At 45.2% G+C, this 72089-nt stretch overlaps 2 protein-coding genes across 4 annotated transcripts in view; one reads left to right on the top strand and one right to left on the bottom strand.

Annotated features, from left to right (window-relative positions):
- Positions 1-1239, top strand: part of SCRG1 (stimulator of chondrogenesis 1) — a 249313-nt gene extending 248074 nt beyond the window's left edge. For all 3 annotated transcript variants that reach the window (XM_044297159.1, XM_044297167.1, XM_044297176.1), the window contains one exon: positions 151-1239. In XM_044297159.1, the coding sequence (XP_044153094.1) occupies positions 151-205 (55 nt within the window). In that variant the 3' untranslated portion in view covers positions 206-1239. The remainder of the gene's footprint in view (positions 1-150) is intronic.
- A 27280-nt stretch (positions 1240-28519) lies between these two features.
- On the bottom strand, positions 28520-49483 carry SAP30 (Sin3A associated protein 30). The gene is made up of 4 exons (XM_044286834.1): positions 49156-49483; positions 38802-38927; positions 34293-34391; positions 28520-31937 (listed from the first exon to the last, which is right to left on the bottom strand). The coding sequence occupies exons 1-4, from the start codon at positions 49390-49392 to the stop codon at positions 31815-31817; spliced, it is 585 nt and encodes a 194-aa protein (XP_044142769.1). The 5' UTR covers positions 49393-49483; the 3' UTR covers positions 28520-31814.
- Positions 49484-72089: the final 22606 nt, after the last annotated feature.

Here is a 72089-nt window from a genome sequence, read left to right as displayed (position 1 = left end):
GTCTACAGTGTCCTGAAGTGCCTGAACGTTGCCTTCACAAGCATCCACTTCAACAGTTTTCCAATAATAAATCACATCCAGCAATATTATCCATTTCCATAAAATGTTGGCAGTGTGTTAACTTATTCTGCACGTATTTTTGTTTTCTAGAGGGATTTTCATTGGGCCGAAGATTTCCTTTGTGATTCCTTGTAACACCCATTGATAAACTAAGCCACACTGTGCCCGAGAGAGACAATGACTGACACAGAAAACGGGAAGATTTCATAGTGAAACACCTCTACATTCCTTACTGCTCCTGCCAATACCAAACGTCTGACTTCCTAGATACAGTTTGACCAATGTTGAGATTTTCTCAAATTATTCTGCACTTCTCTATGGCAGATGACCTGAAAGCATCGTGCAATACATAGTTATGTATAAAACTACATGATCTAGCCAATGTTTACACCTGTTAGGGTGCCCTCACATGTGGCAGATGTTACCGAAAATCTCTGCACGGAAAATCAGCTTCATTCATCTGAATGGGCTTGTTTTGGCTGGGAGGACATGGATTTCTGCAAGCCTCATTCAGATGATTAGAACTTATTTTCGGTCACAGACATTTTCTGTAACAAAATTTGCCTTGTTTGTGCAGAAAGTGAATGGTGAATTTTAGAAGGCACTACCAAAGAAGAAGATACAGTATGCTTTCTGTAAATAGCATTTCTATGGAAGGGAAGCTGCAATTCTTTCAGTTGCCCCAATTACTTCCATCCTTATAGAAGTTCTCTGGGACTTAGCCTATCTTGAGGATTTGCCATCAATATCTATCAATATCAAATCCATGGGGATCCGACACTCGGGCATTTCCCCAAAACAGAAACTATACATTGGATGGATCAGGAACCACAAGGTTCTGTCCACCATGTAACTCTTCCCATTCAAGTAAATGGGAGCTGAGCTGCAGGAGACCACATAGTTGATTGGGCTTCCATCCACTCTATAGTTTCCGGTGCTCATGTCTGCCTAAAACAGCTCATTGGTGGGGAATGGATGTTAGAACCCAGTCAATCTGATATTGATGATCTATCTGGAGAATAGACCATCAATATCTTAATAATGGAAATCCCCTTTAAACCTGCCAATGGTTGCCTGTTTAAGACACCCTAAGGCCCCTTTCACACGGGCGAGATTTCCGTGCGGGTGCGATACGTGAGTTGAACGCATTGCACCCGCACTGAATCCTGACCCATTCATTTCTATGGGGCTGTTCACATGAGCGGTGATTTTCACGCATCACTTATGCGTTGCGTGAAAATCGCAGCATGTTCTATATTCTGCGTTTTTCACGTAACGCAGGCCCCATAGAAATGAATGGGGTTGCGTGAAAATCGCAAGCATCCGCAAGCAAGTGTGGATGCGGTGCGATTTTCACGCATGGGTTCTAGGTGACAGTCTATTCACTGTATTATTTTCCCTTATAACATGGTTATAAGGGAAAATAATAGCATTCTGAATACAGAATGCATAGTATAATAGTGCTGGGAGGGTTAAAAAAAATAAAAAAGTTAACTCACCTTATCCCCATGATCGCCTAGTTCCCGGTCGGTCTCTTCTTTAGCTGTGGCTAAAGGACCTGTGGTGATGTCAGATCACATGCTCCATCACCATGGTGATGGACCATGTGATTGGAGCATGTGATCTGACATCACCAAAGGTCATTCAGCCCAAGCCCACAGCTAAAGAAGAGACCGACCGGGAACTACACGATCATGGGGATAAGGTGAGTTAACGTTTTTTTGTTTTTTTTTAACCCTTCCAGCGCTATTATACTAAGCATTCTGTATTCAGAATGCTATTATTTTCCCTTATAACCATGTTATAAGGGAAAATAATAGAATCTTCAGAACATCAATCCCAAGCCCGAACTTCTGTGAAGAAGTTCGGGTTTGGGTACCAAACATGCGCGATTTTTCTCACGCGAGTGCAAAACGCATTACAATGTTTTGCACTCGCGCGGAAAAATCGCGGGTGTTTCCGCAACACACCCGCACATTTTTCCGCAACGCCCGTGTGAAACCAGCCTAAAGGCCCTTTTACACAGGCCGAGGACCGGGTCAATTATCAGGCATGAACATTTATTCAAACGCTCATTCCCGATAATTGCCCAGTCTGATGGTGCCACCAATCACTCAACAAATGAGCAAAACTCCAATCTGTCAGTGATCATTTTTTATGTGGCACATAAAATTGTTTGTGGGTGGCGCATCATCCTTTTGTGAATAGGCATCTGCTGCCAGCAAACAACGAATATGCATGGGGAAGAATGATCACTGTAGAGATTGTTTTTCCTCATGTCAATGCAGCTATCACCTCTTCTTACAGATCAGACAATGACAAATATTTAGTTCTTCATCATTGCCTATACATCAGTCCATGTAAAGGGGCATTTAGGTTTCCTTTCTAGGTTTACCAGACTGGATTTTCCGGGTGGATTCCTGTTTATCCCAGATATGAATCGCTGTGGATTTGCATGCTAAATAAAATATAGATGCTAATTGGCAGTAGAAATAAATCTCATGACTCTGAACTTATGTCTAAAGCAAGCTTGAATGTCCTGCTAACTTTGCCCACTTTTTAGCACAACAACACCCAGACACACTACACTGTAGGGGATATATTGCAATCATGTGGCTTATTTCATTACAATAATGGACATAATTTGTGTTCTACATCTATTTATGTATAATAAACATTTACATAGCAAACTCATTGCATTTATAGGCAGTGGAGCTGATTAACTTTTACATGTAAGGGCAGTTAAGGGTTAACATTCTGTCCACTTCTTGAGCACTGATGACCTCTGCTGGTAAAATGTATTCACATTACTTTTCAGTCTGATCTTGAATATTTGCTTTGCACACAGAAAACTGGGTCATTAAGTTTGGTAAATAAAATTTGGTTCCGCTGATCACCTCAACTGACCACTGTGACAACCCGAGTCCTTTCAAATGCACAACTTGTGTCCCCCTGATAATGAGCTACCCTGCCATTACCTTATAGTTTGCTAGTCATGGCCCCTTGTTTTCACTACTGAGAAGGTGGTCATGCATGGAAAGTTTATTGCAAAAATGTTACCCTGATCTGCATTACCCTAGCATATAGCCAATATAATTATGAAATATAAGACTAATTGGATGTTTTCATTCTGGTTGCCATATCTACATCCAGAACCATGTGTATATGTAAGAACAATTTATAGTCTATCGTAGAAAATGAAAATAAAATGTGAATAATATGAAAAGTGCATAAATGTTTACCACAGAACATCAAAACCTGTAAGGATCTTAAAACAAATCATGTTTGTAATCTAATGGTAGCACTGAATGATACATTCAATGCATTCAAAAAGGAAAAACTAAAATTTTGCATGGACATTAATATTCAGACCTTTTACTATGAAACTTAAAATTTCTTGGAGCCTCCTATTTCTCTTGATCATCTTTGAGATGTTTCTACACAGTGATTTTCCACCTGTGGTAAATTCAGTTGATTGGACATTACATGGAAAGACACTCCCCAGTCCATATAAGATGAAAGTGCATATAAGAGCAAAAAACAAGACATAAGGAGGAAAGAACTGCCTTTGGAGCTCAGAGACCGGACTGTGTGGAAGCACAGATCTGGAGAAGGGGACAAAAACATTTCTGCTGCACTGAAAGTTCCAAAGAGCACAGTTGCCTCCATAATTCCTAAATGGAAGAAGTCTTGAACAACCAAACTAAGTGATCAGGGGAGAAGGATCTTTGTAAGCGAGGTAATCAAGAACCCAATGGTCGCCGTGGCTGACTTCTAAAGATTCTGTGTGCAGATGGGGGCATCTTGAAGAAGGTCAACCATCAATGTAGCACTCCACCAATCTGGGCTTTATGGTACAGTATTTAGAAAAAAAAGCCCCTGCTGAGCAAAAGAGACATGAAAGCTTGTCTGGTGTTTGCAACCATCTAAAGGACTTTCAGACTGTGAGAAACCGGATTCTGTGGTCTGATAAAACCAAGATTAAACTTTTGACCTCGATTCTGGGCATCATGTCTGGAGGAAACCAGGCACTGCACATCACCTGCCTAATGCAGCATCATGCTGTGTTTTTTTTCAGCTGCTTGGACAGGGAGACTGGTCAGAGCTGAGGGAAAGCTGAATGGAGAAAAGTACAGAGATACTCTTAATAAAAATCTGATAAAAAATGTTCTGGACCTCAGACTGGATGGAAGGTTCATCTTCCAACAAGACAATGATGCTAAGCACACAGCCAAGACAAGTCACCCTGTTTAGGGACACCTTTGTGAATCTCCTTGAGAGACCCAGCCAGATCCCTTACTTGAACTTAATCGAACATCTCTGGAGAGACCTGAAAATTATTGTCTACCGATGATCCCCATTTCACCTGACAGAGCTTCAAAGGATCTGCAAAGAAGAAAGGCAGAACCATCCCTATATCCAAGTGTGAAACTGAGGGCTTTAATTGCTACCAAAGGTGCTTCAACTAAGTATTGAGTAAATGGTCTGAATACTTACGTCAATTAAATATTTAAAGAGCACCTTTCACCACTCCTGCTCTCCCATTCTTGTCTAATACAGGCCTCTAACTGTTCAATCGTCTTGGGCCTTCTTTGTTGCACCTTCCTCTTTATGATGCGCCAAATGTTCTCTATAGGTGAAAGATCTGGACTGCAGACTGGCCATTTCAGTACCCGGATCCTTCTCCTACGCAGCCATGATGTTGTGATTGATGCAGAATGTGGTCTGGCATTATCTTGTTAAAAAATGCAGGGTCTTCCCTGAAAGAGATGACGTCTGGATGGGAGCATATGTTGTTCTAGAACCTAAATATATTTTTCTGCATTGATGGTGCCTTTCCAGACATGCAAGCTGCCCATGCCACACGCACTCATGCAACCCCATACCATCAGAGATGCAGGCTTCTGAACTGATCGTTGATAACAACTTGGGTTGTCCTTCTCCTCTTTGGTCCGGATGACATGGCATCCCAGATTTCCAAAAAGAACTTCGAATCGTGACTCGTCTGACCACAGAACAGTCTTCCATTTTGCCACACCATTTTAAATGATCCCTGGCCCAGTGAAAACGCCTGAGCTTGTGGATCTTGCTTAGAAATGGCTTCTTCTTTGCACTGTAGAGTTTTAGCTGGCAACGGCGGATGGCACGATGGATTGTGTTCACTGACAATGGTTTCTGGAAGTATTCCTGAGCCCATTCTGTGATTTCCTTTACAGTAGCATTCCTGTTTGTGGTGCAGTGTCGTTTTAGGGCCCGGAGATCACGGGCATCCAGTATGGTTTTACAGCCTTGACCCTTACGCACAGAGATTGTTCCAGATTCTCTGAATCTTCAGATGATGTTATGCACAGTTGATGATGATAGATGCAAAGTCTTTGCAATTTTTCGCTGGGTAACACCTTTCTGATATTGCTCCACTATCTTTCTGCGCAACATTGTGGGAATTGGTGATCCTCTACCCATCTTGGCTTCTGAGAGACACTGCCACTCTGAGAAGCTCTTTTTATACCCAATCATGTTGCCAATTGACCTAATTAGTGTTAATTGGTATTCCAGCTCTTCGTTATGCTCAAATTTACTTTTTCCAGCCTCTTATTGCTACTTGTCCCAACTTTTTTGGGATTTGTTGACACCGTGAAAATTTGAATCAACGTATTTTTCCTTTAAAATGATACATTTACTCGGACACTTGTTTATGAGTGTGATCTAACCTTTCAGTAAGGGCCTTCATTTAACTGACCATACTATCAGTCTGCAACTGCAACTGTTAAGGAAAATACAATCCTAGCCTTGGAGCACTGCCAAACAATACCTCAAATGGGAATAACCCTGTCTTCTTGTTTGGAGGGGGTCTTATGGAATATAAGACTAGAGGCAAATACTCTGTCCAGGGCCTCTGTGTCTCCTGCATGGCCTTCTGTATTTTCAGTTTCAATGTGCCATTCAGGAGCTCAACTCGGCCACTGCTGGGGATGGTAAGCTATATGGGAAGGTCTTCCTTGATTACTTTTCAGACCTTTTATAGAGCCGATTGTAGTATCACGGATGAATTGATGGACTCTTATCTTGATGGTATAGTCTTTCCTACTATCACTCCGTCTCAAAGGAAGGTACTTGAGGCCTATCTCTCTATTCAGGAGCTGGAAGGTGCGACGATTAAGCTATGTTCGGGTAACTCCACCCCCAGTTCAGACGGACTCCCATATGAATTCTATGGTAAATATAAAGAGGATGTCTTTCCTATATTGTTGGAGGTCCTTGCTGAATCGGTGGAGGAGGGGAACCTGCCGGGTTCAATGATGGAGGCTGTAATAATATTAATTCCCAAAAAAGTTAACCCCATAGATATGGGATCCTATAGACCGATCTCGCTGTTGAACGCGGATGTAAAGCTCCTGGCGAGGATCTTGGCCACAAGACTTTCTGGGGTTATCTCCTCCATTGTCCACCTGGACCACAACGGTTTCATTCAAAATAAAGGTACACAACATAATCTTCACCGGATTTTTGCCAATATACAGGCTCCTGGGGGGTCTGCTCGCTCCATCCTGTCCTTAGATGTCTCTAAGGCCTTTGACAGGGTGGGGTGGCGGTTCTTATGGAGGGTTTTGGCGAGGATGGGCTTTGGGGAGAGATTTATAAACATGATCAAAACACTTTATAGATCCCCTACGGCCAAGTTGAATATCAACGGGAGCCTTACTGCCAGTATTGATCTAAATAGAGGTACTCACCAGGGTTGCCAATTATCCCCACTCCTATTCGATATTTATATTGAGCCCCTGGCCTTGGCTATTAGGCAGGATGTCCAAATTAAAGGACTTGGAACATTGGGAGAGGAAGATCGTATTTCTATATACGCAGATGATATCCTTTTTTTTGCAGATAATACAGAGATAACTGTCCCAAGACTTATCCGTATGGTTAAACTATTTGGTGAGGTATCAGGCCTGGATATAAACTGGTCAAAGACTATTGTGATGCCAATAGACCTGGTGTCTCAAGAGGAGTCTTTGATAACCCAGTTGGATGTTGTTGATACTTTTCAATACTTGGGTAGGACGATATCCCCCAAGGTTGAAAGTTCTGTACATCTTAATCTGACCCCATTGATAACAAAAACTAGGGCAAAAATAGGGATTTGGCTAAGACTTCCTTTATCCAGAGCTGACCGAGTTTCACTGGTTAAAATGGTAATTCTACCCCAATTCCTCTATGTCTTTAGGAATGTACCTATTTGAATAGAGGATAAATATTTCAAACTAATGGAAAGAATAATCAATGATTTGATCTGGGGAAGAAAACGAGTGAGACTCAAACTAGAATATTTATATAAGCCACTGGAGCAAGGGGGTTTAAATCTCCTATGCTTTAAAGGCTATTTCATCGCTGCTCAGCTATGAATGTGTAATAAATGGCCAAATAGTACTTCTTTAAACAGCCTAGTAAGAAGCTCTGCACATAATAATATATTTACGCTTTTGGAATCTGGGCTATTGAATAATAGGGATTGGAGTCATAAAGGGACTACAAAATTACTATTGAAAATGTAGGCTATTACTAGAGGATGGTTGGGGGTAAAGGGATCCCTTATATTCACGCCTCTCTGGCACAATATCCACTTACAGACATTAGATGGTATAGCAAGGGATCAATTCTGGCAAAAGAATGGGATTCTCTATATGGCACAGGTTGTTAAAAATTTAGAAATTAAGTCGTTAATCTATCTTGGTTTAGGTATTTTCAGCTTCGTTCGGCACTTTTTAGGTTGGATGATAAATCACTGCTGGAAATAGATAATTCTTCTCCGTTAAATGAGAGGTTTGGGAAGATACCACTAAGAATGACGCATCGCAGGGTGGGGGTGGGGGGGTAATGGGGTTAAGCAGGAAAAATGTTGAAAAATGTATAATAAGCTTGAATTGTACTTTGTGTATTTGCTTTTTATAGTAATAAAGATGTTAAATTGGGAATGTGCCATTCAGGACCTCAACTCGGCCACTGCTGGGGATGGTAAGCTGTATGAAAGGCTTCGGTCACCCCTAATACTTGCATAACCTCCCTCATCACTTCACCTGTAAAGTGGGAACCTTTGTCTGACTCAATAACTTCAGGAACACCATACCTGCCTATCAGTTCACTGACCAGTTTCTTTGCAGTGTTATTGGCACTGGCTTTGGCTATTGGGAAGGCTTCCGACCAACCTGAAAAGAGATCAACACACACAAGAACAAAACTCATACACTCCTACCTTTGGTAGTTGTATGTAGTCTATCTGCAGTCTCTTAAACGGATAAAGTGGCCTAGGGGTGTGCTTGCTTGGAGTCTTCACCACTTGCCCTGGATTATTCAATGCACAGACCATACATCCTTGCACAAAACGGATGCAACTGTAGAGAACCCTGGAGCAATCCAGTCAATATTTACCACACCACTTACCATGGCACCTTTTAACAGATGTGTAGGCCTATGGGCCTCCTCAGCCATAACCGGGTACAGAGGGCATGGCAGGCAGATTCTGTCTTTGTTTCTCAATAGTCCTTGGTCATCTGGCCTAGCCCCTTGTTAAGTCCATAGTTCTTTTTCTTCAGGTGGGGCCTGCTCAGACAATTTGATAAGAGTGTCTTAGGATATATTTACAGGTTTTAAGGCTCTTACCGGGGTGGCATCAGCATTTAGTAGCCGGAACACAGCTAGCTTGGCTGCCTTATCAGCTCTGTCATTGCCTTTTACCTCAGCCGTGGTACACCTTGTGTGAGCCTTTACTTTCACAATAGCAACTTCTTCTGGCAATAGTAAAGAGTTTATTAGTTCAAGCACAGAGTCTTTGTTTTTAATGGGCTGACCTGCAGAAGTCAAAAAGTCTCTAGCCTGCCATATGGGTCCATAGTCATGTGCAATCCAAAAAGCATACCTGGAGTCTATCTAGATGTTCACCTTCTTCCCTTCGGCCATTTTACACACCTCAGTGAGTACCTTCAACTCTGCCTCCTGCGCAGGCATGTGCGGAGGGAGTGGTTCAGCAACGGCTACCTCATGCTGTGTGACCACTGCATATCCAGTGTGGAACTGGCCATCCTCTTCCATGAACCTGCTTCCAATCTACAAAATACTCAACATCAGGATTATCAAGAGGCTTTTTATGCACATGAAAAATCCATTAGTTTCTTGTTGCATCAACTGTATACAATCATGAGGATTGTTTTCAGCTAAATCAGACAAAAGGTTACCTGTGCTACCCTCCCCCATTTCTGAATCTGTGATTGGTAACAAAGTAGCAGGATTTTGAAAGAAATATTGTCTGGCATGAGGAGGGCAAGTTGGAGTCTGAGTTGTCTAGCCATAAAAATATGTTTTGGTTGCACCTCTGTGAGAATGCCCTGTATGTCATGGGGAGTTTGCACAATCACTGGGTAGTCCAACACTACTTCTGAGGCCTTTTCAATAATTGCCTGCACTTCCAAGACTGCCCTGCCTCGAGCAACGGGATCTAATCTAGATTAAGAGTAAGCACTATGAGTACTGTGACCCTGCATTTCTGAACAGAACAGGTTAAATTCCTCATCAAGCTTTGGAATACCCAGGGCTGGAGAAAAGCATCAATTTGACTGGCCACTGCTCTCTCCTGGGCATGACTGAGGGAGGGGGTGGGGTACTGCTGCACTCGAGGGGGCTGACATCCTGACTCAAGATACACAGTAACCGGAGACATAATGAGTTTACCTATGTCTGTTCATCTTTTTTTTTCTTTTTTTTTATAATATCCAGAATAAAGCAATTTCACTCCTTTTTTTACCTAAAACCAGAGCACACACCTCCCTGTGTTTTTGTGATGATTCCATCAGTAAAGCTGATTTCGCTCACACAGACATAAAGAAATATTTCCCCATACATTAACACACACACAAGTCTTTGAACTTATTAACAAATAACGTTTTCTGGAGCTCAATACACTCACAAAAAGTACCTCACATACATTGCCTTGTTATTTTCTCTTAAAATTGCAGACTGTGTTCTCGCTATCACACATTCCAATGCCGTGACGTCACTCCCCCGCAGTTTTTCCTTTTCAATAAATTAGCAAAGATTTCAAAGATTTTCACGTTGTCATTATGGGGTATTGCGTGCAGAATGAACCAATATTTTAGCATAACATAAAATATGAAAAACGTTAAAGGGTCTAAAGACTTTTCAGAATGCACTGTATACTAAATGAAGAGGTTAAAATGTTCAGGAATTAATTATCTGTAAGGCTGAAAAAGAACAGCATTTAGGTGGCACTAGGATTTGAACTAGCGACTGCTTGATCTATTATCAAATGCACCACCACTGAACTATACCCTCAGACCAAAAAACACAACATAGTAAAATAGTACATAAGGCCGAAAAAAGACATTTGTCCATCCAGTTCGGCCTGTTAACCAGATGCTGTTTACCTGTAAGTCCATACGGCTCACATAAACTATGCATTTACACTGAAATTCTAAGGTGGAAGAATCATGGTTGTAGTTTTTCATTAACGTATTAAGCCAATATTTAAAGATAAAGGAGCTATCTCAGCCTGATGAACCCTATTAAACCAGGCATACTGCCTGGTTATCATGCTGATTAAAACGATACCTTTCTTTTGACTGTATACTAAACAGCTGCAAAGATATCTAAGTTTTTATTCATGAGCATGTTGGAGCACCAGGGGGTGGGACTGAATCCTTGAAGCCAGGGGCGTAACTACCATAGCGGAAGACCATGCAACTGCTATGGGGCCAAGGGCAAGAGGGATTATCTCCTCTTCTACTGGAGGTGAAAACCTGGTCAGGACTCTACCCTCTAAAGGAACAACTTTTAGCAAATGAAGCAGTGGAAAAAATGGCCCAAGGGTCATCGAAAAGGGTTTAGGCAGAAACCCTTGTGTTCTGTGTGGGGCGCCTGGTATGAACCTTGCTATGGGGCACTTACTTCTCTATGTGCAGAACGCAGCCCTGCAGGGTTAGCGATGGTGAGGTCACTGGGGGAGTTACTAACCGAGGGTGTCTTTGATACTCACAGTTTTTCATATACCCTGGGCAGGCGTACAGCAGTGATGGAGAGGCTGGTACAGGAGTCCTTTGGGTGACTCTCTGTGTATAGGGACCAGGCCGGATAGTAGGTGAGGTGCCCTGGGTGTTGCAGGTTTAATGTGCCGGTGGCAAGATCCCTTTAAGTTCGTGACGCCAGTGCCGGTAACGGTGGCACACCGATTTATGGTAGTAATAATGGAGGAACACAATGTTGTAGTGAACCAAAACTTCTGTTTACTGAAACAGTTAACTATATACAGTCTTTGGTCAAAGTTCCATATGTAAGAGGTAGTAACATGTAGGCTTTACATCAATTGGCAGGCACAATGTTCTTGCAAGATACTCAGAGGGTTAAACACTTACAGATCAGGCGGCACTTTTGCTCAGAATCCTGTCTGTCTTTATCCCAAGGCCCGTATGCCCTATTGCTGGCTTTATCCTTGGTTAGGGAAAACTTCCTCAGGCATATGTCTCCTTGCTTTAAATAGATCCTTCTGCCCTTCAGCTCTCTGTTTGACTGGAACAAACTTGGCTCTACACTGTACTTTTGTAGGAACTTAGTTTTTCTCAGGAGGCAACTTCTTCTCCTGGTGCAGCTTCTGAGCTTCTTTTGCTCAGGAACCTCAAGCGATATACATTACAGAGCAAAAGTTTGGACACACCTTCTCATTCAAAGAGTTTTCTTTATTTTCATGACTATGAAAATTGTAGATTCACACTGAAGGCATCAAAACTATGAATTAACACATGTGGAATTATATACATAACAAAAAGTGTGAAACAACTGAAAATATGTCATATTCTAGGTTCTTTGAAGTAGCCACCTTTTGCTTTGATTACTGCTTTGCACACTCTTGGCATTCTCTTGATGAGATTCAAGAGGTAGTCACCTGAAATGGTTTTCACTTCACAGGTGTGCCCTGTCAGGTTTAATAAGTGGGATTTCTTGCCTTATAAATGGGGTTGGGACCATCAGTTGCGTTGTGGAGAAGTCAGGTGGATACACAGCTGATAGTCCTACTGAATAGACTGTTCGAATTTGTATTATGGCAAGAAAAAAGCAGCTAAGTAAAGAAAAACGAGTGGCCATCATTACTTTAAGAAATGAAGGTCAGTCAGTCCGAAAAAAATTGGGAAAACTTTGAAAGTGTCCCCAAGTGCAGTCACAAAAACCATCAAGCGCTACGAAGAAACTGGCTCACATGCGGACCACCCCAGGAAAGGAAGACCAAGTCACCTCTGCTGCGGAGGATAAGTTCCTCCGAGTCACCAGCCTCAGAAATTGCAGGTTAACAGCAGCTCAGATTAGAGACCAGGTCAATGCCACACAGAGTTCTAGCAGCAGACACATCTCTAGAACAACTGTTAAGAGGAGACTGTGTGAATCAGGTCTTCATGGTAGAATATTTGCTAGGAAACCACTGCTAAGGACAGGCAACAAGCAGAAGAGACTTGTTTGGGCTAAAGAACACAAGGAATGGACATTAGACCAGTGGAAATCTGTGCTTTGGTCTGATGAGTACAAATTTGAGATCTTTGGTTCCAACCACCGTGTCTTTGTGCGACGCAGAAAAGGTGAACAGATGGACTCTACATGCCTGGTTCCCACCGTGAAGCATGGAGGAGGAGGTGTGATGGTGTGGGGGTGCTTTGCTGGTGACACTGTTGGGGATTTATTCAAAATTGAAGGCATACTGAACCAGCATGGCTACCACAGCATCTTGCAGCAGCATGCTATTCCATCCGGTTTGCGTTTAGTTGGACCATCATTTATTTTTCAACAGGACAATGACCCCAAACACACCTCCAGGCTGTGTAAGGGCTATTTGACCATGAAGGAGAGTGATGGGGTGCTGCGCCAGATGACCTGGCCTCCACAGTCACCGGACCTGAACCCAAATCGAGATGGTTTGGGGTGAGCTGGACCGCAGAATGAAGGCAAAAGGGCCAACAAGTGCTAAGCATCTCTGGGAACTCCTTCAAGGCTGTTTGAAGACCATTTCAGGTGACTACCTCTTAAAGCTCATCAAGAGAATGCCAAGAGTGTGCAAAGCAGTAATCAAAGCAAAAGGTGGCTACTTTGAAGAACCTAGAATATGACATATTTTCAGTTGTTTCACACTTTTTTTTATGTATACATTCCACATGTGTTATTTCATAGTTTTGATGCCTTCAGTGTGAATCTACAATTTTCATAGTCATGAAAAAAAAGAAAACGCTTTGAATGAGAAGGTGTGTCCAAACTTTTGGTCTGTACTGTATACTAGGGGTTCCCTAGCTCCCTCTACTGTGTAGGAGGAGGAACTACCCCTAACAGGCCTGATACAGGAAATACACAGGAAAAAAAAAATCACATAAAACATCATTTGTGTTCGGATCGGCTATCAGAAAGGTGTCCCTAACCTATCTAACCCTATCTTCAACAAGCAGTAGAATTGTGCCGTAACTGCTGCTGTAGGGCAGCCTAAAGGGGGCCACCCCTATATGAAGTGACTGTAAGATGGCGTGGGTGGGTGGGTGAAATCAGCTGAACCGTCGTCAGCCTAGGCCTACAGGAGCCTATAAATAGCCTAGTACCCACCCAGCCTGGCCTCACAGGTGCAAGTAAGTAGCCATGTAATCAGCCTCTCCTCTCACAAATACAGCAAAATACTAGTATTTTACTTACACTTGTGTTCGGATCGGCTATCAGAAAGGTGTCCCTAACCTATCTAACCCTATCTTCAACAAGCAGTAGAATTGTGCCGTAACTGCTGCTGTAGGGCAGCCTAAAGGGGCCAAAAAGCATGGACCGTATTTAGAGTAAATATATACATACCATTACGATGCCCGCTTTGAACGCCGAAAACTCTGCCCGATGAAGGTGCGGAATATACCGTACATATCAGCGACTTCTATACACCTTACCTCTGTCACGTGCCGTTGTTTTAGGAGGTAGCTAAAGTTGATGTTTTGAAAGAGCGGACGGTAGTCAGAAACGATTTACCCCTATGTTGACGATCATATGAACATATTGCAAGAAGGTCTGAACCCGGGAGCTGCGGACTGAAATAACAATGGTGAATGTGATAGAAGACTTAATGAAGTCCAACCATTCGCTAAGGGCCCTGCTCGGACACCGACTATTGCTGGTAGCAAATACTACACCTATACTTATCCCCCAGGCCACTGCTTAAATTCTTTCTTATTATTAATAAAGGACCCAAAAACTTAGAGGATGGCATAAGCCGCTTAACTCTGATAATGGATCGGGACGTAATCGCGACAGGACTTATTAACCTGTAGTCGTGCCATGATTTCGTGATTGCCTGAAGACGTGACAGGACTTATTAACCTGTAGACGTGACAGGATTTCGTAATCGCCTGTAATCGTGACAGGACTTATTAACTGCCAGGCGCGAGAGACCCTAATGGTGGGGCCAGGCGTCTGCGAGGGAAGAAATGTAACCTGAAGGAAGCAGCTATGTTCATTAGGAGAACGGTATCAGAGCGGTGCACTGACTGCCCCCGAGAAAATACTGAGTAACCATGATGTAGCAATGAAAAGGAAAACGCGGCCTTAAGTGGAAGCCGAAGTGATGTATGAACAGGTGGGAGAATGCAGCTCTGGATGTGAGTAGTGCCTGAAACATGATATGGGCCCAGCTGTGAGCATGAAGAGCACTGTATAACGCAGCTGTGAATGCAATCTGAGATAACAGGGGATCAATGTTATGCAACAGCAACTCATGGACGCAGCTCTAGTGGTGAACAGAGTATAAATTGTAAATGCAGACACGTGGCCATAGCTATGAAGGTAACACCCCCACATAATGCTGCAGGCTTTTTTTTTTTTTTCTTCTTCCGGGATGGTCACCACAGCACCAACAAAAAACAAAACATAAACGTGTATGAACATGAACCTTGAAGCAACGACAATAAGGCAACATATAATGCACCTATACCCCAGCGCAGAACCGCTGACACATGCGTGCCCATAACATACAGTTTATAGATAAACCACTCTTACCTATAGGAGCATCAGAACTCAAATGCGGGCACCTCAACTGATCTGCGTGGATCCCCACATGCAGACCCCTGGTATACATACCCCAACTCCTTGCATGTTTGGCATTAGCTATGGATGTGCCCCTGCATGTTAAAAACACTTTTTTTTTTTTTTTTTTTTTTTTTAATAGAGGAAACCTGCGACCATACTTACACCAGGCGCCTGCTAGGCCAACAACTATAAGCAATGACCCCCAACAAGCCCCTAGACAGCCGAGCATTCCCTAGACCGTTAGCACCCCGCTCTGCTTTGAACCAGAGTACTGAGCATCGCATGCCGCCCTGTAGGCACCATGCCATCAAATGCAATACCACAGCATTTTTTTTTTTTTTTTCTTACCAAAAACACAGCATGCATGACTTGAACCAACTAACAACCCTCATTCAACCGTTTAGCGCCCGACTCTGCTACATCTCAGAGCGCTACATGTCGCGGACCGCAGCGTTGGTCCCGTGCAAACCACTCCGATCCTACCGTGAATACCAGCGCCCTGCTAAGACATTCTGCCATCGCCCAGCCGTAAGGAGCCTCCACACCATGCTGCTGTATCCTAGAGCTGACTCACAGGTAGTGAAATCAGCTGAATCATCATCAGCCTAGGCCTGCAGGAGCCTATAAATAGCCTAGTACCCACCCAGCCTGGCCTCACAGGTGCAAGTAAGTAGCCGTGTAATCAGCCTCTCCTCTCACAAATACAGCAAAATACTAGTATTTTACTTACACATAAAATACAATGGCCATGTTCCACAGGAGGTGGAGAATAACGTGGCCATATTGACCCTTGTCAGTGGCGTACTGCCAATATAGGCAGACCACGCCGTTGCTATGGGGCCCGCAGCACAGGGGGGCCCGGAGCACATGGAAGGCTCCGCCCCCTACTCTGCACAAGACAGTGACAGACTCAGTGTATTCATAGTTTCAGGCGGCGTTCTTGAACTTCTCCCTCAACCCCACCCATTGTTCGGGCTGCATCTCCCTCCCCGGCAAGGATCCTGCTGCTGCTGATTGGCCAGTGTATCACGCAGCAGGAGCAGCGCAGCCAGGCACACATAGAGACTAGGGTGGCCACTGGCTTCACGGACCTCGCCGGCCACGCCCCTAGAACTTACAAACCACGCCCACCTCCGCGAAGCCACGCCCCCATCGCCTGCCGGGAAACGGGTGGAGGAGAGGTAAGAACTTGTGGAGGGGTCATGGGTGTCCTGGAGGGACAGTAGTAGTTATTAACGGTAACCCCTTTCAGCAGTACCCTATTCACAGTATTTATTAACCCTTTTCAGCAGTCCCCTGAGGGCTTAATAAATACTGTGAATGGGGAACTGCTGAAAGGGGTTAATAAATACTGTGAAAGTGTGAAGGGCCTTCACATAGACCCTTCAGTCCCCTCTTCACACTTATTTATTTCCCCCTTTCAGCTGTTCCCAGGACCCACACAGTAGGTATTATTAACCCCTTTCAAAATTACCAGCGCCTGCCCTCCCCCCCCCCCCCTTTGAGCAATCCCCGACGGCCCACAGCACAGACCAGGGAGTACCTCAGCTGCGCTCCTCAGAGTCTGTTCCTCCACTTCCTGCGTGGCCGCGCCTGCACAAACCAGAATTGACTGGCGCGATGCAGGCGCTGCCGGACGTGCGACTGATGTCGGTGCGCTCTACGCCGTGATGCGAGTGATCCTTAAAGTGCCCCGTACTCGTCGAGTCTAGAGTCGCTGATGCCCACACAGCCGCCACTGCCTCCCTCCCGTCACGCAGATTAATACATCCAGCGACATAGGGGGGAGCAGCCAATAGCAGGCCACAATGGGAACGAGCCTCCCTAGCATCGCGGGTGACGCTAGGGAGGCTCATTTCCGACGCAGCCTGCTATTGTCTGCACCCACCCCCATTGGGCATAAGTATTAACTGTATGCGGTGCCTGGGCAATTTGGGGGGGCATAATAGGGATTAGATAGCCCCTTTAACCCTTAGGATACCAGAGGTTTTTTCATTTTTGCATTTTATTTTTCCTTCCCTATCTTCCTTGAGCCATAACTTTTTTTTGTGGGAAAACCCAACAATTTTTCCACCTTTTTAGGGGTTTTGTTCCTACAGCTTTACCTTTGTGGCAAAACTGACCTGTGCCCTTCATTCTCTGGGGCAGTACGATTACAACGATACCACATATGTATAGGTTTTTTATGTCTAAATAGTGTAAAAATACATTAACACTTTGATAAAAAAAAAAAATATTACTTTTTTACATCACCATATTCTGACCCCCATAACTTTTTTATAGTTATATGATCTACTGAGCTGTGTGGGGGCTCATTTTTTGCGGGATGAACTGTAGTTTTTATTGATACCCTTTTGGAGTGTGTGTGACTTTTTAAATCACATTTTATTACATTTTTTGGGGTGAGAGAAGTGATGAAAAAATGGCGCTGGTAACAAAGCTGTGTCAGGCTTTACCGCAGTGGGCACAGGCAGGAGGAGTGATATATATGCGGGCTCCTTCCCTGCACTCGTTCAGTTGTGCTCGCATACATATGGCGCCCTGTGCCCACTTTGCTAAAGCCTGACATCGCCCATTTATGCCCGACTTTACCAAAGCAGACAGGCAGGAGCAGTGATGTGTGCTGTACATGGCTGAGATCCTTACTCCCATACAGAGAGAGTATGGATTATAAAGCGCTATAAGCACCTGAATTCAGCACCTATTTCTTAAAGGTTTCTAACGGTTTCAGTAGAACATGTATACATTTTTTTTATTGGCAAATGGGGGTGTGGCAGGGGAGGAGCCAGGAGGTGGGATGGGCCAGGGGTGGGTAGTGGGCGGGGTTGGGGGCCCAATTCAGACTCTTGCTATGGGGCCCAGTGATTTCTGTGTACGCCCCTGACCCTTGTGTAGTGCCCACATTTACCTAGTGGGACACTACATATGTATGCCACTGCTTGAAGCACTGCTTTTGTAACAACTCCTGTTCTCTGCACATCCACCTTTACTTTGATTGACAGAACTAGACATCACCATGCTGAGGGCAGAGCTGTGAGCTAGCATGTACATATTATATACACTACTGGCTTTTGGAAGAAAGTTGCAGCTTTTTAGGCAGTTTTTGAAGCAATTTTTTCACCCAAAGCCAGGAGTGGATCCAGCAGGAAGAAGAGTCCTTCCTTTATATTTCTCCCTCATTTTAAATTCACTTCTGGCTTCAGATTTCAAAAAAAGACCAAATACTGCAACAAGAACTAGATATTTTTTATCAAAATAAAGCTGTGTGTGAAACTACCCATAGTGACTGGTTACACAGCGTCATGCATTGTGCAACACAAAGGCATACGGCTACATGGTGACAAGTGTCAATTAAAATTTCATATAATGTGTTTTAATGGTGTCGCTTAATATTTCATATAATTTATTTCAATGGAGTTTCAATATGACAGGCTTCTTAAAGTAAAACTAACAGGTCTGTGAGAGCCAGAATTCTTGCTGGTTGGTAGGTGATCAAATACTTATTTCATGCAATAAAATGCAAATTGATTATTTAAAATCATACAATGTGATTTTCTAGATTATTTTTTCCGATTCTGTCTCTCACAGTTGAAGTGTACTTACGATAAAAATTACAGACCTCTTCACTCTTTATAGGTGGTAAAACTTGCAAAATCGTCAGTGTATCAAATACTTGTTTTCCCCACTGTAGGTTGTGACTGCGACATGACAGTTGCAGAAAACTTCAACTTGGATGGATTTTTTTAGACTGCCGCAACACAGTATGTAGCATGTCCCATAGCAACACCATTGAAATTCATTACATGAAATATTGTGTGACAGATGTCGCCATGTAGCCAGACCCAAAGGGCAGTATGGAAAAAAAATGTAACGGGTTTCTATGGTGTTTTTTCAGTGAACAAAAAACACCGGGAGTGTTGTCTACTTCTGAAACCCATGGTGGAAATTCATAATTCCCCCTACATATTTTTGGTGTAAGAAACATTTTTTGTCACAAATTGCATTTTACGCCCCCCCCCCCCCCCTTGTCAGACATAACAAAACAGGGGTATAGTGAAGACAGAGTATGTCTAAATTTTTATCGGGCACATTGAGACCTGGAGGGGGCATGTAATATACAATGAGGCCAGCGGCTCATCACACATTACATGCCTCCTCTGGCAGAGCAGACCAGTAGTTAAACAATCCTTCAATACACTACGTGATTTCTGCCTCAAATTCTTTTATGAATTTGTTTGCAACTTTAGCACCATAATGTATATAAAATGACTCAAGGATCATATGATTTAATAGACGGAAATAAATCATGATTTTGCCATACAAAAGACATTAAGGGGGCACTCAGATTTGAGCCAAGGACCTCTTGATCAGCAGTCAAATGCTCTGGGGGGAGCTGATGGCATGGGGAACTGATGGCACTGGGGGAGCTGATGGCATGGGAGAGCTAATGGCTCTGGGGGGAGCTGCTGGCATGGGAGAGCTGATGGCATGGGGCAGCTAATGGCACTGGGGGGAGCTGATGGCATGGGAGAGCTAATGGCTCTGGGGGGAGGCTAATGGCACTGGAGGGGAGCTGATGGCATGGGTGGGCTGTTGGCATGTGGGGGCTGATGGCATGGAGGGAGCTGATGAGTTTTTATAAAGGAAAACGTTCTTTTGATTATTTTTCTTCTAGCTAGAGTACTCGATTGTTGGATTAATCAGTAAAATACTTGATTACTGGAACAGGGTCTTGTGTGATACCGGCCTGGATTTCTTCTGGGTGCAGGAGCGAAGAAATCCAGGCCGGTATCACACGGTCCAGGTTCCACGGACGTGTGCATGAGGCTTTACCAGGATGTTTTAGGTGTAACTGGATTCAATAAATATGGAAATGTTTTATTTCCAAGCATTTTATAATTCTCTGTGGTTTATTGTATATATGAGGATAGATTTCATATATGGTATCTGGACACCACCACACAACGCCCCTCTAGTGCCCCTTTACCTATAGTACCAGTATCCATCTTACCCGGGTCTGGTCTGCCATATGACAGAAGGAAGGATGTATGAGACATAGGATGCAGATCAAAAGACATCTGCCATTTGCAAAGTGAATAGTGGGGAAGGGAGCCAAATATGTCTTCATCTGCTAAGAAAATCACAGCCACAAATAGAGATGGGGGGTTGTTCAAGGCAAATGAACTACTATCCCGCCCCCCACACAAAGTGCACCCCTGGGCCACAAGTTATAAACCGCTAAATGTCACTGAATTACAAGGCTTTGTGGGTCAGTAGTGTGGTCTTGCAGCACTGCGGTCCCAGCTATATGAAGCTATGTTGTACCCCCTGTTTCTGGGGTTAAATGCACTTACACTTAGTAAATGAATTGGTTTTCTAAGAAATTGTCTCTAGTACGGGGTGTAATTGTGAGTCTCACAGTGAGAGACTATATTCCCTGTAAAATGCCGCAGTATATGCTGGCTCTAAAAACTAAAAGAGTCAGGAGGTCCCTATACACATTAGGTTATCGGCCGTACCCGCTTTTCCCAGTGGGTTCAGCTGACAATACACTAATGTGTATGGGAAACTTGTATTTGGTTCAAGGACCTGCATAACTGGATTAATTGACTAAAAGTTCTTGCGCATATAACATTATCCAATAGCAATAACACAATTGGTCACTAGGTGGCAGCATAACCCTAGAACAAAAACAGTATTAGGGCTCATGCTCACGGGCGTTTGTGTTTTTGCACTCTGCAAATCGCAGATCCACAAAACATGGATCTCAGCTGCGGGCATGCCCCTCCCGTCTGGAGAAAAGTCCTATTCTGGAGGGAGTATCTGCAAATGGTTTTTATGTAATTTATTGTATCATTATGCATTTTCATGTTATGTATTATACCCAGCATAGGATGGCACAGCAAGGGTTAACAATCCTGGCTCAGACCTTGTAGGAAGCTAAGTGGTGGCTGGCTCCACCTGTAGCTTTAGGTTGTTCTAGGGAGAGTTCAGAAAGAGAGGATACAAAGTCCATGTGCTCCCTCTTCTCAGGGCCAGAAAGCTTTAGTCCCCTTTCACACGGGCGAGTATTCCGAGCGGGTGCAGTGCGTGAGTTGAACGCATTACACCCGCACTGAATCAGGACCCATTCATTTCTATGGGGCTGTTCACATGAGCGGTGATTTTCACGCATCACTTGTGCGTTGCATGAAAATCGCAGCAAGCTCTATTTTGTACGTTTTTCACATAACACAGGCCCCATAGAAGTGAATGGGGCTGCGTTAAAATCGCAAGCATCCGCAAGCAAGTGCGGATGCGGTGCGATTTTTACGCACGGTTGCTAGGAGACGATCGGGATGGAGACCCGATCATTATTATTTTCCCTTATAACATGGTTATAAGGGAAAATAATAGCATGCTGAATACAGAATGCATAGTACAATAGCGCTGGAGGGGTTAAAAAATAAAAATAAAAATGTAACTCACCTTAATCCACTTGATCGCGCAGCCCGGCTTCTCTTCTGTATTCTTATTTGCTGTGTGCAGGAAAAGGACCTGTGGTGACGTCACTCCGCTCATCACATGTTCCATCGCCATGGTAAAAGATCATGTGAGGGACCATGTGATGACCGAAGTGATGTCACCACAGGTCCTTTTCCTGCACACAGCAAATAAGAAGACAGAAAAGAAGTCGGGCTGCGCGATCAAGTGGATTAAGGTGAGTTAAATTATTTATTTATTTTTTTAACCCCTCCAGCGCTGTTGTACTATGCGTTCTGTATTCAGAATGCCATTATTTTCCATTTGTTATAAGGGAAAATAATACAATCTACAGAATACCGATCGGGTTTGGGTACCAAACATGCCGATTTTTCTCACGCGCGTGCAAAACGCATTACAATGTTTTGCACTCACGCTGAAAAATCGCGCATGTTCCCGCAACGCACCCGCACCTTTTCCCGCAACGCCCGTGTGAGAGGGGCCTTAGAGACTAATATCTGCAAGATCTAGTGAAAGAGAAGGAGAGAATTGGAGAATTTGGAATCTGTATGGCCAAGCATAGGAGTCAGTAAGTTTATCTGCTACTATAGCTATTCAGACTTTCCTGCAGTGAGTGACACTGTTAAAACACCCATCACACTTGGACACTTGCAAGAGTAATATTGCCCGCCATATATTCTACTGAGAGATACTTTAGCAAAATAGTGTACAAACAGTGCCATACATTCCATCCTTGCCTTAATCCATACTGTACATGGCTATCTGGGAGAGAATTGCACAGTGTACATTGTTTGAACCATCATGAGTAAGGACCTGGATTGTCTGGTCTGAAATGTGTTTTGGAAAGTTTTACCGCATGAGATAAAGCTCATCATTTTAAGAAGCTGGACTTCTATTTTCTTCTTTAAGTCTTTACAGCCGGGTCCAGGCTGTGTCCGTGCTCCTCAAGCTGCAGGTGAGCGCTGCTTTTGTTTCACGATTGTTGGAACCATGTTCTGAGACAATTGCACACTCCACATGCCCTGCCTTGCACCCATACAGACAATTACCATCACAGACACACCAACTACCATCAGGCAGGAGCCCCCACAATCAGGCTGTGTCCTCCGGGGAAGGAAAGGATGCGTCTTTCTTTGACTGCAGAGCCCTATGGAGCAGTAGTGTAAGGAAAGCCACTGTGATAGTGTTATAATAGCCACTACCACTCCTATCCTCCGCTCCGCTGCATTTCTACTCACAGTAGTACATATATGCAATACCCCAGAGCAGGGGGATCTGCAAATGGTTTGCTAATTAATGTTATGTAAAGTTATGTTATGCATTGTACCCGATATAGATATGGATGGATGGCACAGGGGTTAATAATACTGGCTCTGACTTTGTTGGAGGTTAGATGTGGGCAGCCTTAAGGGAGCGTAGACTCGGGTTCTTCTTAAGCCCAGAAAGCTACAGAGACTGACAGATCTCTGCATGATCTACAGAAGGAGAGAAAGACAAAGGAGAGAATTGGAGAACTTGCATTGTTGAGTATTGGAGTAAGGCAACCTGCTACAAAAAGCTGCTAAGACTTTACTGCTGTGAGAGACAACGTTAAAACACCCTTCACACTTGGACATGTCCTGGCCAGACGTGCCTTTAAAATCCTGTATCCCACAGCAGGGCCATGGCTACCATGGAAGCAGAGGAAGTGGCTGCTACGGGGCCGAACTCAGTAAGAGGCCCAGGAGCAGAATTCTCTTTAACTTTAGGTTGCACTGTGCCTGCAGTCAGGGACCCAGTCATATAATTTTAATTTGGTAAAAGAAACAGGCCACATCACAGGGCAGGAGCCCATTCTTTTCCCCAGATTAAAACCATCCGCGGCAGCCCCCTACCACTAAACACACACAGGAATTTCCCGCACCCTCTTCTTTTCTCCTCCTCCTCAGCAGCATGATATGCGTCAATGTGTAGCTTGGTTCTTAAACATCCAGTGGGTCTGATTGCTGTACAATGCACTGTACTGTCAGTATTACACTGACACTAAACCTGATCAGACCCTGTGTCTGGCAGGGTCTGTAAGGCTTAGGTACATGGCAAGCCTGGATGCCTTTGTAAGGTGCCTGGTTGCCATGGCAACTATCGGGACACTGCCACCATCACAGCGTGGCGGTCGCTGCCAACTGAGGCATGTAAGGGGTAAACAGGCAGGGATCGGTGGCAGCACCGATCTCGGCCGTTGTAGTAGTGTCAGCTGACATTAGCTGCTGATGGCAGCGGCTTAGTTCCTGAGCCGCTGCCATTACTGTCCCACAGAGTGGGGACAGCACAGGGCATCTGGGACACAAAAGGGGCCATGCCTCTCCAGTGCAGATCAGAGCCTGAAACTGGCATCTTTACACTATCTACGCTCCGGTTGGCTAGTCTGCACAAACCAATCAGAGCAATTGCTGGCAAGGGACTACTCTGATTGGTCCCTTGCTGGCTTCTCCTGTGTCTCTGCTCTCGATGTGAGCAGAGACACCGGGGGTGTGACACTTTATAGTGTCACAGTCCCGGTTAACAGTTCGAGTGTAACTGTACACCCGATTATGTTAAATTACATGCAGGTCCATATGGAAGGGGTTCAAACAAAGGAAAAACAAAACAGATAAAACCGTGGCGGAATTGTGTTTTTTCTCCCCAATTTCACTTCATTTGGAATTTTTTCCCAGCTTTCAGCTACATCATATGCAATATTAAATGGTGTCACCCAGCTATGTGAATAGGCAAAAAAAAAAGTTATGGCAGGGAGTAAAAAACTAAAATCATAAGGTCCTGAATAAGTATAGTAGGTACAAGGACAGCTATTAGGGAGGGAAGTCCCACCCACTTCCATTATTCCCCATAATAGGGATTTTATTAGCATCCTAATAAAGGTTACATTTTCTGGCAGTGATGTGAAAGGATTCATTTCTCACTTCTAATACTATAACTTTGGGCCTTTTGCATACGAATGTATACGGAACCATTAATTTCAATGGATCCGCAAACAAAAAAAATACGGACCGCAGAATACTGAAAAAGCCATAAGGTCGTGTGCAACGGGCCTTAATCACGGATGACTTGCCAGATCTGTGATTTTAGCTCCAGTGCCGAAATTACACTATGTAGTGGACAGAGCTGGTTACTGCAACGCTGCTTCTATTTACTTGAATAGGAGCAGGGCTGCAGTAACCAGCTCCGCCTACTACACAATGGATGGCGCTGTGTAGGTCAAGTACTGAATCTACTCCAAATAACCGATTGGCAGGGGTGTTGGATCCCTGCCGACAATATATTGATGGCTTATCTTGGTATTGAAGGGAATCTGTCAGCAGATTTGTACCCATTATACTGGCTGTAGGGTTGTTTCGGGTATCGAAATTTCGATACCCAATCAATACTTTTATGCCAGTATCGATTCGGTACCAGGATGTTAATTTTTTCGATACTAGGCTGCGCTACTGCGCAATTATCATTGGTGGCGCAGTCCACCCCCCCAGTATTACAAACATCGGTGGCGCAGTGCGCCACCCCAGTATTACAATCATTGGTTGCAGTGGCCACAGGGTCCCCTCCCCTCCTCTTCATTGGTGGCAGTTGTGATCGGAGACCCAGCAGTGTAATCCTGGGGCTCTGATCGGTTACCATGGCAGCCAGGACGCTACTGAAGCCCTGGCTACCATGGTAATCTCCCTGCTGCTGTGTGCACTATGCACAGGGCAGCAGGGAGAGTGTGAAGTCCTATTCACCCTAAGGCTGAGTTCACACTACCGTTTTTTTTTTCCGTTTTGCGGTACGTTTTTGGCGTTCCGTATACGGTACCATTCATTTCAATGGTTCCGCAAAAAAAACGGAATGTGTTCCGTATGCATTCCGTATTTCCGTTCCGTTGAAAGATAGAACATGTCCTATTATTGCCCGCAAATCACGGTCCGTGGCTCCATTCAAGTCAATGGGTCCGCAAAAAAAACGGAACACATACAGAAATGCATCCGTATGTCTTCCGTTTCCGTTCCATTTTTTCTGAACCATCTATTGAATGTTATGCCCAGCCCAATTTTTTCTATGTAATTACTGTATACTGTATATGCCATACAGAAAAACGGAACGGAACAACGGAACGGAAACGGAACCACAACGGAAGCAAAAAACGGAACAACGGATCCGTGAAAAACGGACCGCAAAACACTGAAATGGACATACTGTAGTGTGAAAGAGGCCTAAGGGTCCATTCACACGTCCGTTTTTTCTTTCCTGATCTGTTCCGTTTTTTGCGGAACAGATCAGGACCAGATCTGGACCCATTCATTTTCAATGGGTCCTGGAAAAAATCGGACAGCACAATGTGTGCTGTCCGTTTCCGTTGTTCCGTTCCGCATGTCCGTTTAAATATAAAACATGTCCTATTCTTTTCCGCAAAATTCGGATCCTGGTACAATACAAAGTCAATGAATCCGCAAAAAACGGAAGACATTCGGATGTCATTCCGTATGTCATCCGTTTTATGTGGAATCCGTTCCTGGAAACACATAACAAATTTATTTATTTATTTATTTCTTTTTCAATTTTTTTTCAAAGAAATCCAAACAACTTTATTATATTATTGAAATTTATACATGTTTCTGTTTTTTGCGGATCCGCAAAAAACGGATGACATACGGAAACATTTTCAGGAACAACGGATCCACAAAAAACGGACCGAAAATCGGGATATAGGAAAATACTGACGTGTGAATGTAGCCTTAGGCTGAGTTCACACGGGCGAGTTTTCCATGCGGGTGCAATGAGTGAGGTGAATGCATTGCACCCGCACTGAATCCAGGCCCATTCACTTCTTTGGGGCTGTGCACATGAGCAGTGATTTTCACACATCACTTATGCGTTGCGTAAAAATCGCAGCATGCTCTATATTGTGCGTTTATCACGCAACGCAGGCCCCATAGAAGTGAATAGGGGTGCATGAAAATCGCAAGCATCCACAAGCAAGTGCGGATGCGGTGTAATTTTTACGCATGGTTGCTAAGATGACAGTCTATTCACTGTATTATTTCCCTTATAACATGGTTATAAGGTAAAATAATAGCATTCTTTAATACAGAATGCTTAGTAGAAGGTCAATTGAGGGTTAAAAAATAAAAATTAACTCACCTCCTCCTCTTGATCACGTAGTTGCTGATCTCTTCTTACTTCTTTAATCATGAGCTGCCGGCTAAAGGACCTGTGGTGACGTCACATCACATGGTCCATCACCGTGGTGATGGACCATGTGATGATCTCAGTGACGTCACCACAGGTCCTGAAGAAAGTACAGGAGACCGGCAGCTACGCGATCAATTGGAGGAGGTGAGTTAATTTATTTTTTAACCCTCAATTGACCCTGTAATAAGCATTCTGTATTAAAGAATGCTAGTATTTTCCCTTATAACCATGTTATAAGGGAAAATAATTACATCTACACAACTTTAAACCCAAACCTGAACTTCAGTGAAGAAGTTCGGGTCTGGGTACCACATTCAGTTTTTTATCACGCGCGTGCAAAACACATTGCACCTGCGCGATAAAAACTGCGGAACGCAATCGCAGTCAAAACTGACTGCAATTGGGTACCTACTCGCACGGGTTTGCCGCAATGCACCCAGGACACATCTTGAGCCAAAAAGTGACGCCCGTGTGAACCCAGCCTAATAGAGCTCTATCAGAGTGAATAGGACAAGGGATTAAAAGATCCCAGGTTCTAACCCCTAAGAAACACCAAAATATTAAGTATAAATAGCCCACTTTCCCAATTATACATATATAATATATAAACAATAAATAAACAAACATATTGCCACGTCTGAAAAGTCCAAACTATTAGGCCTCTTTCACACGGGCGTTGCGGGAAAATGTGAGGCTGCGTTGCGGGAACACGCGCGAGTGCAAAACATTGTAATGCGTTTTGCACTCGCGTGAGAAAAATCACGCATGTTTGGTACCGGTGTTCTGTAGATTGTATTATTTTCCCTTATAACATGGTTATAAGGGAAAATAATAGCATTCTGAATATAGAATGCATAGTAAAATAGCACTGGAGGGGTTAAAAAAATAAATAAAATTAAAAAAAATGGAACTCACCTTAGTCCACTTGATCGCGAAGCCGGCATCTCCTTCTGTCTTCATCTTAGCTGTGTGGAGGAACAGGACCTGTGGTGACATCACTCCGGTCATCACATTATCTTTTACCATGGTGATGGATCATGTGATGACCGGAGTGACATCACCACAGGTCCTGTTCCTCCACACAGCACAGAAGACAGACCGAAGAGATGCCGGGCTGCGCGATCAAGTGGAGTTAAATAATTTTTTATTTTATTTTTAACCCCTCCAGCGCTATTGTACTATGCATTCTGTATTCAGAATGCTATTATTTTCCCTTATAACCATGTTATAAGGGAAAATAATAATGATCGGGTCTCCATCCAGATCGTCTCCTAGCAACCGTGCGTGAAAATCGCACCGCATCCGCACTTGCTTGCGGATGCTTGCGATTTTCACGCAATCCCATTCATTTCTATGGGGCCTGCGTTATGTGAAAAACGCACGATATAGAGCATTCTGCAATTTTCACGCAACGCATAAGTGATGCGTGAAAATCACCGCTCATGTGAACAGCCCCATAGAAATGAATGGGTCGGGATTCAGTGCGGGTGCAATGCGTTCAACTCACGCATCGCATCCGCGCGGAATACTCGCCCGTGTGAAAGGGGCCTTAAAATATTTTAAAAATCTCCTATGCGGTTTACACCGTAACATATAAATAAAGTCACCTTGTCCTCCCAAAAATAGGATCGGACTGTTCGACTATGGGCCGGACGTTCCAAAAAATGCGGAATGCATGTGGCTTTTTTTTTTTGTTTTATTTTTTTTGCATGGTATCGAGTATCGCAATACTTTTTTATGGTATCGAAACCGAATCAAAATTTGGGTATCGCAACAACCCGAACTGGTTGACCAGTTAGATCTGCGCTTGGCAGCTGAAGGCATCTGTGTTGGTCCCATGTTCATATGTTCCTGCATTACTGAGAAAAATGTTTTAATATATGCAAATGAGCCTCTAGGAGCAATGGAGGGGTAGGGTGCGTTACCATTACTAGGGACGAGTGAATCGACTTTGGATGAAACATCCGAAGTCGATTCGCATAAAAATTAGTTCCAATACTGTATGGAGCAGGAGCTCCGTACAGTATTAGAATGTATTGGCTCCGATGAGCCAAAGTTATTGCTTCGTAAAGTCTTGCAAGACTTTGGGTAATAACTTCATAAATTTATTTGTACTGCAAAAAAAACATTTCCCGAACTCTGTTTCAGTTCCAACTTTGGCTTTGGAGCAAATACATTCTAATGATGTAAGGAGCTCCTGCTCCATACAGTACTGGAACGAATTTTTATGCAAATAGACTTCGGATGTTTCATCCAAAGTCGATTCGCTCATCCCTAACCATTACTCTAAAAGTCTCAGCTCTCTCTTCAACTGCCACACCCTCTCCACTTGATTGATGGGGCCTGTCATTGTCAAAGTGCAGGGGGCGTGGCAGTTGCATAGAAAGCGGAGCCTCTGGGGCCGGTCAATCTAGTGGTAGGAGGGGGCTTCTTCCCCTGGGGAGGGTTGCCCTGTTGATGAGACAAATCAATTTATTAGAATCAGTTTGCTCATCTCTATTACTAAGCATGTTACAAAAACTATAATGGTTTTTGCTTCATCATTTTATTTATTTTTTTAGGAAAAATGGGGGCATTTACGAAGATTTTGATGTCAGTTTTTGGCATTAAAATGTTGCATGAACCCATTTTTGCAACTTTTTTTTAAGTGCTGAGCCCCCACTTAGGTTGACTTTAGGAGAAGTCAGGGCCAGGCGTTATGACGTTTACACTGCCTGACCCTGTGTAAGTGGAAAGGGCATGACCGAGAGAGCAGAGCCTCTAGCCCCGTTGTCCCTAGACGATCATTCGCATATATTAAAAACATCATTTTTCTCAGCAATGTGGGCACATAGGAACATGGGATCAATATCACTGGTAAAATGAAATAATATTGAATGAATTATATTTAATGAATAATATCCTTATATATTTTGTAGTGATACAAACAATGAAACCCATCATTGATTATATAAAACATTTACAAAAATAAGAAGACATATATATATTGGACATGTACAAATATGAAAATTCTCAGTATCAATAACAGCAAGGGAATATTCATCGGGAGCACTTAATTTATATTTTTATTAAAGCCATCACAATATTATACATTCAGGGTGATCCAGAGACTTAAGTCACCAACATCAACCAGTACATGCCAACAACATTTATAGGACTAAAATCCCCAGAAAAGTGCAACTTCTAAAGGCTATATATAATAGGAGGGGTCTGTGCAACCTATAGCATTACCACATGCTATATGACAAACATAACTCTAAACTATTGAAAGCTCATTTAGTTGTGACTTGTTGAACACAGTTATTAGACCAGTCTCTCCTCAGTAGCAAATACTTCAATGTCAATCTGCAGAAATAAATTAAATGTATAGAATTCAGAATTAGACATTTTTTAGGAATTTTTGCACCTTAAAGTGCAGCCACACTGGGTAATAAAGCAATAGCAGGCATTGTGGTGGCGCTTTATAAAATATATTAAAGGGATGCTATATAAAAAGGAGTTAAAGTCTGCGTTGACATTTGCAGGCATGTTTGTATTCTTCTAATTTTGCTCAAAATGAGAAAGTAAGCAACTTTTTAAAGTGATGTTAAAGGGGTATTCCAGTTATAGAACGTTACCCCCTACCCACAGCGCAGAACTGCCATCTCTGACATTCTGTCCATTTCAGGGGGGCTCTATGGGGTATGAGGCACCAGTTCTCGTGGGGGTCCCAGCGGTAGGACCCCCACCAATCTGATAGTTATCCCCTAATCTGTGGATAGGGGATAACTTTCAATAACCAGCATTACTCTTTAAGGCCCTATTAGGCCAAACGATTTTTGGGGCAATTATCATGAGCATGCTCGTCCCCAATAACTGGCCTGTATGATCACTTCCTTCTGGGATTCATGTCCCCACCGTTCCCTTGGTTGATGGACTTATGTATTTTTTTTAACCGTATTAACCATGCAACTATGATCACGCTCGTTTCTTGGCTGATTAGCGCCTTTCAGCGAAATGCACTGATCTGTGCAATAAGGCCGGTGCAAATGAGTGCCAATGGATGTGTTTATCATCCATCAGCCCTTGTCCTGCCCAAATACTAAGTAGTCTAATAGGGTCCTTAGTTAAAAACCTTCCATCTATTCAGAGCGATGTGTCTCCAGACTACAAAGTCTGTGTAGGCTATACCTGCAGTCATACGCCCTGCTATCTGTTCCTACTGTCTGTTAACCTATCAAACATATGACGGATTGGGAACTTCAAGTGGCCTTGAAAAAAAAAAAAAAGTGGCCCCATGTTCTTAAGCGGGACTAAATTGATAGAAGACTGGGCAACATAAGTAGAAGGGGCCAACAGAAGTAGATAGGGCCTGCAATACCATTGTGCAGCACAAAGTACCGCACCAGCAGAACCAGATACCACAGTGCAGCACAAAATACTGCCGCCCTTAAATGTATCACTGTCCTGAGGATGGTAATACAGTTGAGTTTGCGGCCATTGAGCTTCAGATCGTTTTGTACCAGACCTGCGGCCATGAGGAGAGCTTGGGCATCGGCCCACCTGGAAATTTCCCTGTAGGGTCTATGGCCAATCCGCCCCTGTATGGCACATAGAGGACAGATAGAAGTATGAATGCAGGATCAGACGACACAGGGTTTAGATTCTGTTACATGGAGACGTATAGGTCAGAATAGAAGCTGTTGACACAAACCTAGAAGACTTTTTGCAAAGCCGCTTCGTTTTTCATTTTAGATGCAATTTTGAACATAAAGAATTGGCAACCATGCCCTACATTTCTTTAAGGAACAGAGCAAATAAAGTATTATAGATTCTGAGTTATTGCTGCGTCAAGTGACAATTTTGTCAGACTAGTCAATGCCATGCACAACGTAAATATCCCACTGAACTTTATTTACAAGTGTCCTTCTTTTCTGAGGCTTGTAGAGATCTCCAACTGCTGCCAATGTCCAGAAACCACAAATGCGTGTTGCCTAATGGAGTCCTCCGTCAGACTTATGATCCATTTTGTTTTTTTCATTCTTGACTGAGCAGATGAAATATGTAAGTGTGTCCTTCTCATTCACTGGAAGAGTTCGGAAATGACCACCAATGATCTAAAGAAGATAAAGTCATCAGTCATTTACATTACATTGCTGGAGGAATGTGTCACAGCTAGATGCATTTAGCTAATAAAAAAAAAATAATATATATATATATATATATATACTGTATATATAATAATATGGTTATGTTACCCAGTCTTGCATGCAAAAAAAAATAATTAACGCACGTCTACGCACTGAAAAGTCATGTATTTAATCATAAGCCGAAAACCTTATAAAAAGGGAGACTTCATACAGTCAAGGCTTTGTTCACATCTCATCTGATCCTTCTGTAAGACGTCCACGATGGAAGTATTGCCACTGGTTAGCCATCTATGAGTGTGGCTGGTGCCGTGTCCTCACTTCCAAGATCAGAGATTCTGGCAGTTTAACCCTTTAAACACAGCAGTCAATTCTAACCGTTCCATTTGAGTGGTGAAAGAGAATGAGGGAACTCCCTCTCTCTCCCTATTAGCACCCCTCTACTATGTGATCATGGGGTTTCGAGGGGCTGCCATGAAAGCCAAGGGACAAATAATGGTCCCTAGGCTGACTTGTATAGATGTCTATTAGGCCCTGCCTTTGGCCTGACCGAATAGTCATTATGACAACAAAGAAAAAACACGGCACTGATAGTATAGCAAGACTCAATAGTAGGTCATACAATATCAGTGCCCACCTTGGGTGGTTGTGCAAAGTAGGCACAGCACTATGAAGAGCATATAACCATAAGTGGCTGTTGCATAACAATGAATCCTTCGTGCCAGTGGAGATGGGAGTGGATACTGATCAGCAAATGGTACAAGTTGACTTGGTGAGTAGGATCACACTGCTAAGAAGGCAGGAGACTTGATGAAGTAGTATTACTTTATTGGGACAACGCGTTTCGGGGGCAGAACACTCCCTTTGTCAGGTCTAATACACAATAACACTATACAATCACTGCACCGCCTGACTACCTTCTAAGCAGCGTGATTCTACTCACCGAGTCAACTTATTCCACTTGCCAAGTCAATTTTACTGTAAATGACATAATATACTGCATTTCACAAGTATTGAATTGCAGTGTACTGTATGCGTAACTAGCAGATCAAAAGTTCAACTACCCCACTAGGAAAGTGTAACTCATTCTTTTTTTTATTTTTGTATAGGGGGCAGTGATACTGGACTATTTTTGTAATATACTTTAATTACAAAAATCATACATTTCTATAAATAAAATAGCTCTAAAGTGGTCTCTTTTGAGCATTAGCGGTGCTCTTCTATTTACGTAACACAGTCAGTGTAAGGCTACTTTCACACTCGCATTTCACACTTCAGGGCTCTCACAAGCTGTCCAAAATGGATCAATTTTGCCTTAATGTATTCTGAATGGATACGGATCCTCTCAGAATGTATAAGATCAGTCTCCATTCCGCTTTGGAGGGAGACACCAAAACGCTGCTTGCAGCATTTTGGGGTCAGTCTGATGAAACAGAGCCAAACGGATCCGTCCTGGCACACAATGTAAGTCAATGGGGAGAGATCCGTTTTCTCTGACACAATCTGGCACAATAGAAAACAGATACGGCTCAAACAGGGTCCACTTTAGATCTATTTTTCTAATAGAAATGTAAGATTTCAGTAATTAAAGTATATTATAAAAATAGTCAGTATCACTGCGCGATACATTACAAAACTAAATAAATAAAATAAAAATAAAAAATCACAATGACACTTTGAAAGCAATTTATGTGTAAAAAAAAAAAATAGTTTATCCTGTACTGTGATCATCATAAAAAATGCCAGAATTGCAGTTTTTTTATTCATTCCACCTTCCAGAAAACGTAATAAAAAGTGATCAAAATGTTGTATGTGTCCCAAATTGGCAACGATGAATGAAAACTAGAATTCATCCCGCCCTCACACAGCTAAGTGAATAGAAAAATAACAATATTACGGTTTGAATGAGGTAACAAAAAAATAAAGAGTTTTTATTGTGCAGAAAAAAAACCTGATATAAATATGGTACTGGCCCCATAATAAAGTCATCGTGTAAATCATTGCAAATGCCATTAAATGAAAACCCCAAAACAGTGGTGAAAACACTGTTGTAAATCTTCATGTCACCAGAAAAAAAAAAAAAGTTTTACAATACATTAGATGCATCACAAAATGTTATCTTTAAAAAAATAAAAAATAAATACACCTTGTCCTTTAAAAAACATGTCCTCATATGGCTATATAGACAGAAGGATAATGTTATGGTTTCTGAAATGTGGAGATGAACAGGCAGCATTGTCAGGGAGTTAAAAGTGCTCAAAATAGTTTAAATGAATCTTAATAATAAAAAAATATTAAAATTACGGTATCCACAATGCTGCTTACTTCAACAAGCTGTGCTTTATTCAAACCAGGCCTTGCTTGAAGTTTGAAATGTCTCTTATATCTTCTCAACGTGTTTACTTGCAACTGGAATAGGTCCACCTAGAAAAGAGGAAAATAACAGAAAAACATTAGGAAAATGAAGGTTATTGCAAGGACTGTTTTTATCACTTACAATGTTATCTTGAAAGTTAAGGCTGGAAGTGGCCTTCAAAACAGCGCACAGGAAATTTGCTTCCTTTACCCTAGACACTTGTACAAAAACATTTTGTTTTTTTCTTAATATGTATCTGAGCTTTAGAAAAAAACAACCGAAAATCAGCCCAGACCTTGGAATTACGTTTTTCAGGTCTCTGTTAAAGGGGTTTTCAGAGACTTTTCTACTGATGATCTATCCTCTGGGTAGGTCTTTAGTATCTGATCAGTGGGACCCCCGCCGTTCAGCTGTTTGAGAAGGCACCGGCCCTCACAGTAGCCCCCCCCTGCCTTCTCTCAGCTCACCAAGCACAGCGCCGTCCATTAGATAGAGGCTGCGCCCAGGCCATCAGTCCGATCAACCTCACGTCATATGGCCTAGGCAAAGCTGTGAAAAGGCGCAATGGTAAGCGCCTATGCCTCCTCAAACAGCGAATCGGTCGGGTCCCCACCAGATACTGATGGCCTATCCTATCCGAACGTGCATGTATAAGGGGGAGTTGAGAAACATAACTTCTGATTGTTCAATCTTCAGCTTTCGAATGTGTACGGCCAGCGTTAGATAAAACTTGTATCCCTTTCAATCACCCCATTACACATGCTTGCGTGTGCATGTGTTCTCAATACGGAGAAGAAAATAATCCTCACCACAGCTTATCTGTTTTGAGAACAAAGGATCGGGCATATTGAAATCCAGCATGTCCAGTCCTTCTATCCCCCCAACATCTGTCTTCAGCGGAGAGTCGAGATATCCCCACCTGTTGAAATCAGCGAGTTTGGCTGCCATTTTTTTAATATATGTGGCTACTTTCAGTTTGAGGAGGATTAAGTTTGATCAGCGAAAAATAAGAACATGATATATTTTTTTCCTACACTGCGTCTATAGCTGTATTCACACCACAACGTAGCTACATGGACTTTACTTGGTGTGTAACACTAAAAACGTTGTTCCCATGAAATAATTAACTTCTGAAGAAAATCATGAAGCTTTTTACATGCTTTTGTCCTGGGTACATTTCAGCATAAATCTAGCCACATACACAGAGCTTTTCTGCGATTGGGAAATCTCCATTACCTCAACATTCATTTCCAAACACATACAGGTGAAACTCGAAAAAATATCGGGCAAAAGTCCATTTATTTCAGTAATGCAAATTAAAAGCTTAAAATTAGAATTTTGTGATAATGTTCAATATTCTAGGCTCAAAGTGTCACCCTCTAGTCAGCTAATTAATCCATACCCCCTGAGCAAAGGGTACCTGAGATTGTGACTTTGGGGTTTCATAAACTGTAATCCATAATGATCCAAATTATAACAAATAAAGGCTTGAAATATATCTCACTTTGCATGTAATGAACTTTGCACAATATTCTTATTTTTCAAGTTTCACCTGTAGAAGAAGAATTTATCAAGACCTGCACTTTACCCATTTTTATTCAAAAAGTCACAAAATAGGGTTCTGCAATAATCTGAGGCGTATTTCCACAAACATTTTGTGACATTTCGCATTTTTACATCACTCACTCAAGTTTTTAAAAGTAGGTGGTAGAGGTGCAATGGCTGCGAGCCTCTCTAGCATCGCGGGTGACGCTAGGGACTAGGGAGGCTCATCCCCGTCACAGCCTGCTATCGAACACACACACACCTGTCACCGGATGTTTTGATCCGCGAGACAAGGAGATGCAGCGGCGGCCGTGTGGGGATCAGGAGTGACGCAGGTGCCGGGGCAAGTATAATCTTTATGAGGTGCCCAGGTATTGTGGGGTCATTGTAGAGGTCGGATAACCCCTTTAAAGAAAAGGGAACCTGTCACCTCCCTGACATGCCTGTTTTAGTAACTACTTGCATTCCCCATGTAATAACAATTCTGGGGCATCTTTGTTATGACTCCATATTGTGCCATTCCTTTATTATTCCTACTAGAAGTTAAAGAGATATTCCCACTGGGGACATTGATGGCATAGGGCTAGGATATACCATCAATATCAGATAAGCAGAGGTCCAACCCCTGGGGACTGCTACAGATCAGCAGCTTCAAAAAAAGGGCAAAGCAGCCACCCATGCGCAGATACCCTCTATTCATTGCTATTAGAGTTCCAAAAATAGCCAAGCGAGGGCTCTGCCATTTCAGGAAGTCCCATTGCGGTGAATGAAGCGGTGGCTGCGCTTTCACGGCTTGTTCTCCATTCACTGCTATGGTAATTCCTATAATAGCCAAGCATGCTCACTCAGCTATTTTTGGAAGCCCCATAGCATTAAAAGAAAAGCAGGCTGCCCATGCATGGTGTGCTCTCCTACCGATATGCAGTCAGCGTCCCTGATGGGAATACTCCTTTAATGAATGAATTTCTGGCAATCTTCAATAAAGGTCACACTGGGTGTTACCATTTGGTTGTGTGTCCCTGCAGAGTCTGCTACTGGCAGCACTGATTGGATAGTACCAGACTATGCAGGGACACATTCCCAACTGGCAACACCAAGATGAACCCTTATTGCAGACTGCTGGAAATTCTGTCATAAACTTCTAGTAAGAAAAAGGGTACTTTCACATTAGCGGCAAGGGACTACGGCAGGCTGTTCAGGCGGGTGAACAGTCTATCGGATCCGTCCTTCCGCTAGTTCACGTGTGCTCCTGGACTGCCGCTCCATCCCTATCGACTATAATTGAGGCAGGGGTGGAGTTCCGGTGGAGGCACAGCAGCGCACGGCGAGAGGCCACCGTACTAAAAGTACTGCATGCAGTACTTTTAGTCCGGCTGCCCCTCGCCATGAGCTGCCGTGCCGCCGGAATTCTACCCCCGCCCCCATTATAGTCAATGGGGACGGAGCGGCAGTCCGAGGGCACACGTGAACTAGCGGCAGGACGGATCTGAGTCCCCTGCTGCTAGTGTGAAACTAGCTTAACGGAGAAATGGCACATCACAGACTGATAAGAATAGATGCTCCAGAACAGTTTTTGCTTGGGGAATGCAAGTACAAAACAGACAGGTCCTCTTTAACCCCTTAGTGACCATCAATACGCCTTTTTATGGTAGTCGCTAAGGGGTGAAAAATTTCCAATAAAAAAACAGAACAAAATGCTTTTTTCCCCCATTGAAAAAAAAAAAAAACACTTTGCAAAAATAAAATCTCCATGTTTGGTATCGCCGCATCTGTAACGACCCGCTCTACACAAATATCATGTAAATGATCCCGTAAAAAAAATTAAAAAGAATTTATGTGTTATATATCCCAAAACGATACCAATAAAATCTACAAGTTGCAAAAAATAAAATAAAAAATAAAGCCCTCAGATCCATAGAAAGAAAAGTAAAAAAGTTATAGATCTTAGGATGAGACGATGCAAAATATTTTTCTTTTTTGCTAAAGTAAAAAAACTATATGTATTTGGGATCGCTGTAATCGCACTGACCGAGAGAATAAAGCTATCATGTTCATTTTTTTATGCTGAAAAACTCAGTAACGTCAAAAGTGCAGTATTGTTATTTTTTTTTTCCAGCCCCCTCCCAGGAGGAGTTATTAAAAGTTAAATCAGTAAGTTATGTGTATCCTAAAATAGCACCATTAAAAACTCCAACTTGTCCCATAGGCCCCCATACGGCTACATACAAGCCTCCATACCGAAAAAATAAATAGCTATAGCTCTTGGAAGGCAATGACGGAAGAAAAAAAAATTATTGCTTGGTCAGCAAGGCCCAAAACAGACTGGTCGCTAAGGGATTAAAGATGCACCAAACGTATCAAACGTTTGATTAATTTTGGTACAAATTACAGCAACGCAGACAATTGCAAAACCGGCTTTGAAAATCCCGCTCATGATAAACCTCCCCATAGAGATATGACATTGTAGATAAAAAGGAGATTGGAGGACTGCCATCAAATGTTGCGATTCCCACTGTTCCCAATACACTGATAAAAGAAGGAACAGATTTCCAGTAATCAGGCGGTTGCGTTCTCGGTAGGCCTGCGGCCAGCTGATGGCTGTGTGCTAACAATGGATGTCTTCTCTGGACTTCTCTTTGTACAAGCAGTGCCTCAGAAGTCACACTATCAAATACTGTCTTCATAAGCCTCTCCTTACAAGACAGACATTTTCATCTCAGTCCCAGAGTCTTAAACTAAAGACAGACAAAGCCCATTCTTCACAGTCGAAGAAATTAAGGCCATGGGGCAGCGTCATTAAATCTTGCTCTACACACTGCAGAGAAAAGAGACACCACTCTTTCATCTTCTCAGGAACAATGGACAGACTGGCAGCTAATAAAGAGGAGCTGCGTCTGGTACCTTAATAAAAACACATTTAACAGAACGTATACCTCTGGGGTATCGGCATCGTGAACCGGGGAGTCCGCATCGTCATCATCACTACCCTTTCTTTTCCGTCTGTTTCTCACGCTCTGAATTAAGTTCTTGTGGAAGTCACAAATATAAAGGTGTCTTGCCTAAGGAAAGGAACAGAAAATGTATAAGAAAGATGCAACAAAATGAAAAAACAACTTTCAGTAAAAATCATCATAAAGGTTTAGATTTTTTTTTACTAGGCAGGGTTCATATTAAGCTTTTAATAGGATAACGTTTCTCTGTGAGGAGTATAATCCTCCTGCCCTCACTGGAAGCCGTTATCAAAGTAAAACCTGCCACTACAGCATGTAACACCCACAAACTTAAACATGTTTTATTGGGATTTTATGTGATTGACCAACACAAAGTAGCAAGTATGTGTGAAGTGACAAGAAAATTTCACATAAATAAAAAATCTGGGAAGTGTGGCCGTCATTTGTATTCTGCAGACATTCCCTCGACCCACCCCCCACCCAGTGTCAAAACTTTGTAGGAACACCGTTTAATGCAATTAGAGCTGCAAGTCTTCTGGTGGTATGTCTCTACCAGCTGTGCACATCTAGAGGCTGAAATTTTTGCCCATTCTTCTTTGCAAAATAGCTGAAGCCAAGTCAAATTGGATGGAGAGCATCTGTGAACAGCAATTTTCAAGTCTTGCCACAGATTCTCAATGGGATTTAGGTCTGGAATTTGACCTGGTCATTCTAACACATGAATACACTTTGATCTAAACTATTCCATTGTAGATATGGCTGTATGTTTAGGTCCTGCTGGAAGTTGAAACTTGGCCCCAGTCTAAAGTCTTTTGCAATCTCTACCAGGTTTTCCTACAGGATTGCCATCTATCTTCCCATCAACTCTGAACAGCTTCTCTGTCCCTGCTGATAAGAAACCCTACAGAACGATGCTGGCACCACCATGTTTCACAGTGGGGATGGTGTGTTCATAGTGATGTGCAATGGTAGTTTTCCCACACATAGCGTTTTGCATTTAGGCCAAAAAGTTCAACTTTGGCCTCATCTGACCAGAGTACCTTCTTCCATGTGTTTGCCGTGTCCCCTACATCGCTTGTAGCAAACGACTAATTGGACATATTTAGGTTTGCTTCCAAAAATAGCCTTCTTCTTGCCACTCTTCCATTAAGGTCAGATGTATGGAGTACATGACTAATAGTTGTCCTGTGGACAGATTCTCCCACCTGAGCTATGGATCTCTGCAGCTCCTCCAGAGTGACCATGGGCCTTGTGGCTGCTTCTCTAATTAATGCTCTTGGTAGGTTTGCAGTTTTGCCATACTCCTTCCATTTTTGGAATTTTTTATATAACCTAATCTGCTTTAACCTTCTCCACAACTTTATCCCTGACCTGTCTGGTGTGTTCCTTGGTTTTAATGATGCTGTTTGATAATTAATGTTCACTAACAAACCTCTAAGGCTTTCGCAGAATGGCTGTAGTTATACTGAGAAAAAATATTAACTGGACTCTATTTACTAATTAGGTGAATTCTGAAGGGAATTTGTCACACTGGATTTTATTTAGGGGCATCAGAATACCGGGGCCTGAATGCACGCCACACTTTTCAGATTTTTATTTATTAAAAATTTTGAAAACCACGTATCATTTTCTTTTCACTTATTACATACAAGCTACTTTGTGTTGGCCTATCACATAAAATACTTTTAGGTTTGTTGGTGTAACAAGAAAAAAATATGGAAAAGTGCAAGGGGCATGAATACTATTTCAAGGCACTGTACAACTGAATCTTATACAGTTCCATGTTTTCCATTGACTCCCATGGTGTTTACGTTTTTGAGGGATGTTTTTTGCATTAAAAAGTGTATGCTGATGTACACCTATATGTATTCTAAAAATACACTCTTTTGGCTTATACATCAAGTCCGTAAGGGTCTATTGATACATTCGGCGTATTGAAGAAGCCTAGTCGGTATGATGACACCAGTATGGCGAAAATCCATTTAGCAGTTTCAAGGAAAACAAGAGTTTTCTTCTATGTGTAAATTGGGGCTTCAGTACACCGAGGGGTAGGCCCTAACAAAATGGACAAGAATGTTCTAGATTTTGCGGAATGGCCACATGGATGTGGACAGCACACTGGTGAAATCTGTGTGCTGTCTGCAGTTCTTGCGGAACCATACAAATCAATGGGTCCGTGTGCGATCCGCAAAACTGTAGTCAACAGCAAGAAGAGGCTTTAAAGGGGTTGTGCACTAATTTCTGAACTGTCAGACTAGCAGGGCCCACAAGGGTGAGCATAGTTACCCGATACCCAACAAAACTAACAGAGCGCCCAGAAGCTTCCTAGTGCAGAACTGTTAATAACACCGATGGCTGGCAATGTAATTGCGCTTATCAGAACTTATTGTGCTACTTCTAACTAGGCACAAGGAGGGCATACAGTCAAATATCTGTGCCGCAACCCGATATAGAGGAGTGAAAATGAAATAAGAAAAAAAACGGTCTACTGGGGCGTTGGACACTAAAACTAATTTACTGTACATAAATCTTATAAAAAAACAAAACAATACAAACAGACACGCAGAGTGCGACACGTTTTGGAGGTGGTCTGCTTCCTTCCTCAGGTCAAATACGGATATCATTGCCATTTTATAGCAATGCCCCAGAAGTGAAAAGCAAGTGCAAAGTGCATATATCTCAACACTAAATATGGTTCATTCTATGACCTCTGCACTTACTTTTCACTTCCAGGGCATTGCTATAAATTGACAATGATATCAATATATAGTTTTTTTGATTCATTTATCATCTCTCTTGCGCCGGAAACGCGGCGTTAAAAAGTTGCAAGTGCGACTTTAAAAAAAAAAATTGTAGCATTTATCAGTTTTAAGCTGTCACTTTCCCTAAATGGGACATGGCCAGCCGCCCCGACAAATTTATTTTTATTTACGGCAGCTCTGAGCTGTCGTAAATTTTTTGTATAGGTGCAAGGACTGCGGGCAGATGCACCTCATTTATAAGGCCTGCACCTCATCATGAATATTGTGCATTGTCCGACAGTGCAGGGGATATCGAGACTGGCGCAGAAAACGTCCACAGTTTCCGCTGCTTGTCTCAAGTCCTTCCATGTAAACTTCTGGTTTCGCCCCACTGCAACCAGTCACTGGCCGCAGCAGTGATCTGCTTGCCCCCTTTGTGTCACGTGATGATTTGACGTGCAAGGGGGGCACTGGCATCAAACAGGATGAAAGAATCTGAGATAAAAACAGCAGAGACTGTTGAGCAAAGAGCCGGGACAGAGTGCCGGATATCAGGTAAGTATGATCTCCAACCAGGGTCCCGCCAGTCTGAGACGTCTTGAAATGTGTGCACAACCCCTTTAATGCATATGCTACGATGTATACGTTAAAAAGATGCCTTTGATGGGCACCTTGAAGTGGCATCTGCTACGCACAGGGTCCTATTGTAAAGAACTAACGTATTTAGCGTATTTTTTGTGCTATAAGACACTTTTTTCCTTTCAAAGTGTGTGGGGGCAAAGGTTGGTGCGTCTTATGGAGTGAATACTAATTAGAGTTTCCCTTAGACCCCTTTCACACGAACGTGTGCGCTGCGTGGCCGTATTGCAGACCACAATACACGGGCGCCGTTCCGTTGGCATTCCGCATCACGGATGCGCACCCATTCACAAATCCGGAGATGCGGAATGGTGGGGAACGAAACCCTACGGACGCACTACGGAGTGTTTTCATCCCGTACTTCCATTCCGCAAAAAGATAGAACATGTCCTATCTTTTTGCGGAACAGGCGGATCGCGGACACATTAAAGTGAATGAGTCCGCCATCCGCTGCCCCATGGTTGGTGTTCGTGCATGGCCACGGGACGCACACATTCATGTGCAAGAGGCCTTATAGAAGCACTCATTAGTACAGGAGGACCAGGAAGCGGTAAATACATCACTCCCTGAGCTCTGTATTCACCGCTTCCTGGTCTCCTGCAGGGCTCTGCATGCTGTGCTGTGACCTGTGCAGAGCGTAAGGACTTCGGCGGGCTCTGTGACCTCATGCTGTGCGATGCCGGGTCACAGCACAGTGTGGAGAGAAGACCAGGAAGAGTGTTGGAGAGGTAGGTTGATTTTTTTTTCTGTTCTGAACTGAGGTCATATACATTGGGGTCTCATCTGGGTTCTGAAACAATCTGATCTGAGGTCTGATTGGAAGTCTTATTAAAATTGGGGCTCTAATCTGAGGTCTAATAAAAAAAAAAAAAATACAAAAAAATAAATAAATCTTATTTTCTTCCTTTAAAACCTCGTTGAGTTTCTGATGGGGAGGTGTTGGAGATCTGCATGAACTCTGCATCCAAACCTTATCATGAAGATTTTGTGCAGAAATGATCCTAAGGCTCCATTCACACGTACGCAATTTCGTTCCACATTTTGCCGAACGGAATTGCGGACCCATTCATTTCTATGGGGCAGCACGATGTGCTGCCCGGATCCCGAGTTGCGGACCCACACTTCCGTTCTCGAAAAAAATAGAACATGTCCTACTCTTGTCCGCAATTGCGTGTAACGGATGTGTGAATGGACCCTTAGGCCCGTTTCACACGGGCGAGTTTTCCGTGCGGGTGCGGTGAACGTATTGCACCCGCACTGAATCCTGACCCATTCATTTCTATGGGGCTGTGCACATGAGCGGTGATTTTCACGCATCAGTTGTGCGTTGAGTGAAAATCGCAGCATGCTCTATATTGTCTGATTTTCACGCGACGCAGGCCCCATAGAAGTGAATGGGAAGCGTGAAAATCGCATAGCATTCGCAAGCAAGTACGGATGCGGTGCGATTTTCACGCACGGTTGCTAGGAGACGATCGGGATGGAGACCCGATCATTATTATTTTCCCTTATAACATGGTTATAAGGGAAAATAATAGCATTCTGAATACAGAATGCATAGTAAAACAGCGCTAGAGGGGTTAAAAAAAAAATAATAATAATTTAACTCACCTTAGTCCACTTGATCGCGAAGCCGGCATCTCCTTGTGTCTCCTCTGCTGCTGAACAGGACCTGGGGTGAGCTGCTGCATTAAATAGAAGTTAAGGACCTTTGATGACGTCACTCCGGTCATCACATGGTACGTCACATGATCTTTTACCATGGTGATTCACCATGGAAAAAGACCATGTGATGACTGGAGTGACGTCATCAAAGGTCCTTAACCGGTATTTAATGCAGCAGCTCACCCCAGGTCCTGTTCAGCAGAGGAGACACAAGGAGGTGCCGGCTTCGCGATCAAGTGGACTAAGGTGAGTTAAATTATTTTTAATTATTAGTTTTGTCAACATAAATTGACAAACTGTGGATTAAAAAATCTGCACTGTGCAAGTCAGTTCACAGATGGAAATAATCCGCAGTGCCTACAGGATAGGGCGAAAACGTCACTGACTTTATTGCCACCGCATCATGCTGCAGATTTGACGCTCAAAACTCTGCGTGGCAAATCTGTACGTAAGAGAAGTGAAAACTGTGCGTGACATGCTTTTAGCCTTATTCACAGACTGGCAGGATGCGGGACACCTAATGGACCGACTAACCGATTCAATTACTTTTATACAGACTATTTTTACCTGAGATTATATAGCGCTCCACGCTGCTATTTTTTATCCATTTACTGTTCACCGGGGACTTATCTTGGCTACATATTTCATTATCTTATTTTGATGATTACGTTTTTAAACTCTAACTTTATTCGTTTTTTTACATTTTTGTTTCATTTTCATATTTTATATAATTTTTATTGTATATGTACTGTTTATGCAATATCATGTTATTCATCTATTAACCTCCCTGACGGTATTCCCGAGTGTGACTCTGGGTTAATTTTCGCTGCCAGGAGTGGCAACCCCGAGTCACGCTCGGGGTAACATTGCAGAGTCGCTTCACCTTCTGCCGGCGATGTCCTCCGCTGAGAGCGCTGGTGTTCTGCCAGATCTCTATACCTTGCGAAAAGTCTATACCAGAAGCGACGCGGCTTTACAGGAATCAGCTGGAGGAGGGTGTGCGCTGCGCGAGCGCACATCCACTGGCTTAGAAAAGAATCGTTGCAGCGCCGAGATAGAAGTATTTTGTGCACCGCGCGTGCGCACTTAGCGGTATAGAGATTTTGCAGCGCACAATGTTGCATCAGATCTCCCTACCCCTGAGTGCACCCACGCGCACACAAATCATAAGTTGCACTTCATCTTGATTTGATCTGATAATTTGTGTGCGTGTGTGCACTCAGGGGTAGGGAGATCTGATGCAACATTATGTGCTGCAAAATCTCTATACCCCTAAGTGCGCACGCGTGGTGCACGAAGTACTTCTATCTTGGCGCTGCAACGATTTATTTTCTTGCGCAGCGCCTCGCACACCCTACTCCAGCTGATTCCTGTTCGGCAGCGTCACTTCCGGTATAGACTTTTCGCAAGGTATAGAGATCTGGCAGAACACCAGACGGCATTTGACTTCCTGGTTCCGTTTCCTGCGAGCAGCAGCTGCGCATGGGAGCGGAACTAGGCGGGAAATTCAAATAAATATAAACATAAAAAGTGACAAACACACATAAAAGAGGTTATACAGTGTAATCTGAGAGGATTACACTGTATAACCTCAGATCTGACATTTGATGACTGTACAGTGCCCCTTGCCTGCCATTTTATTGTCATTTGTGCCCATAAAATATTTATGCAAAAAATTGTACCATTTTTGGTACAAAATTCCTGACATAATCATACCGCCAGGGAGGTTAAGACATTCGGTCTGGTGGAAGGCGACATTAATTAGGTTTTATATATTTGTGTCCATTTGGCGCCAGATAGCCGAGTGCCCCCAATCTCCTTTTTACACTAGGATTTTCATAACCCTTCTCATATAAAATCTGTATTTTACCAATCATGATCACACAAGTGCTGGACTCAAACAGAATGATGCCAGGCCTCCCAGCACACAGCTGGGGCTATATTTTACTACGTAGCACTTTGCTCTCCATTATGCTGTGGAAATGTCCAGGCCTTCCTATGTAAATAGTACCGTACACAAGACGTAGCATGCATGCTGGCTGTAGAAGAGACCAGAGAGACCGGGTGCCGCCAGAAGCAGAACTTCAAGAGCCCATTTATGTCTACCTATGTATCACAAAGGATCTAACAGGTACCGGAGACCTCCACAAAATGTTCTGGAGACCCAATAAACAGGCTGTTGGCAGTGTCCACGACAACTGACAGGCCTGCCCACAAAAGTATAAAAAATAGGTTTTTTGCTGGTGCTTTTCTGCACTTTTGTGTTTTAGTGGTATTTTACCCCCCCAAATAAAAATGCCAGCTCCAGATGTTAGGTGATATTTGTTCATGAGGTGCCTTTTCAAAAACGCCACATACTGTAACTCTTGGCATTTTATCAAGGGTTATACCCATCTCCTACGTTGGGGGCATATCGCTAGGATCTGCTCTCTATTCCCCTCTACGAGTGATTAGTCCATAGAAGTGAATAGAGAGGAAATCACACAAGGATTTGCCGACACTCCGCAATTTTTGAAAAGGGACGGTGGCCGCGCTTGCGCCCTCATTCACTTTGGACGGCCTGTTCTGGAGATAGGAGTGGGTTGCAGAGGTGGAACCTGCACCTATCCAACATCAGTGATATGCCACCTAGGTCCGAGATGGAAATACCCCTTTAAATTATGACCAGGGAGATAAAGACCATGGAAATGCCAGGGGTGATAAATGATCCAAATAGTTTGCAAAAAAAATATGCCATAAGCACATGGCAAAGACCACAGGTAGCCCAAGAATTCATGTAAGGACCCCAATAGGGCATCATCTTTATGAGACAACCCCTTACTGGCCAGAGACAAAGCAAAAAAGTGTATATAAGCAGAAAACCAGTCCAAGAAGGTGACATTAGAGCGTCCATAACTCCATACCATGGAGAACTTCACACCACAGGCCCTCATACTATGCACAATACTGCACCCCCTGAACTAACATTTAGGGCTACTTATGTTGGCACTTTTTTTTTTTTTTTTTTTTTGCAAGACCCCTGATAACTCCGTTTTGAAGCAGAAGCCAGGTTCCTGACCCATGAAGGGTGCCTTCACACGGGGCAGATCCGTTATAGAATGTTCCACAGACTGCAGGACGGTACCACTCAGGTGCAGGGAGTCACGTGCGCGGGCTGCACACGGCGGAGACAAAGCACGTCCCAGCTCCCACACCGGACTACAAGTCCCAGAATGCTGAGCGGCGGGAGACACGTGGGCTCCAGTAGTCAGCGGAGCGCTGTCACTGACACCGGGGGCAGAGATTTGTCAGTAATCCCGCCGCACACACTGCAGCCCGGCCGGACATGGCTGCTCCCAGGGAACAATAGACTGCATTCACCTGAGGAGCGGCGACAGCCACGTCACAGCCCAGCACAGTGCCCTCCAGTCACCGGAACTAAAGCAGCGTCCAGCATGCCGCCTGCCCACTGCTCCTCAGCATGCCGCCTACATACTGCCCCTCCAGCATGTTACCTGCCCACTGCTCCATCCAGCATGCCGCCTGCCCACTGCTCCTCAGCATGCCGCCTGCCCACTGCTCCATCCAGCATGCCGCCTGCCAGTGCCCACTGCTCCATCCAGCATGCCGCCTGCCCACTGCTCCATCCAGCATGCCGCCTGCCCACTGCTCCAGCTCCTCCCGCCACAAAGAACACAGAGCGCCATGTAAGATGGGCACTCTGTCACATAAGTGCACTGGCATCTGCCCCACACACATGGCACACTCCTGCACCCACAGCAGTCACATGAGGTTCCCAGCGAGGAAGCAGCAGTAACTGTGCAATGTCTGGAGGAAGCCTGACCTGTGACCATACAGCACATGAGGCTACATGTATAGTGTGTGTCACCAAGTGTTTATATGTATACTTATACAGTGTCTGTTTCCATAAGTGTATGCATGTAAGTGCCCCCCTGTGTGTATAACGGTAGTCCCCCTCAAATGTGTATATACAGGTAGTGAGGTAGTATCCCCTCCCCATGTGTGTATACAGGTAGTGTGTCCCCCCCCCTGTGTGTATACAGGTAGCCCCCCCCCCTGTGTGTATACAGGTAGTGCCCCCCATGCGTATATACAGGTAGTGTCCCCTCCCCCTGTGTATATACAGGTAGTGTCCCCTCCCCCTGTGTATATACAGGTAGTGTCCCCTCCCCATGTGTATATACATGTAGTGTCCCCCCCATGTGTATATACAGGTAGTGTCCCCCCCCCCATGTGTATATACAGGTAGTGTCCCCCCCCCCATGTGTATATACAGGTAGTGTCCCCCCCCCATGTGTATATACAGGTAGTGTCCCCCCCCATGTGTATATACAGGTAGTGCCCCCCCATGTGTATATACAGGTAGTGTCCCCCCCATGTGTATATACAGGTAGTGTCCCCCCCATGTGTATATGACAGGTAGTGCCCCCCCCCCCCATGTGTATATGACAGGTAGTGCCCCCCCCCCCCCCATGTGTATATACAGGTAGTGTCCCTTCCCCATGTATATATACAGGTAGTGTCCCGTCCCCCCCATGTGTATATACAGGTAGTGTCCCCCCCATGTGTATATGACAGGTAGTGCCCCCCCCCCCCATGTGTATATGACAGGTAGTGCCCCCATGTGTATATACAGGTAGTGTCCCCCCCATGTGTATATGACAGGTAGTGCCCCCCCATGTGTATATGACAGGTAGTGCCCCCCCCCCCATGTGTATATACAGGTAGTGTCCCCTCCCCATGTATATATACAGGTAGTGTCCCCTCCCCATTTGTATATACAGGTATTGCCCCCATGTGTGTATACAGGTAGTGCCCCCCCATGAGTCTATACAGGCAGTGCCTCCATGAGTGTATACAGGTAGTGTGTCCCCCATGTGTATATACAGGTAGTGTCCCCTCCCATGTGTATATACAGGTAGTGCCCCCATGAGTGTATACATGTAGTGCCCCCCCATGTGTGTATACAGGTAGTGCCCCCCCCCCCCATGTGTGTATACATGCAGTGCCCCCATCCCATGTGTGTATACCTGCAGTGTCCCCTCCCATGTGTGTATACATGCAGTGTGCCTACATGTGCGGTGTGAGCACTCCCATCATCCATACAGTGCGGATGTTGTTTGTTGTTGTTCCTCCCTTCTCCCGGCCTCATGTCTCGGCTGCAGGGAAATGGAAGCGGCACTAATCCCAAACTCCCCGGCAGCACCGCTCTGCCACCCAGCGCCAGCCTGGGCACCGGGCACACAATGGCCAGCAGCCATGCCAGGCACACGTCCAGCAGCAGCGCTTACTGTTTTGTCCAGGTCGATCTTGACTTTCTTCTGGGAGATGCTCTTCTGGATCCTCTTGCTGAAGCTGGCATTGCCCGCAGGCCGGGTGCACCTCTCGCCTTCCTCCCGCAGACAGCACAGCTGCCCGTTCAGGGGACCCAGAGCCAGCGGCGGGACCGGGGGGGCAGCTGCGGCCGTAGGGGAGGTCACCTCCCCGCCGCTGTCCAGGGTTAAGTCCTCGGAGGGGAAGCCGTTCATGGCAGCTCTGCGGCACCGCACACTATGTGCCCGGCATGTGTTTATAGTGTCTGGGCTTCAGTGCATTACATTCACGGCAAGGTTACACAGGCCCCGCCCTCTCTGCCCACAAGCCCCTCCCACCGTCACACCTCTTACAAACTGCAACAACACGGCACTCTGAATAACAAACTTGTACCAGGCTGACAGCTCACTGCGGGCACAGGCTGGATGGCACCTGCACGAAGAGTGGCACACCACTGGGGTGGTCGGCTTTTGTCCTCCTTGGAAAATATACGAAGGGTTTTTTCCGCATAAAATGTGATATTACCGTAATGTTCTTTCTGCTGTCTCTGCGGATGTTGAGGCAGATCAGGGCATGCCTTCTCACAGCTGCCCCATGGGGGCAGGATTCTGGGGAATAGACCCTGGTGCTCAGAAAGCACAGCGCCTCTCCTGGCCAGGTCGTGAATTGTTCTTCCACAACAACTGGATGAAAGTGGGGGGGGGGGGGGGGGGGGGGGGCTGAAGGGGATGTCATCAAGGGCGGACTGGGAATTTGTGTATAGAGCTGAGGACATGGGTTGCTAGATGGCCGCTAGCACATCCACAATACTCAGGCCCCATAGCTCTGTGTGCTTTTATTGTGTAAAAAAAAAAACGATTTGATACATATACAAATTAACCTGCGATGAGTCCTGTTCTGGAGATGTGTCAGGGACAGGACTCATCTCAGGTTAATTTGCATATGTATCAAATCTGGTTTTCCATATCATCACCACGACGGCCATACAAGGAGATTGACCCCTGACCTCTGTAGGGGCAGGAAGCAGAGAAAGGTTTAAATGCTCTCCTCCCACCACCAAACACCAGTGTTTCCTGTCCCTACAGAGGACAGGGGCGGAGAAAGGTCTCCGCAGGCAGCCGCCATGGAGATGAAGGTCCAGAAGTGGGAGTCGCGTACCTGCTTTAGCGGGCCCCCCTCCTGTCAGCCCGCGGTCCCGTACCAACGCCGGACAGGGAGGGGAAGGGAGAGACTCTCCTCCGGTTTCATCTGGGGCCTGCTCCCGGTGCACGGAATGCCCGCTGGTTCATTGAAACCATGCCGGCTTGTGCGCCCAGCGCCGGGCGGCGCTATATAAATTCGTCACTTCCGGGTAGCCGGACGTTTCCGGAAGTGACGCGGACGGAGGGGGCCGGTTTCAGGAGGCGGGAGAATTCAAATAGATTCTCCTACCGCAGCGTCCTGCGGTGAGTACATTCCTTATTCTGGGCTGTATTTCAGGATGTCTGCATCGGATCATACCGAGGCCTCTACTCTACCGTCCGTAAGTTCCCCATAGGGGAGAGTTTTTCTTCCTCTCTCACCAGGGCTTATTATTAATGAGGGTTTCTCTTGGCTTTTCCAGACTGCAAAAGATCCTCTGAGAAAACCCAAGAAGTCATTAAAGTGTGTTTCTTGCCTCAAACGACTTCCTGATGACTACCCTAAGAAACTATGCAGGGATTGCATTGCTAAAGTTGTCCGGGAGGAACAACCGTCCCTCATGGACGAGATTAGGTCCATGATGCAGGAAGAGATTAAGTCTTCTTTTGCGACTTTTTCCTCTTTTCAAAGAGAGAAACCTGTGGAGCGGCCCTGTCCTGTGGTCTCAGAGCCCCCCGCTAAACACCACAAATCGGACGATGATGTCTCATCCGACTCTGAGGTTTATGGGGGTTCAGCTTCCTCCTCTAAACATATGGAGGATGAAGACAAGCTCTCTGAGCGGGATTTTTCTGAAAACAGAAGGAAATTTTATTTCTCCTCTGAGGATATGCCCGAGCTCTTAAAAGCCGTCAGAGCTACTATGGGAGTAGAGGAGGTGCCCTCTACGCCATCAGTACAGGATGAAATGTTTGGAGGCCTCAGGGTAAAGAAATCCAGAGTCTTCCCCATTAACGAAAACATCAAAGGGATGATTTTGGATGAATGGGCAGATCCAGAGAAGCGGCTAGGTGTCGCCAGATCTTTCCAAAACCGGCTTCTCTTTGATCAGGAAGAAGCTAAAACATTTAATACCATCCCTAAGATTGACGCCCAGGTAGCTAGGGTCAATAAGAAAACCAGCCTACCATTTGAGGATGCTTCTCAGCTCAGAGATCCACTGGATAGAAAGGCCGACGGCCTGCTGAGAAGATCCTGGGAAGCGGCTATGTTCACGCTTAAATCGAACATAGCAGCCACATCAGTCGCTAGATCTATGTTCATCTGGCTCTCTGAGTTAGAGAATAGGGCCTCCAGCGATTCCTCAACAAATGAGATTGTGAGCGCCATTCCCCTGTTAAAATCCGCTACAGCTTTTTTGGCAGACGCCTCCGCGGAGTCGGTACGGTTTTCAGCAAAGGATGCGGGTCTGTCCAATGCAGCTCGCCGGGCCTTGTGGGTGAAGTGCTGGTCGGGGGACAAGCAGGTCTATAAAAGGAAGTATCCCTTTCGTGCCCCTTCCAACCAAGGTAGTCAATACACTGGTAAAGGCAAGTCGGGCCGTTTCAGTTACCCCAAGGGGGGGGGGGGGGGTAGGGCTCCCACTTCTGTCCCCCAAAAAGGAAATGGAAACCAATGACATCGGGGTGGGGGGGAGATTGAGGATGTTTTTTCCCCGCTGGGAGGAAATATCCTCAAATTCCTGGGCTCTGAGGATTGTAAGGTCGGGTTACAGAATACAGTTCTCGGATTCTCCCCAAAGAGGTTTCTAGTCACCAAGGTGGCAATCCCAGATTCCAATCATCCCATTTACGTGGGCATCCGGGAATTACTTGCAAAAGGGGTAGTGATGGAAGTACCTCAATCCAAAAGGGGAGGGGGTTTCTATTCAAACCTCTTCCTAGTGAAGAAGGAGGGTTCCTACCGCACTATAATAAACTTAAAGCGCCTGAACAGATACATCACCTACCAGAAATTCAGGATGGAGACCCTGAGATCTATAGTCCCTTTGCTCCAGAGCAATTCAGTAATGTGCTCGGTCGATCTGACCGACGCCTACTATCATGTACCAATACATCCCAGCTCTCAGCGGTTCTTAAGGTTCGCGGTCAGAGACCATCAGGGCAAGATTCTTCATTACCAATTCACCTCTCTCCCCTTCGGCATATCTTCAGCCCCTCGAGTTTTTACAAAGCTAATGATCGAGGTAGTGGCTTATCTAAGAAAGAAAGGTCTGACGGTTTTTCCGTACTTAGACGACTTCCTGATTTCAAACAGCTCCGCTCATCTCCTGCTGAGAGATCTAAGTTTCTTCCGTCAGACCCTAGAGGGTCTGGGTTGGTTAATCAACATAAAAAAATCTCAGTTGGATCCGACAACAAAGATCCGGTTCCTGGGGGTTATTCTGGATTCCCAGAAACAGATAACCTGCTTACCTCAGAGCAAGACACAGGACATCCAGAGGAAGATCTCCATCTTCAACTCAAGGAATCTCTATTAGAATATCTCCTTAGACCAAAAGGTGATCATCCCTCAAAGAGTAAAGACCTCCCTTCTTTGGTGGAAGGACAAGCTAAAAATCTCCAAGGGGGTGCAGTGGTCAAGGAATCCCTATGCCCAGATCACCACAGACGCAAGCCAGTACGGTTGGGGAGCAAAGGTCGGAGAAGCTTATTACCAGGGGGTCTGGCCCAAATCTTTCAGCCTTCAGTCATCAAATCTCTGAGAATTGATGGCAGTCTGGAAAACTCTAAAGCAGGCAAAGATTAATCTTCAGGGCCATCACGTAAGAGTCCTGTCAGACAATACGACAGTGATAAGATATTTAAACCATCAGGGGGGCACAGGTTCGGGCAGCCTACTGGAATTGTCGACAAAAATATTCGCCTGGGCCGAAGCGAACGTCCAGTCAGTGTCTGCAGTCCACCTGAAGGGGTCTCTAAATGTGGAGGCAGACTACCTAAGCCGGGCAAGAATAGATCACTCGGAATGGTCCTTAAACGAGGAGGTCTTCCGGATGATAGTGGACAAGTGGGGGAGTCCTACAATAGATCTCTTTGCCACTCGAGTAAACTCAAAGTTACCAGTTTTTTGTTCCCTACACCCCAGAGACAGCCCGAGGTTTCTGGACGCCTTCTCTTTCAGATGGAACCGAGGTCTCCATTATGCTTTCCCTCCTCTTCCCTTAATACCGAGGGTGGTACAGAAGATCATACAAGACAGTACTTCAGTCATACTGGTGACACCCTACTGGCCAAAGAGGAGCTGGTTCCCAATCCTGTGGAACCTTGCCAGCGAAGGTCCTTGGATTCTGCCAAAGAGACGAGACATACTGCACCAAGGTCCGATCCTACACCCGGACCCGGACTTCCTCAACCTAGCAGCTTGGATCCTGAGACCCAGATCCTAAAGCGTCAGGGTCTATCAGATGCAGTAATCTCAACCCTAAAGGCTTCCAAGAAGAAGGTGACCTTTTCAATTTACCTAAAAATCTGGAAGCGTTTCTGCTCATGGTCAGGTTCGCCTTCACCGAATACCTCGGCCCCAAACATCCAAATGATTCTGGATTTTCTACAAAGAGGTTTCGACATGGGATTAAGACCGTCCACACTCAGGGTACAAATATCAGCTCTTAGTTGCTTTTACGACACCGAGCTGGCAGGCCATAGGTGGATAAAACGCTTCATGAAGGCAACAACAAGGCTACGTCCGACCCTAAGACCTCATGTACCCTCCTGGGATCTGGACATCGTCCTTAGGGGACTATCTCATCCTCCGTTTGAACCTCTGAGTGACTGCTCCTTGAAGCACAAATCCTACAAGACTGCATTCCTGGTTGCCATCACCTCAGCCAGAAGAATAAGTGAATTACAGGCTCTTTCAATTAGAGAGCCTTACCTACAGGTCCTGGATGACAGGATAGTCCTAAAACTAGACCCGTGTTTTCTACCGAAGGTAGTCTCGAAATTTCATAAGGACCAGGAGATCACCCTTCCTTCCCTATTTGACAACCCATCTAATGATTGGGAATCTACCCTTCATTCACTTGATGTCAGACGGGCAGTACTGGATTATTTAGAGACCACTAAAGACTTTAGGAAATCAGATTGCCTCTTTATCCAGTTTGGAGGAAGAAACAAGGGTCAGAATGTTTCCAAGTCCTCCATTGCCAGATGGATCAAAGCTACCATCACTTCCTGTTATTCCTTACAGAATCTTTCGGGCCCGGGCAATATCAAAACCCACTCTACCAGGGCAATGTCTTCTTCTCAGGCAGAAAGAGCGGGTGTCTCCCTAGAGGAGATCTGTAAGGCTGCCACTTGGTCCAGTATCCATACCTTTGCCAAACATTATAGGTTGGACCTCTTTAAAAAGACTGATATGGCCTTCGGACAAAAAGTCCTTCAGTCTGTGTCCCACCCTTAGATTCATATTTGATATACCTCCTTGTATGGCCATCGTGGTGATGATATGGAAAGCCAGAATTAGTACTTACCGGTAATTCATTTTCCATGAGATCACCACGACGGCCCGTATTTCCCTCCCTATTGTTTACCCGGGGGTTGATATGATGTAATATCTTCACCTGTTTGTTTATTCTTTCACGTGTGTATCCACCACCCTTTACTCTGATATTTTGGAAGCACTGGTGTTTGGTGGTGGGAGGGGAGCATTTAAACCTTTCTCTGCTTCCTGCCCCTACAGAGGTCAGGGGTCAATCTCCTTGTATGGCCGTCATGGTGATCTCATGGAAAATAAATTACCGGTAAGTACTAATTCCGGCTTTTTTTTACACAATAAAAGCACACAGAGCTATGGGGCCTGAGTATTGCGGATGTGCTAGCGGCCATCTAGCAACCCATGTCCTCAGCTCTATACACAAAATCTTGGTGACAGGTTCCCTTTAAAGTGGCCCCATGTTGTAGGCGGATCCAAATTGACAGTAGGCAGGGCCTGCAATACCACAGTGCAGAACAAAATACTGCCCTTGCAGAACCAGATACCACAGTGCAGCACAATATACTGCTCTTGCAGAACCAGATACCACAGTGCAGCACAAAATACTGCCCCTGCAGAACCAGATACCACAGTGCAGCACAATATACTGCCCTTGCAGAACCAGATACCACAGTGCAGCACAAAATACTATACCTGCAGAACCAGAATCCACAGTGCAGAACAAAATACTGTCCCTGCAGAACCAGATACCACAGTGCAGAACAAAATACTGTCCTGCAGAACCAGATACCACAGTGCAGCACAAAATACTATCCCTGCAGAACCAGATATCACAGTGCAGAACAAAATACTATCCCTGCAGAACCAGAATCCACAGTGCAGAACAAAATACTGTCCCTGCAGAACCAGATACCACAGTGCAGAACAAAATACTGTCCTGCAGAACCAGATACCACAGTGCAGAACAAAATATTGCCCCTGCACAACCAGATACCACAGTGCAGCACAAAATACTGTCCTGCAGAACCAGATACCACAGTGCAGCACAAAATACTGTCCTGCAGAACCAGATACCACAGTGCAGAACAAAATATTGCCCCTGCACAACCAGATACCACAGTGCAGCACAAAATACTGTCCCAGCAGAACCATATACCACAGTGCAGCACAAAATACTGTCCCAGCACAAAATACCGTCCCTGCAGAACCAGATACCACAGTGCAGCACAAAATACCGTTCCTGCAGAACCAGATACCACAGTGCAGCACAAAATACCGTTCCTGCAGAACCAGATACCACAGTGCAGCACAAAATACTGTCCCAGCAGAACCAGATACCACAGTGCAGCACAAAATACTGTCCCAGCAGAACCAGATACCACAGTGCAGCACAAAATACTGTCCCAGCAGAACCAGATACCACAGTGCAGCACAAAATACTGTCCCAGCAGAACCAGATACCACAGTGCAGCACAAAATACTGTCTATATTAATTAAAACTGAGAGCATCAGATCTTTATGTACCTAGATGGGCAGTCCTCTGGGCATCGGGCAACTATGAATAGTCCACCCATGGATGCTATGTTTCAAATGCCATAGCCCATAAAAAGGTTGGTCCAGGATTAATCCTGACTGTAGGGACCCCCACCGATTGAAAGAAGGGGTCTGGTGTCCCCTATTTAAATGGAGCGACGATTGAGCCTGTGCAATGTCACTTCATTCAAGCGCTATGGTAGTGGTTCTCAAGCTTTTCATGCTAAGTACCCCCATGGCAGCACTACATACCCTTTACTCCTGTGATATACATGTTCGTTTTCCTCATCTTCTCCATTTGGACCAGACCGCCATGATGGCTTATTTTAGCCATGTCTTGTGTCTGCAGTTTGCCACACAGACATCTTAGTTTCCTACTTTTCCACCATTCTCCCTACTTTCTGAGCACTTCATCCTACCACCCTAAATACTGTGCCCACAGTGCTCCCCAAAAATACTCTGCAGACACCTAGTCCCCCTGAAATTACTAGTACCACACAGATAGCGCCATCTTCAATAACCATAACTATTTACACCCAGCAAAAAGTGCCCCCGACAGTAATAGCACCACAAACCACAGTCATTGCTGAACAATACTGCTCCGCTGATTTAGAACTTATGACACTGAAGTGTAGACCGTAGTCGTGTATCTCACCGCGGTCTATGTTCCTCCACAAGCTAATATTAGGCTGGCACTCTGCAAATTGCATGACGATACAAACAGTCTGCAAAATATCCATCCAGATGGAGTGTTCATCTTAGCGGGTGATTTTAACCAAGCCAATCTCAAAACTGTGCTCCCCAAATTTTACCAGTTTGTTAAATTCCCAACTAGGGGGAGAAATACATTAGACAGTGTTTATTGCAACATAGCAAATGCTTCTACAGCATCACCTGCCCCCCATCTTGGCAGGTCGGGTCACATTCCTTTGTTTTCGGCTCCAGCATACAAACCTCCTATCACCAGGATTAAGCCTACTTTGCATACAATCAGAGTTTGGCCTGAAGAAGCCACAATGAGACTACAGGATTGTTTTGAGGACACAGTTTGGGATTTGTTTAAACAGGCAGCTACAAAGGAAAATCACACAGACTGAAACATATATGCCTCCTCTGTCCTATCCTATATTCAATTTTGCATGGACAATGTCACTGATACCAAAATCATCTGGACCTTCCCAAATAGGAAACCGTGGATAAACAGAAATGTCCAAAACCTTTTGAAGGCACGTGACATTGCTTTCCGTAAGGCCTCATGCACACAACCGTTGTTTTGGTCCGCATCCGAACCACAGATTTTGCGGCTTGGATACGGACCCATTCACTTTAATGGGGCAGCAAAAGATGCGGACAGCACTCCGTGTGCTGTCCGCATCTGTTGCTCTGTTCCGTGGTCCACATAAAAAAATAGAATCTGTCCTATTCTTGTCCGTTTTGCAGACAAGAATAGGCAGTTATATCAATGGCTGTCCGTGCCGTTCCACGGATGCCATCCGTGTTTTGCGAATCCGCAATATGCCAACCGCAAAACACACCACGGTCGTGTGCATGAGGCCTAAGGGAGACCCAGAGGAGTACAAAACAGCCAGGTCCAATCTGAAGAGGGGCATTAAGGAGGCGAAGCGCTGCTGCAAAACAAAAATACAACATCATTTTACAAGTTCTGGTTCCCGACGCATGTGGCAGGGTATCAAGTCCATTACGAATTATAAGAGCAACACCTGTTCTATCAACACTGGAAAGTCTTTCTCTCTTGGTGACCTAAATCACTTTTTTGCACGATTTTACAAAGACAATGAGCTGCCTATCATCAAATTAGCTACAAGAGGCTCCATCATGTTCCCTGATGCTGAGAGCACATGAGGTAGAATGGGCCTTCAGCCACATTAATCCCCACAAAGCAGCTGGCCCTGATGAAGTTCCTGGAAAAGTCCTAAAAAACTGTGCTAAACAGCTGAAAGCAGTGTTTACCAGTATGTGTAACAGCTCACTAGAGCAGGCCATTGTCCCCACTTGCATGAAGTCCTCCACAATTGTTCCAATTCTAAAATAGACCGGGGTGAAGACCTTAAGTGATTATCGCCCGGTGGCTCTCACTCCTATTGTTATGAAGTGCTTTGAATAACTTGTCCTCAGGCACATGAAGAGTTTACCAGTTTGCTAAGGCTGAGTTCACACCAGCGTTCAGCCTTTCCGTTCTCCTGCTCCGTTATAGGAGCAGGAGAACGGAAAAGGACGGATTGGGCACATAACTGAGGCGAGCGGAGCCTACGGACCCCATTATAGTCTATGGGGTCCGTAGGCTCCGCTCGCCTCAGTTATGTGCCCAATCCGTCCTTTTCCATTCTCCTGCTCCTATAACGGAGCAGAAGAACGGAAAGGCTGAACGCTGATGTGAACGAGGCCTTACAAAGCACATGGGTCAACTGAGGATGGTGTCTCACTTATCCTTCACACCTGGAGCAGAGACAGCTATGTGCGGATGCTGCTCATTGATTACAGCTCCGCCTGATTACAGCACCATCCCTCCCAACAAGTTGGCAACGAAACTGAACAACCTGGGTCTCAGCTCACACCTGTGCAACTGGATACTGGATTTTCTTACAAAAAGACCACAAATCGTACGCATGGGCAAGCACTTCTCTTCATCCTTAAAGGGAGTCTGTCATCACAGTTTCACCTTTTTAACCCTTCCCATAGCTTCCCACTAGCAGCATTACAGTTGATAAAAACGTTACCTTTACAAGCAATCGTGGACTTATAAAACTGTCAAAAATCATCTTAGTAGGATGCGCATTAATTACTGTGATGCCGTACCAGGAATGGACATTGCAGTGCGCATGCGCCGGCCCGACGGACTCAGCGCGCAGGCGCGGGATCTCGGCGAGAGAAGAAGTAAGAAGATGGGTGGGCAGATGGAAAGGATGGCTGGGCAGAGGGAAAGACTGGGCGGGGGGAAGCGACGATAAGGCAGAGCAGCCTGGGCACCTACGAGGTTGACGCCGCCCCTGGGCACTTGCGAGCCCTCATTTGCATATCCTACTAAGATGATTTTTGCCAGTTTTCAGTAAAAGTTCAGGTTCGAGTTCCGTGTTCGGCGATATAATGGCGCTTTTTGAAAGGCTGCAGGGCAGCCAATCAACAAGCGTTTAACTAGTGTGCCCTTAGAAGCCATCACAGCCATGCCTACTAATAGCATAGATGTGATTGGCCAGTGCAGCATGTGACCCAGCTTCTATATAAGCTGGAGTCACGTAGCGCTGCAGGTCACTCTGCTCTGATTAGTGTAGGGAGAGGATGCTGCTGCTGTCAGGGAGAGAATAGGAAAGAATCTTCAATCAGAAGTGCTTGCTAACTCAGTGATCTACATAGATATAGTTTTGTGGGTGCAGTGCACAATCTTTTTACCCTGCCCTGAACCCAGTGACACAGAAAAATAACTTTTATCCGTCTGTTAGGTGGGTGGGCGGCAGCGGGCATTTTATGCAAGTTCAGTGCACCAGCACAGCATATGTGCTTTTGTGACATTCAAATCCAAGCTTGAAATACTGCAATAAAAATCTGGGTTTAAAAGAAACACCAATTTCTGGTAATATCCTACATCTAGTGCCTTTGCAGCATTTGTCAGTGTGAAATAGAAGCTTGCAATACTTCAATTCATTTCTGGGTTTAAAAAAATCACCCATTTTTGGCAATACCCTACATCTGGTGCCTTTGCAGCATTTGTCAGTGTGAAAGACAAGCTTGAAATACTTCAATCATTTTCTGAGTGAAAAAAACACCAATTTTGGACCAAAAACAAAATTTGCTGCCTTTGCTGCATCTGTCAGTGTGAGATAGACACGTTAGATACTGGTATTCTATTCTGTTATTGAAAAAACACTCATTTTGGGCAAAATACTTAATTGTGCAGCCTTTGTTGCACCTGTCAGTGTGAGATACAAGTTTGAAATACTGCAATAATATTCTGAGTTTAAAAAACACCAATTTTTGGCAATACCCTACATCAGCTGCCTATGCTTCATCTGTCAGTATGAAATACACACGTTAGATACTGATGTTCTATTCTGTTATTAAAAAAACACCCATTTTGGCAAGATCCTAAATTTGAGAAATATGAGGAGAGCGTCAAATAAGAGGCGGTGGTCGCACAGAGCCACCAGCACAGCAGAAGAGGGAGCAGGGTGCAAAAGCCGAGCGTCCGTCCCAACGCAGCAAGGGACCGAGCACACCAAAGCCAGCTCCAAGGAGTTCCCTGGCGTGGCAGTTCTTCAGACAATGTGCTGACGACAAGACACGAGTGGTTTGCATGCTGTGCAATCAGAGCCTGAAGCGAGGCATAAACGTTCTAAACCTGAGCACAACCTGCATGACCAGGCATCTAAGTGCAAAGCACGAGCTGCAGTGGAGTAGATACCTCAAAAACAAATAAAAGTCTCTGGCTCTTCCTGCTTCCTCTTCTGCTGCAGTCTCGGCCTCTTCATCCACCTCTGGGGTGACAGTGGCATCTGCCACCCCGCAAACAGAGGATGTGCCAGCAACGCCACCACCTGGGTCACCAAGCATCTCCACCATGTCCCATGGAAGCGTTCAGCTGTCTATCTCCAAAACACTAGAGTGGAAGAGGAAGTACCCCCCTACCCACTATCACGATCGGCGTGACTATCACATACGTGACACAGAGGGAGGGAAAGAGGAAGGCCCTGCCCAAGTGAGAGGGAAGGTGGTGACCCCTGACTCACCTTGCGGCTGGCACCTGGCTGCCCTGACGTCCCTAGACGGGTTCCTCACCCGTACGCCGATCACGTGCCTAAAACCCTGGCTTTCCCTAAGAGGAGCCCTAGATAGTGAACAGGGCGGTGGGAACACTAGTCCGCACCACTAGCTCTAAAGGAAAACACCAAGGGGAGGACAGACAATACAGACTAAACATATAATCCCAGGTGGGCGACAACAGGAGACAACAAAAAGCCCAACAGGGATCCGGAGGGTAGCACTCTGGAACAACAACCAGGATTCACAGCTCCAGTGGGTCAGTATAGAAGTCCAGGCAGGAAGCTCTATAACTGGCAACTAGAGAAGTGTGAGAGGAGAATATAAGGAGGTTGGGAGTGGCAGACAAGAAACAGCTGAGGAGGAGAAGCTACGGATCCCTGAGTGAGACAAAAAGGATTGCAAGGCAAACACAGAAAACAATCACTAAGAAACAACGTGATCTTTAGACATAGAGCGCGCAGCCACCCGCTGCGACTTCCTGACCCCGGGTATAATGGAGTCAGACTAGGACCAGGTCTCTCAGGATGAGAGGCATGGAAAGCCGGAATTAACCTGTTGGCGTTTACCTCTGACGCTGGAACCCACATTCTTTCCTCGGGACCGTAACCCCTCCAATGCACCAGATACTGAAGAGAGCGGCGGACCCGACGAGAATCAACAATTCTGGATATTTGAAACTCCAGATTACCATCCACAATAACAGGAGGAGGTGGCAGCGGTGATGGTTCTAGAGGTGGAACATACTTCTTGAGTAACGACTTATGGAAGACGTTATGGATCTTAAAAGTCTGAGGTAGCTCCAGGCGAAAAGCCACAGGGTTAATGACGGCTACTATTTTATAAGGACCAATGAACCTAGGGCCCAGTTTCCAAGAGGGAACCTTCAACTTAATATTCCTAGTAGACAACCACACAGTCATTCACTCCTAGGTCCGGACCTGGCGACCGTTTCTTATCGGCCATGCATTTATATTTACCACTCATATTTTTCAAGTTAGCTTGCACCTTCTGCCATACCGATGAAAGAGATGAAGAAAACCGTTCCTCTTCGGGAACCCCAGAAGACCCCCCCTCTTTGAAAGTACAAAATTGGGGATGAAAACCGTATGCACCAAGAAATGGTGACTTGCCAGTGGATTCCTGACAGCGATTATTTATGGCAAACTCGGCTAACGGTAAATATGATGACCACACCTCTTGGTTTTCAGACACAAAACACCTTAAATATGTTTCTAGGTTTTGGTTGGTACGCTCAGTCTGTCCATTCGACTGAGGATGGAAAGCTGAGGAAAAGGACAAGTGTACCCCCAAACGGGAACAAAAAGCTTTCCAAAACTTAGAAATAAACTGGGTTCCCCGATCCGAAACCACATCGGAAGGGACCCCGTGAAGCTTCACGATTTCACTGATAAACACCTGAGCAAGAGTCTTAGCATTAGGAAGTGCGGGTAGCGCAATAAAGTACCATTTTGCTAAACCTGTCTACTACTACCAAGATAACTGTTTTACCCGCAGACAACGGTAAGTCAGTGATGAAATCCATTGACAGATGTGTCCATGGCCTATTGGGGATGAAAAGTGGCAATAAAGACCCTGCTGGACGTGTATGAGAGACTTTCGCGCGTGCACAAGTAGAACAAGTAGACACGAAATCCATTACATCCTGACGCAACCTTGGCCACCAAAAACAACGAGACAATAGCTCCAAGGTTGCTTTACTACCCGGGTGCCCAGCAAGTGCCGAATTATGATGTTCCTTTAATAATTCAAGACGCAGGTTTAACGGTACAAACAATTTCTCTGAGGGGCAAGAGGCCGGGGCGTCCCCCTGGGCCTCTAACACCTTTCCCTCTAGAACAGAGTGTACAGCAGAGACAACCACTCCTCTTTGTAAAATAGGTACCGGATCACTAACATTACCCCCTCCAGGGAAACTACGAGATAATGCGTCTGCCTTGGTATATTTTTGTGCCCCAGGACGATAGGTGATTACAAAGTTAAATCTGGTAAAGAATAGCGACCACCTAGCTTGTCTAGGGGTGAGACGCTTAGCCGATTCTAGGTACAGAAGGTTTTTGTGATCCGTAATCACCGTGACGGGGTGGATTGCTCCCTCTAAGAAGTGACGCCACTCTTCAAACGCCAGTTTAATCGCCAACAGTTCCCTATTTCCAATATCATAGTTCTTTTCTGCTGTAGATAACTTTTTGGAAAAGAAAGCGCAAGGACGCCATTTGCCAGGAGACGGACCCTGAGACAATACAGCCCCCACTCCCACCTCTGACGCATCTACTTCAACAATAAAAGGCTGGGAGACATCAGGTTGAATTAGAACAGGTGCCGAGGTAAATCTCTCTTTTAGAGAGAAAAATGCAATTTTAGCGGCGTCAGACCATTTAGAAAAATCAGTCCCCTTCCTAGTCATGTCAGTAAGGGGTTTAACGATCACTGAATAATTTTTAATGAACTTTCTATAGAAATTTGCGAAACCCAAAAACCGTTGTAGAGCTTTAAGGTTCTCAGGAAGATCCCAATCTAAAATTGCCTGGACCTTCCTAGGATCCATACGGAAACCTGAAGCAGATAATAGATATCCCAGGAACTGTATTTCCTGAACGGCGAAGACACATTTTTCAATTTTCGCATATAATTTATTCGTCCGTAGGACCTGCAGTACTTGCCTGACATGTACTTCATGTGTTTTCAGATCAGCCGAATAAATTAAGATATCATCTAGGTATATGACTACAAACCTGCCGATGAGATGACTAAAAATATCATTAACGAAATGTTGGAAGACAGCAGGGGCATTGGTCAGACCGAAAGGCATGACTAAATTTTCATAATGCCCCTCAGGGGTGTTAAAAGCTGTCTTCCACTCATCCCCTTCCTTGATACGAATCAGATTGTAGGCCCCCCTAAGATCAAGTTTGGAGAACCACCTAGCACCCGCAATCTGATTAAAAAGGTCAGGAATGAGAGGAAGAGGGTATGGGTCTCGGATGGTTATCCGGTTTAGCTCACGGAAATCTAGGCAAGGACGCAGGCCCCCATCTTTCTTTTTAACAAAGAAAAACCCTGCAGCCACGGGTGAAGAAGAGGGTCTGATGTGTCCCTTAGCCAGACTCTCGGAGATATAATCTTTCATGGCTTGTCTCTCGGGACCCGAAAGATTATACAACCTGGACTTGGGTAATTTTGCACTGGGAATCAGGTTAACCGGGCAATCATAAGGACGATGAGGTGGTAGCTTCTGACAACCCTTTTCAGAAAAAACGTCCTCAAAGTCCGAAATAAATGTAGGTAGGGAAGCTATGGAGGCGATTAAGCAATTGTTATTTAAGCAATTCTCTCTGCAATGCTCACTCCACTCCAATATCTCCCTGGCCTGCCAATCCACCACTGGATTGTGCGCTACCAACCAGGGAAGACCCAATACCACAGGAGAGGGAAGGCCCTCCAGAACGTAACATGAAAGACACTCATTATGGTGGTCCCCTACCCGAAGGTGTAAGTTATGGACAATGTGAGTGAGGTTTCTCTGAGACAGAGGAGCAGAATCAATAGCGAATATGGGAATAGGTCTCTGCAGCGTACAGAGAGACAAACCCATAGTGCGGGCAAAATGGGCATCTATCAAATTTACCCCTGCTCCACTGTCTAGAAAAAAAGAAATAGACTCCGTCTTAACACCAAAAACAATAACCGCTGGCGACACAAATTGAGATGTTCGTATGGAGGAAACGTATACCCCCCGGCTGACATCCTCCGCACAGCCTGGGGTTAGTAGTTTTCCGACGGTCTTTTGTTTTTGAGAAAGGAGGGACAGACATTAATGAAATGACCCCTCCCCCCACAGAAAAAACAAGCCCCCCCACCTACGGCGAACCTCAGGAGGACGGACCTGACGAGAAGTTCCTCCTAGCTGCATAGGCTCATCTAAGTCAGTACAGACTAACTGCTGCTTGGGAGAGGTTACCAATTGCTCAGGAATTTTCGATCTCCCCCTAAGACGTCTATCTATTCTGATAGAGAGGGACATAACAGCATCAAGGGAAAGGGGGGTCTCATACAGCGCCAGCGCATCCTTAACCCTTTCAGATAACCCAGAGCAGAACTGACTCCTGAGAGCCGGGTCGTTCCACTGAGTATCCGTAGCCCACCTACGGAACTCTGAGCAATATTCCTCTGCTGGCCGATCTCCCTGTAGGAGTCTCCGTAACTTCGACTCAGCCAGGGCGACTCGGTCAGGGTCATCATATATGAGACCCAAAGCCCCAAAAAATCCCTCCACTGACCGGAGAGCCTGGGAACCAGGGGGTAACGAGAACGCCCAGGATTGCGGGTCCCCCTGAAGCAGGGAAATAACAATCCCCACCCGCTGTTCTTCATTACCTGAGGAGTAAGGGCGCAGCTTAAAATATAATTTGCAGGCCTCACGGAACGTCACAAATTTGTCCCTTCCCCCAGAAAATCTGTCAGGAAGAACAACCTTGGGTTCTGTAACAACCTGGTTACCCATAGCAACCGCTGGGCTTGCGGTCTGCTGCATTTGCTGCTGTTGTTGGAGGACAGACGCCTTCAATCCTGCCACCTCCAAAGACAGGCCTTGAAGCTGTTTTGCCAAAGCAGCAATAGGATCCATATTGGATTCTAAGTAGAGAGAATTTTTTTTTATTTTCTCCCAAAAAATAAGGGCCAGTTATAATATCACGATCGGCGTGACTATCACATACGTGACACAGAGGGAGGGAAAGAGGAAGGCCCTGCCCAAGTGAGAGGGAAGGTGGTGACCCCTGACTCACCTTGCGGCTGGCACCTGGCTGCCCTGACGTCCCTAGACGGGTTCCTCACCCGTACGCCGATCACGTGCCTAAAACCCTGGCTTTCCCTAAGAGGAGCCCTAGATAGTGAACAGGGCGGTGGGAACACTAGTCCGCACCACTAGCTCTAAAGGAAAACACCAAGGGGAGGACAGACAATACAGACTAAACATATAATCCCAGGTGGGCGACAACAGGAGACAACAAAAAGCCCAACAGGGATCCGGAGGGTAGCACTCTGGAACAACAACCAGGATTCACAGCTCCAGTGGGTCAGTATAGAAGTCCAGGCAGGAAGCTCTATAACTGGCAACTAGAGAAGTGTGAGAGGAGAATATAAGGAGGTTGGGAGTGGCAGACAAGAAACAGCTGAGGAGGAGAAGCTACGGATCCCTGAGTGAGACAAAAAGGATTGCAAGGCAAACACAGAAAACAATCACTAAGAAACAACGTGATCTTTAGACATAGAGCGCGCAGCCACCCGCTGCGACTTCCTGACCCCGGGTATAACGGAGTCAGACGTGGCTCTTGACACCCTCGTGACACCCACCTGCGATCCCTAGCCCTGAATGCCAGCATTTCAAAATTACTGGCCTTTGAAATGCTGTCATTCCGTCTGGTGGAGAAGGAGAGTTTTAAAGGGTTTCTACCACCAGATTTGGTCCTATTTAGCTGACTGACACTAGCGATGTGCTAGTGTCAGCAGTCCATAACAGTGTTCTTACTTATCATCTGTCTGCTGCCGTTCACCTTAAAAACGTACTTGTATAGATATGCTAATGAGCCCCTAGGTGCTAGGTGGGCGTCATTAGCACCTAGAGGGCTCCGTCCACTAAACATTTTTTAGCCGCCCATCGCATCCCTCCAGCCCGCTCCTGTTGATTGACTTGAAACTTCTTAGTATCTCGTACCAATTCCCGTGCCTGCGCCGTGCGCTTCTGTATTCTCCCGGCGCCGGCTTCCTCACTGCGCCAACTACGTTACAGTGAGGAAGCCGGCACCAGGAGCGCGGCATTCACTCACTGCGCCTGCGCTGAATACAGAAGCGCACGGCGCAGGCGCGGGAATTGGTACGAGGTACTGAGAAGTTTCACGTCAATCAACAGGAGCGGGCTGGAGGGACGCGATGGGCGGCTGAAATGTTTAGTGGACGGAGCCCTCTAGGTGCTAATGACGCCCAAATAGCACCTAGAGGCTCATTAGCATATCTATAAAAGTAGGTTTTTAAGGTGAACGGCAGCAGACAGATGATAAGTAAGAACACTGTTATGGACTGCTGACACTAGCACATCGCTAGTGTCAGTCAGCTAAATAGGACCAAATCTGGTGGTAGAAACCCTTTAAAAGCTTTATGGCGGTGGCTGTCCCACAGTATGTCGTGCCCAGCCGCCACTTCTTTTCCAGGCGTGCCACCCCTTCCCTACACAACCAAGTGGGGGACAAAATCAGGTGTGCACTTTGCAACGCCATCTGTCCAAGGTCCACCTAACAACGGATACGTGAACCAGTAAGCATGGTCAGGGACGTTATATCTCTCTAACAGCACACCGGGTAAATGCACTGGCGGCTGGGCCTGAGGCGGATAGCAGTTTGGCACATGTCCTTCCACCACCGAGGATTGCAGGGCACTTCAGTTTGCCTCCTGTTGCTTCCTCCTCCTTCTCTGCTTCCTCATCCTCTACCGGCTCCTCATCCGGTCAGTGTAAGACCTTCACCACCAACTTCAGTACAGCCAGGGGTAAATGACAGCAGGCAGTTTTAAAACGTATCTGTTTGGGGGACAAACCCCACACCGCGCAGGAGCTGTGGACGGGCCTTGAACAACAGACCGATGAGTGTTTGGTGCCAGTGAGCCTCAAGCCCGGCCTGGTGGTGTGTGATAACGGGTGAAATCTCGTAGCAGCTCTGGGACTAGCCGGTTTGACGCACATCCCTAGCCTTGCGTATGTGCTGAATTTGGTGGTGCAGAGGTTCCTTCAAAATTACCCCGATATGTCAGAGCTGCTGCATAAAGTGCGGGCCGTCTGTGCGCACTTTCGGCGTTCTCACCCTGCTGCTGCTCGTCTGTCAGAGCTGCAGCGTAACTTCGGCCTTCCCGCTCACCGCCTCATATGCGACGTGCCCACAAGGTGGAACTCCACCTTGCACATGCTGGACAGACTGTGCGAGCAGCAGCAGGAGATAGTGGAGTTTCAGCTGCAGCACGCACAGGTGAGTCGCTCTGCGGAACAGCACCAGTTCACCACCAATGACTGGGTCTCCATGTGAGACCTGTGTTCCTTGTTGCGCTGTTTCAAGTACTCCACCAATATGGCCAGTGCCGATAACGCCGTTCTCAGCGTTACTATCCCACTTCTATGCCTCCTTGGAAACCCACTTCTGGCACAGGAGGAGGAAGAGGGATCATTTCATAGGGTTTCCGGTCAGTCATTCACAAGTCGCTCCGAGGGTGGGTTCCTGCACCCACAAACGCCAGGTACACAATTGTCCAGCTAGGGCACAGTTCTGGAGGATGACGAGGTGGAGGAGGAGGAGATGGATGAGGAGGAACCATGTTCACAGAAGGGTGGCACCCAAACCAGCTCATGGCCATCACTGGTGCTTGGCTGAGGGGATACAGAGGACACAGACAATACACCTCCCACAGAGGACAGCTTGTCGTTGCCTCTGGGCAGCCTGGCACACATGAGCGATTACATGCTGCAGTGTCTCCGCAACGACCGCCGAGTTGCCCACATTCTAACTTGTGCTGATTACTGGGTGGCCACGCTGCTGGATCCCTATTACAAGGACAATGTACCGTCCTTAATTCCGTCACTGGAGTGTGATCGTAAGATGCGCGAGTACAAGCGCACGCTGGTAGACGCGCTGCTAGTGGCATTCCCACCTGACAGCGGGGGCACAGTGGAAGCACAAGGCGAAGGCAGAGGAGGAGGATGTCACCAACGCAGCTGGGGCACCACCAGCATCTCAGAAGGCAGGGTTAGCATGGCCGAAATGTGGAAAAGCTTTGTCAGCACGCCACAACAACCAGCACAACCAGCTGATATGGAACGTTTTAGCAGGAGGCAGCATTTCAGCAACATGGTGGAGCAGTATGTGTGCACACGCCTACCGTACTAAATGATGGGTCTGCCCCCTTCAACTTCTGGGTCTCCAAATTGGGCACATGGCCTGAGCTTGCCCTTTATGCCTTGGAGGTGCTGGCCTGCCCTGCATCCAGTGTATTATCTGAACGTGTGTTTTGCACTGCAGGGGGCGTTATCACAGACAAGCGCAGCCGCCTGTCCACAGCCAATGTGGACAAGCTCACCAATGACAGGCAAACTGTGGCAAGCTCACGTTTAATTAAAATTAACCAGGCATGGATCCCTCAGGACTTGGCCATACCTTGTGCAGAATAGACATGTATACCGGCCTTACCCAGCCATTGTTATACTACAGCGCAATTGCTCATTGTTGATATTTCCCACTCTTTTGGAGGGTACCCTAATAAATAAATAAATCAAAAATTAAAAACAAAAAACAGTGTTGGCTACCTCGTCCTCCACCGCCGCTTTCATCTACCATGCTACGTCCACCGCCTCCTCAAACTCCTACTCCATATGGACCTCCACCTCATAAATCAAGATTTTTTTTTTTATTTGTACGTATTTTATTTTATTTTATGTCTGTTACATTTTTGGGTGAAATTCACCAATTTTTGGCTGTGATATACCACTGCTATACCTAGTAGACAGGTAAAAAAAATTCACTAATTTGTCTGTTACATTATCGGGTGAAATTCACCAATTTTTGGCTGTGATATACCCCTGCTATACCTATTAGGCCCCTTTCACACGGGCGAGTTTTCCGTGCGGGTGCGATTCGTGCGGCGAACGTATGACACCCGCACTAAATCCTGACCCATTCATTTCTATGGGGCTGTGCACATGAGCTATGTTTTTAAGGCATCACTTGTGCATTCAGTTGAAATCGCAGCATGCTCTATATTGTCCGATTTTGACGTGACGCAGGCCCCATAGAAATGACCTTAGTCCACTTGATCGCGAAGCTGGCATCTCCTTGTGTCTCCTCTGTGCTGAGCGGCTGAACAGGACCTGGGGTGAGCTGCTCCATTAAATATCGGTTAAGGACCTTCGATGACGTCACTCTGGTCATCACATGGTCTTTTACCATGGTGAATCACCATGGTAAAAGATCATGTGACGTACCATGTGATGACCGGAGTGACGTCATCGAAGGTCCTTAACCTGTATTTAATGGAGCAGCTCACCCCAGGTCCTGTTCAGCCGCTCAGCGCAGAGGAGACACAAGGAGATGCCAGTTAAAAAAAAATTAATTTTTTTTAACCCCTCTAGCGCTGGTTTACTATGCATTCTGTATTCAGAATGCTATTATTTTCCCTTATAACCATGTTATAAGGGAAAATAATACAATCTTCAGAACATCAATCCCAAGCCCGAACTTCTATGAAGAAGTTCGGGTTTGGGTACCAAACATGCGTGATTTTTCTCACACGAGTGCAACGCATGACAATGTTTTGCACTCGCGCGGGAAAATCGCGCATTTTCCCGCAACGCACCCGGCTCTTATCCGGCCCAAAAAACTGACGCCCGTGTGAAAGAGGCTTAGACAGTTAAAAAAAAAATCACTAATTTGTCTGTTACATATTCGGGTGAAATTCACACATTTTTGGGTGGTGATATACCGCTGCTCTACCTAGTAAACAGGTAAAAAAAAAATCACTAATTTGTCTGTTACATTATCAGGTCAAATTCACAAATTTTTGGGTGTGATATACCCCTGCTCTACCTATTAGACAGGTAAAAAATTTTTCACTATTTTGTCTGTTACATATTCAAGTGAAATTCACAATTTTTTGGCTGTGATATACCCCTGCTTCAAATAGTAGACAGGTAAAAACATTTCACTCATTTGTCTGTTACATTCTCGGGTGAAATTCACCAATTTCTGGCTGTGATATACCCCTGCTATACCTAGTAGACAGGTAAAAACATTTCACTAATTTGTCTGTTACATTCTTGGGTGACATTTTACCATTTTTGCCGTGATTAAACCCCTGCTCTGCATAGGTGACAGGTACATCAATTTTAAAAAAATCGTCTGTTACATTGTCAGGTGACATTTTACCAATTTTGCCGTATACAAACCCCTGCTCTGCATAGGTGACAGGGAATTAAATTTCAAAAATTCTTCTTTAATTGACGAGCGCCCCCTCCTTTCATTCAATGCTTAAACTTTAACAACTTGTCCCACATTTGTGCTTCAATAATTTGTCCCACTTTTCCGCTTGATCACATTTAATTTCAAACAATTAACCTCCCTTGGATGTGGTATCCCCTTCTCAAGCTCCCTCTCCGGCGTGGAACCCTGCCTTGCCGCTAACCGTGATCAACATGGTAGGCGCAGAAAAGAACATCGAAAGTTGATAGAGAAGATATCCAATTGGATCATGAACATCACGGGAACGTGCGACATGGTGGAGTAGTATGTATGCACAAGCCTACACGTACTAACTGATGGGTCTGCCCCCTTTAACTTCTGGGTCTCCAAATTGGGCACATGGCCTGAGCTTGCCCTTTACGCCTTGGAGGTGCTGGCCTGCCTCTCAGCCAGTGTATTGTCTGAACGTTTGTTTAGCATGGCTGGAGGGGGTTATCACATTTTATATTTCCCAATGTTCTGGGGTGTACCCAATTTTTGTTTTTAAATTAAAACCAAAAACCAGTGTAGGCTACCTCCACCGCCTCTTCCACCTACACCGCCACATCCACTGCCTCCTCAACCTCCTAGTCCATATGGACCTCGTCCTCCTAGATCAAGATTATTATTTTTTATTTTTACGTATTTTATGTTATTTGAAGTCATTTCCCTATCCGCATTTGTTTGCAGAGCACTTGTCATGCTCTTAACCACATTTTGCTGGCATTTGCAACCCTCTACCGCTTTCCATGACATTTTTAGAGCCATTTTAGTGCTCAAAAGTTTGGTTCCCCATTGACTTCAATGGGGTTCTGGGTCAAGTTCGGGTCCCGAACTCAAACTTTTTTGTGAAGTTCGGCCGAACCTGTTGAACCCGAACATCCAGGTGTCCGCTCAACTCTAGTCAGGACCTGTCATGGATAAAGAACACAACA

This window comes from Bufo gargarizans, chromosome 1 (assembly GCF_014858855.1).
Source record: "Bufo gargarizans isolate SCDJY-AF-19 chromosome 1, ASM1485885v1, whole genome shotgun sequence".
Lineage (NCBI taxonomy): Eukaryota > Metazoa > Chordata > Amphibia > Anura > Bufonidae > Bufo > Bufo gargarizans.
This window is presented reverse-complemented; position numbering and strand designations above follow the sequence as displayed.

What these genes read in the sequence shown, in the direction of transcription:
- SAP30 (XM_044286834.1), bottom strand. Translation starts at nt 49,392, where the DNA reads ATGAACGGCTTCCCCTCCGAGGACTTAACCCTGGACAGCGGCGGGGAG. An exon ending in AGATCGACCTGGACAAAACA is followed by an intron (nt 38,928 to 49,155) that starts GTAAGCGCTGCT and finishes TCCTTTCCTTAG; the next exon opens with GCAAGACACCTTTATATTTG. An exon ending in ACGATGCCGATACCCCAGAG is followed by an intron (nt 34,392 to 38,801) that starts GTATACGTTCTG and finishes CCTCTTTTCTAG; the next exon opens with GTGGACCTATTCCAGTTGCA.